Source organism: Wolffia australiana, chromosome 20, assembly GCF_029677425.1.
Source record: "Wolffia australiana isolate 7733 chromosome 20, ASM2967742v1".
Classification (NCBI taxonomy): domain Eukaryota; kingdom Viridiplantae; phylum Streptophyta; class Magnoliopsida; order Alismatales; family Araceae; genus Wolffia; species Wolffia australiana.
The window spans coordinates 3,689,867-3,761,955 of NC_135854.1; the positions used below are offsets into that span (position 1 = coordinate 3,689,867).

The 72,089-nt window shown below is 37.5% G+C and overlaps 4 protein-coding genes across 6 annotated transcripts; 2 read left to right on the forward strand and 2 right to left on the reverse strand.

The window, feature by feature from the left end:
- The first annotated feature begins 22,199 nt into the window (after nt 1-22,199).
- Nucleotides 22,200-24,614, forward strand: LOC144716228 (alpha/beta-Hydrolases superfamily protein). Its single transcript, XM_078591325.1, has 6 exons — nt 22,200-22,682; nt 22,973-23,084; nt 23,173-23,266; nt 23,811-23,988; nt 24,054-24,123; nt 24,204-24,614. Exons 1-6 carry the CDS (start codon nt 22,348-22,350, stop codon nt 24,513-24,515), a joined length of 1,101 nt encoding a protein of 366 aa, XP_078447451.1. The 5' UTR covers nt 22,200-22,347; the 3' UTR covers nt 24,516-24,614.
- A 2,796-nt stretch (nt 24,615-27,410) lies between these two features.
- LOC144716146 (amino acid permease 6-like) lies at nt 27,411-34,258 on the forward strand. Its single transcript, XM_078591205.1, has 6 exons — nt 27,411-27,502; nt 28,712-28,945; nt 29,051-29,144; nt 30,078-30,426; nt 31,269-31,496; nt 33,774-34,258. Exons 1-6 carry the CDS (start codon nt 27,445-27,447, stop codon nt 34,170-34,172), a joined length of 1,362 nt encoding a protein of 453 aa, XP_078447331.1. The 5' UTR covers nt 27,411-27,444; the 3' UTR covers nt 34,173-34,258.
- Nucleotides 34,259-37,548: 3,290 nt separating this feature from the next.
- On the reverse strand, nt 37,549-41,133 carry LOC144716252 (gamma-secretase subunit APH1-like protein). 2 transcript variants are annotated; one of them, XR_013584865.1, is made up of 7 exons: nt 40,872-41,133; nt 40,024-40,179; nt 39,796-39,881; nt 39,324-39,449; nt 38,561-38,688; nt 37,773-37,983; nt 37,549-37,701 (listed from the first exon to the last, which is right to left on the reverse strand). XR_013584865.1 is itself a non-coding variant. In XM_078591358.1 (6 exons), the coding sequence occupies exons 1-6, from the start codon at nt 40,982-40,984 to the stop codon at nt 37,864-37,866; spliced, it is 729 nt and encodes a 242-aa protein (XP_078447484.1). In that variant the 5' UTR covers nt 40,985-41,133; the 3' UTR covers nt 37,549-37,863. The 2 variants fall into 2 exon arrangements, 1 of the variants encoding a protein (XP_078447484.1); XM_078591358.1 differs by having other exon boundaries at nt 37,549-37,983.
- A 5,578-nt stretch (nt 41,134-46,711) lies between these two features.
- Nucleotides 46,712-56,063, reverse strand: LOC144716041 (cell division cycle protein 48-related / CDC48-like protein). 2 transcript variants are annotated; one of them, XM_078591051.1, is made up of 11 exons: nt 55,888-56,063; nt 55,401-55,629; nt 54,811-54,915; nt 52,861-54,669; nt 52,593-52,781; nt 52,361-52,503; nt 50,764-51,009; nt 50,022-50,208; nt 49,566-49,631; nt 48,852-49,101; nt 46,712-47,126 (listed from the first exon to the last, which is right to left on the reverse strand). In XM_078591051.1, the coding sequence occupies exons 2-11, from the start codon at nt 55,596-55,598 to the stop codon at nt 46,801-46,803; spliced, it is 3,519 nt and encodes a 1,172-aa protein (XP_078447177.1). In that variant the 5' UTR covers nt 55,599-55,629; nt 55,888-56,063; the 3' UTR covers nt 46,712-46,800. The 2 variants fall into 2 exon arrangements, with proteins under 2 accessions (XP_078447177.1, XP_078447178.1); XM_078591052.1 differs by having other exon boundaries at nt 55,401-55,652.
- Nucleotides 56,064-72,089: the final 16,026 nt, after the last annotated feature.

A 72,089-nucleotide genomic window follows, 5' to 3' on the forward strand; every position in this document is an offset into this window, starting at 1 on the left:
ATTTATTTTTAAAAGATATTCTAAATTTTATGCATTTATGTATTTTAAAGGATTTTTATGACGTCAAATTCTGAAAGAATATAACCTTTTGAGTCAGAATATGATTTTTCTCAAAATGTTCGACATTAAATTTGTAAAAATAAGTTGAAATATATATTTTTAAAAATGGCGCCACGTGTATACACAGAGTGCATGTCTGATCCCTTTATTAGATTTTAAAGGGAATGCACTGACGTGGCGTAGATTGATACACCACTACGTCAACTGTGACACAATTCTTACATATTATATTGAAATAATATATCGTTCTTTTTCCCTGGGTTGGCATGTGGCACAACGTGAGCCATTGTTTGCAGATGATGAGGAAGAATCTGAGCGAATCATTACACTAAATGTCAGGAAAAGACAAACTATAACTGAACAACATTACGGTACTAACGAGGATGAGGAGAGAGAAATATTTTGATTCAATGAACAATCAAGAATCTTCAAACTTCAAGGCTTGATATTTGACGATCTAGAACTCTGATTAAGCAGAAATTTTAAGGTTAGCTTTGTCTTTATGTCGCCAGTAAATCCATACAGTTGGATATATAAATTGAGCTCCCAATATTTTTTTTAAAAATATCTTTAAGCTCACTTCCTCCTAGAGAGGCAGATTGAAAGAAAGTGAAGTTTTGAAGGTCCATCAAGGGTGTTTTGGTGTCTCTAGTTCTTAGAGAGGGTCAACAAAGAAGTGGGGAGGTTTATTTACATCATGAAGATGCCTTGATATTGGCAGAGCATAGGGATCTAAGGCTAACCTCTTGTCTTGCATTGATTCTTCTTCAACACACCTAGGTAGTTCAATTATCACTATCATCCATCACCTTCATTCATCAACATCACTCATTACATCCATTATCATCCCTATCCATCATATCATATCATCTATTTCATGTGTCACCCATACCATCACGATCCCATAACTGACATCTCCCTACTTGTTCAAGAGAATCTAATTTGTTATCCTCCCATTTCACGCTTCATTCTACCTCATTTTCACTACACCTTTCACCCCATCTTTTCCATCATCTTTGTCCCTCTTCACCTCTCATTACACCTATCTTCTATTAAAACCTAAGTTAGTAAATCCTAATCACTTATTCCTAAAGTAGTTACTTCTTATCATTAACTATAATATCGTCTCACGTCACTGTTTCACGCCTTCTTACCCTCTACCTTAAACCCTTTTGGTAACAATCCTCTAGTCGTACTATACTCATCCCATCTTCTTAAATTACTACTACCTCTATCATGATCACTATCTTCGCCCATTTGCACACTATACATAATCCTTCTCACCTTCTCGAATTCACTCAACAGAGAGAGCTCTCTCTTCCTAATACCCGTTCCTTTTGGAGAAAAACCTTACTCATCACTAGCTAATAAAATTATTTTAAGAGTAAATGTTTCTAAATATTATTGATTAAACTCGATTTCATGACAATGCAATTTTTACCTTAATTTTAACTTTATCACCTAGTAAAGGGTAAGTATGGGGGAAATCCACAAAGAGATCATAATGATAGAGTAAGTTGAAATTTAAAATAATGTTTCTCTGGTGATTTTATATTTTTTATGGATTTTAACTATTTTCTAAATATCAAAATCAATGAAATTAAGAAGAAAAACTATAAAAAAATATTTAAAATAAATATTTTTTTGACAAGTTCTAATAATTTAATTTGATTTTAATTTTTTTTTTGAGATTTGGTCCACGACCCATTGTTGCACAGTTCTATCGCCTAACAGTGCGCAATTCTACCGCCTAATAGTGCGCCACAACTCATAAATTCCATGCCGGGCTATGTAGTCATCCTTCCTGCGACAAAATCTGCAGGTAGCTTCACTGGTCGCCGTGCAATTAACAGGTAGAATTGGGCCACAATGGATAGTGGGCGAAAAATGTTGTAACATTTCCTACAAGAGGATTTTCTGAGTGACGTTTGATGCGTTGGGAAGCTTGAAGTCTAGTGGTGTTTACTAATTTGTTTTTGCTTCTATTTTATTAATTTATTTTGCTTTTGTATTCATGTTTTCAAGATCAAAACCTCTAGGATGGAAAAGAATACAACTTCACATGGATCGGATTTCCTAGAGATGTCTTTAGAAGATTAACTCCATGACAATATCAAAAACACCAAACATAGAAAAACTATCTTTAATGCACTACAGAGATAAGGCTGAAAATAAATCGAAGGAAAATTCTGTGATCACTATAGCCCATAGAAAATACTAAAGTAGCCCTACACTCTAGAGAACTCTACAAAGGTTCCATCGTAAAGTGCATGGTGCCTTGAAAGGGAAGGGGACTCGAGTTCTAGAAGAGAGGCAATGAAGGCAGATTGTAGTGTTAATTTTAATAATTTTATAAATTAATTAATTATCCTAAATAAAATAAAATTTTTATTTAAATAAACTCACTCAAATATTTATAATGGTAGCGAGGTCGTGTCTATAGGGACTGGCTTGTAGCGATATAGTTAGGATAAAAGATAATTTGTATAACAAGAAAGAGTAATGATAAAATGGAAGAAAAGAAGTGATGAAGTAATGATAATTAAGATACTGAACTGTTGAAGGTAAGTAATTATTAAGTGGGAATACGTAGTAAGAGTTAGAGAGATGTAAAGAAGAAAGATGTAAGGTGTTTATAATATAATATATTAGTTATATTATCTTTTGAATAATTAATAGTTTTATAATATTAGAGATATTAACAAAGCAGGATATTAAAATGTACTTATAATATTATGTTAAATAAGGATAGTAAGATAGGCGGTAAATGAGTTTTTTAGATTTATTATTAATATATAAGAGAACTAGGTGAACAAAGATTAGTAAGGCTACTATGAGTACTAAGTGATATATTTAGTTGGATTATTAGGTTATTGATGAACCCGAAATGAGGCATGAAATATTATATATTTTAAGGATATTTTATCATCATTTTACTTACATCATCTTCATTTTGATACGACTCATTTTGGTTAAATAGGCCATTTCACACATTAAATAGGCCATTTGGTTCAAAAACACCTTTCAGTGTAATTTAAGCATAATTCATGGACCCATTAATTATCATTGAAAATATGTTTTAAAAATTATCAAATATAATGATTTTAACTCTTCTCTATATCATGTTATTTAATACTTTGCAGTGTTGAAGTATAATTTAAATAAATATAATTAAAAAATGACTAAGAGAGAATAAAGAGAAATTGGTTTTTATGAAGTGCTAGCAGCTGAGAAAGCACACCAGCATTAAAGCTAGCCATAGGTGGGGGAGCATAGGGTGCTCAAGCTCACTCGCAGCCAGTGAGAAGTCAACTACCCAAGCAGAAACACCCAACAGCAGTATAAACACAAGGCCAACACAGAGCAGGCCCAAACACAAAGAGCCCATATCTGAGTCCTTGCATAAAGATAGCTCATGCAGGCGCACGGGGGAGACATTATTTTAATTTAATTATCATATTCAGATGGGGTTTACACAACTGATATTTATAATTATTTCTACATGGGATTTCCAACATTAGTCTCTTTCAGCTTTGCATTGGACCCGACCGACAATGGAGGAGCAGGATCACGGCTCAATGGGCTGCGATCTTAAGAAAATAAGAAAGAACTCACAACTGGGATTTGAGCTGACCAGGCCTGAAGCCTTGGTCATGGCAGGCTAAATCACAAGTGATGTTTTAATCACAGCCCTTTGATCTTCACATGGAGGATCAACCTGTTTGTGTTATATCTGATTTTTATTTTCTCTTATTTCTTTTTCTAGGCCTGTGACTAGCCATGCCAAATAACAAGGATAGTGGAGCCCATCAATAAATGAATCAGAAGGAGAAAATGACTGACAGGGCTGATGATGGGGATGGTTACATGAGTTTTTGGTGCACAATAGCTAATAGGGTCCTCGGTTGAGACTTAATAGCAACCCTTGGACTCCCTATTAAGGAGATCGGATGGCTAGGGCAGATTCATCCGTCTCCACCTCTAGCCATCGATTCTATCAACCGAACAACAGTTTCCTACTGTGGGGGACTAGTAGAGGTGATCCAATGTCCTCTAAAGAACCCCCACGACTAGCACACCCAGTCCATGATTGACGAGGATTCCCCTAAAGCATTACAAAGAAGTTTTCGACTCCAATTTGAGGGTATCTCCTGACTGAATCATGAATTTGCGATGGGAGACCCGTCGGATGGTGAAACAAGCCAAGGGAAAGGGTTAAACCTCTCCCACTGTTTCCAACACCCTTGATGTCACCATACAAGCTTCAAACCACCTCGAAAGTGCGCAAACATATACGAGCATGGCTGGGATGCACACCAATGTCAGCAGGTGATGAACAACACCCCCATCTTCATCTGCTTGAGTCAAGACACTCTCAGTGATGATCTGAACACTTGTTAAATTTACCACTTCTTCTTAATCTGCATCGTTGGTTTTATCTAAGATTGAAGCCAAAACCCAATTTTGGACATCATTTCCTAGTTTGGCCTCACTGATGCATTTTTAGAAACACCTATTGAGCATCGAGCTTTTTCGCCCAAATTTATCCCAATATTTGTTATATTTTATTTTATAAAATACAATAGAAAACACGTATTAAATATATCTACTTATATAAACCATATTGCTATGATTCTAGATACCCATAAATGGCAAATAATATAAACATGTTTTGAAATTCATCTGAATTATTCATCTTAATCCTTCTATCTTCTATCAACCTCTCTATCTCTATCTTAATCAAAATAGTCTAAATATTAAATTATATATTCTATATATAATGAAATAATTCTTCTTAATCCTTCTATCTTCTATAAACCTTTCTCTCTATCTCTATCTTACTCAAACTATTCTAAATATTAAAATATACATTCTCTATCTAATTGCTTATTCTTATAAAATTAGACAATACTTATTTAGATGTAAGAAGTAGGATAAATCAGAGATATAGGCATAAGAATTATAATGATAACACGAAAGGGATTAATTAATTATAGTTAGCTTAATGGAGTGAATTAGGTTGTAAATATACGTTAGGAATTCAGAATTAAGATAGACAGAGAGAATATATTTTTAATTTTTGATAATTTAGTCACTAGATAGAGAGAGAGGCTAAGGGAAGATGGAATGATTAATAAGAGTAATTAAGCGGAATGAATTTATATTTTTTTACATTTATGTATAGCTTATATTGATAGAAATATTATTAATATAGGCAGATATATTTTATAAGTATCTTAAATATTTTTTATAAGGTAAAGTTGGGAAGAAATAGTGTAAATTGTGGAAAATGATCTGTGCCCACAATATGTTTCTAAAAATGCCTAAATGAGACCAAATTATGAAAACATAAAACTCAATTCGTACTGCAAACTATGATAATTAGGTTCAAACAAAGAAGATAGAACTCATTGGGAAACAATCAAATGGGGTTCTGAACTTACATAACACCCTTATTCAAAGAGTAGGTATGGGGGCACTTATTGTCAACCCGTAAGCTCAGTGTGTGTTTCCTCCTCTCATCTATGTTGGCATAACTATATCATGTCCTGAGCCCTCCTTGATCTTCTTGAATCTCACCAGGCTGGTAGAGAAGTGTCACATCTCTTCCTCGAGCTCTCCAGCTCTTTCCTAGAGTCGTCCTCGGCCCCTCTTTCTTGTGATGAAGATGAAACCATTAGGCTTATAAATTAGTCTTTAAAGTCTCAAGAGAGAAGCTTTCTCAATCCTCCATCCACTAGACACCATCCAATGACTCTCCCAGGGCCTTTGGATTGGTTTGTAGCCCTGTCAGCGACCTCCATATACCTGTTGACGGGGATGACGATGAGGGGTGGATAAGGACAGGTTTAACCTTTGGCCATATGATCTCCACGATAATTGGTCAAGGCCTGCAATTATGGTGTACCCCATGTGGTGCATCATATGCGTAGCCAGCCTCTTTATTAGTAGCATATTCTACAATTAATCAATTGGCCAACCCCACCATCCTCGTCTGTAGCTGCCAACAAATTCGCAGCCTGCAAATAGGAAAATAATGATGAGTGCTAAATATCACAGTGTGATTGTTTTTAATAAGATTGAACGAATGAGATTCAGTCTGCCATTCTTTAAAAAGTAGTGTATTATGACACATTCATTGGGCTGGGTTGGGTTGAAGGCTAGTCGTATTTTCTTCTAACATTTTTAAACATCATGACCTGTTGGAATGTGATACATCTACCATCCTCGTCAGTCCTACCACTTGAAATTGGGAATATAGATGAAGGTTAATCCCATACGGAGAGATTTATAAAAACATATGTCGTAATATAAATTTCACGCTAATGCAACTACTGAATTACATGAGCCATTTCCCCATCCACGCGCATGAGTGGACTTGATGTTGATGATGGGCCTTAGTATGTGGGCATTCATGGCCTTTGTAGGCTCCTTATTGATAAGTCAATATAAATGTATAAAATAAGAGTTCATTAAAGCACTTTTTATTCACATTTCATATTAAATCCTAACTTGGAGCATGTGCATTTAGTGAAATATCATGTTAGAACTCTCCGCATATATTCATCTTTTTTATTTATTTGGCGAAAAATACGGTGTCGGGTACGGCCAACCCCAAGGTTGTGCCCCCAGACTGATCCAGCCGTGCCCTGGATGCCACTCAATGGGTTTTTATTTATTAAGTGGATTGTTCATCAGCGTTTATACACGTGGAGCGAGCGTAAATGTCCCACTTACACACGGACCCTGCTCACACACGCCCAGTAAGCCAAAAATTTACATGATTGACACATATATTCATCTTCTAAATAGTATAAAGTATAGTTTTTGTACTTAATGTGACCCACTTGGCCAATCAGCCAAGTGTGCTAAATCTAACGTCTTCTTTGGGAGAAATTGGGGCCTTTTTTAGGACTAGGAGAATTGCTCTGATGAAAGGACCAAGGGACTCTTCGTAAAGCTAAAGGAGAGCTCATTGGGCTAATGAGCCTCCCTCTTAAGAGAAGACGCAAGACAAAGCTCCCAGAGACCCTTTAAAAGGGTTCAGATCTTCTAGAAGGGGCACTAATGGGCCTATGGGCTTGGCCGAAATCTCACCCACCAAATTGATCCATTATCTAAGGCAAGCCCATAAATGCTTTAGAGTCCTTTGTAAAAGACATCCTGAATTTTCATTTGGAATTTTAGTGAAAGGGTAAGAATATTCTTTTCTTGCTCTCTCTCTCTCTCTGTCATTCTGAGAGTTGGTGAGGGCAAAGTGGAAGGGAGCTGACAAGGCCTAGGTGGGAGAGAGAAGTCCTTCTCTCTATACTCTCTCTCCCACGGGTCCCTCCTCTCTCTCTCTCTCTACATAAGAGCTGCCAAAGGATCCAAGAAGTGAGAAGTGTCCTGGCTTGTGAAGGTGGAAGGGAAGGCCTACCAGCCAGGTAAGCCAATTCTTTCTTGCGGTAGAAATCAAGATTAGTGGTTCTTTATCTCTCTAGACCACTTGCCATCTGGGAATTGGATGTTCTTGGCCCAAGAACACACCCACTTCATTCAAAGCACTTGGTAGATCCCACAAGTGTGGGGTGAAATAGAATCTTACGAATCTTAGTCGAAATTCATTTTTGACCAAGATTTGTTCAAGAAGAACAATTCAAAATTCATTTTCTTCTGAATTTCTTCCCGATTTAATGACGACGAATAAAATCGGGAAAAAATCTATGACAATACCTAAAAGTCATGAAAACGTATTTTGAACTTACCTGAATACTTTTATACTCATTAAAAATCATTTAAATGGGGAAATTCATAATTCATTGTTGTTTACACTCGATTTAATCAAAATAAAATTGAATATAATTCCTGACATTCTTACACACTTGCTTTGAGCTTTAATCCACTCAGATTTGGTCTAGTGCTCTCTGTGGTTCAAAACTCACAACCCTATCGGTAAGGATATAAATTTATTGCTTAATCAATGGAACTCCTCACTCTACCTAGGTTAGTGATACTTAGTATCAATAACCGAGACCCCTAGTTACCAGATTACCACTTATCTTTCTTTCTCTAGTAAACACTGCTGCTTTCATGTTAGCACTCACCAGTAGAAAGCAGGCAGTCTTGAGCACTCTTGGCTTGCCTGCGTGTAGCTGGCATGTGCTCAACCTCTGAGTCGCTCAAGAAGGGTGATAACATAAAGTACCTTCTCTCAAAAAATAATGAGAGGAATATGAAAATTCATGGATATTTGATCCAAAATAATATTCCCAATATGAATAAATGAATTTATCATTTTGAAACCTTATAAATTATAGGAAACATTGACACAAAATTATTTGTCCAATTATAGGGTTCAACAATCCAATGGAGAAAATCATAGGCAACATTTCAACCATCCCACTACACAGTATGGGAAACATAGACCCTAGATTATATTATAGAGATGTGAGATCTAATGCATACATCTTTGATGAAGAGTTTGATACGACTTAAATTTAAACACATAACCTCTATCCCGAGAGATATTTTCTAACCAAAATGACCTAGATTTCCTTACATAAAATTCCCTGTCAAATAGGACATGGTACCTGGATAGAAAGTGCTCAGGACACATGAAGAGAGACACTACATTGTTAGAAAATCCAAGGAATACCAATGATGAGACATTTGGAGACACAAGTGCGACCACATTTTAGGTATGTAAGATGTGAATTTGAACCATCTTGTTCTAATCCATACCATCTTACATGTGGAATGACTTCACCACACCTTGATTATGTAAGTTAATTATGCGATTGCAAACTCAAGGTTGAATTCTCTGACAAAGATTATAAAATCTTTAACTCCAGCAATGGTCAATTTATATATAGAGGAAAGAGGAATGTAAACATCTATAAGATCAATATAGATGAAATTAGCAAGCAAAGAATATGCCTCATGGCCAGAGAAAATAAAAATCTCTTTGATCTATGGCATAGTATATTAGGACATATATAGGTCATCATAAACTTATAAAGTTGATAAAAAGGAAATTAATAAGAGATTTACGTAAAATCTAAGAAGATATGGAAAAGACTTGCTTAAAAGCGAACAAGTGAAAGAAAGCATTCACTCTAAATCACTTATCTCATCCAAGAGACCATTATAACTATTGCACATGTACTTATTTGGTCCAAACCATAAATCATGTTGAAAGACAAGTAAAATTATATTGTAATAGTGGATGACTATTCTAGATGTACTAGGATATATTTTCTAGGCCCATAAGAATGAGGCATTTGAGGAGTTTTGGAAATTTTTTATGACAATGATATATCAATTAGAAGTGAGAATCAAAACAATTACAAATGATCCTGGAGCTGAATTAGAAAATCATATGTTTAGAGATGATCAAAATTTTTATTCTTAATGCCAAGAACACCACTACAAAATGGTGTTGTAGAGAGGAAAAATAGATCATTCATTGAGACTTCTAGAATGGTTTATGCATAATTTAGTGTAGGAAAGTTCATATGGGCAGATGCACAGTACATTGCTTTCTAAGTAAAAATAGGGTTTTAATTAGGACAAATATGTAGAAGACTCCATATGAATTATTAAATGATTAGAAACCTAAATTAGCATACTTTAGACCATTTTGATGTAAATGTTACATCCTAAATGTCGATCAACATGGTTTGCAGAATGGTGTAGGCATAATTTAGTGTAGAAAAGTTCATATGGGCAGAAGCAGTGAACATTGCTTTCTAAGTAAAAAATAGGGTTTCAATTAGGACAAGTATTTAGAAGACTCCATATGAATTATTAAATCATTAGAAATCTACATTTGCATACTTTAGATCATTCCGATGTAAATGTTACATTCTAAATGTAGATCAACATGATTTAAAGAATTTTGCCTTAAATCGTGAAGGCATATTAGACAGTTATTTAAAGACTTCAAAGGCCTTTAGGGTGTACAACAAGGCCCCATTGAAGATTGAGCAAAACCATTCATGTGAAGTTTTTGGAATTAGAAGAGAATGATGATGTAGAAAAGTCTATTCCCAAAATTTTAGAAGAGAGACCAAAGTATAGAGTTTCAAGAATCTGATGATAACCAGGAAGATGAAAATCAAGAAGATGACAATCATGAAGATGAAGGTGAGTTTGATGATGAGGAGATTCAGGCATGAAGAGAAAGATTATATGAGCTTAAATTCTTGAATAATCATCCATGGGAAAACATTATAAGGAACCTAACCGATAAAGTTAGGACTAGATCCACCTATAAGGATATGGAGGTAGCCTAAGAAGGTTGATGAGGCTGTAAATTATCATGATTGGAGAAACCCGATGCATGAGGAGTTAGCACAGTTTGATAGAAACAATGTCATATAGATTATTACCCTGACCAAGTGATAAAATATCATTGGCACAAAGGAGGTATTAAAAAATAAGTTGGATGAGCAAGGGGAAATTAATAGAAATAAGGCAAGAATAGTTTCAAAAAGGAGTTGTGCAAATAGAAGGAATAGGCTTTGAGGAAACCTATGCATTGGTTGCAAGGCTTGATGCAATTTGGGTATTGTTGGCATTCACTAGTGCATACAATTTAAAACTCTTCAAAATGGATGTAAAGAGTGTGTTTTTCAATGTATAAATCAAGCCTTAAGTGTATCTAACACAAATTCCTGGCTCTGAATACCTAAAGAAACAATATGAGGCCATAAAATTTAATAAGGCACTATACAACCTTAAACAAGTTTTTACATCCATTTAGAAGCTAAACATGTATCTTACTTCTCACAGATATGTCCAAAGAAACATCAATATGACTTTATTCATCAAGAAAGTGAATAAATTTTTAATTCTAGTCCAAATATATGTGGTGATATCATATTTGGATCCACACTATAAATTATGTGATGAATTTTCAAACCTTATGCAGAAGGAATTTGAGATGAGTCTTATGGTATAGCTAAGCAACTTCTTAGGTCTTCACCTCCAAAATAAGGATGGATTATTTATATGCCAACAAAAATACACCAAAGAACTTCTTAAATATTACAAGGTTGAGGATATGCAAGCCAAGGGAACCCTAATGAGTCCTAGTATGAAGCTAGATATGAATCTATTAGGGTCTGATGTTGATCATAGAACGTATAGAGGCACATCTGGTTCACACCTATACCTCACCATGAGTAAACCTGACATACTATTTAGCATATGTCCCTGCGCGCAGTTTCAAAATGACCCAGGGGAATCCCACTTGTGCATCGTTCAAGAAAATTCTGAGATATCTCAAAAGAATAGTAGACTAAGGGATTTGGTGCCCTAAGAATAAGTATTTGACCTTAGTCAACTGTTGTGATTCAGACTTTGCTGGATGAAAATTAGAAAAAAAGAGTGCCAATGGGACATGTGCCTTCCTTGGTGAATGTCACATCTCTTGGACATCTACAAAGCAGAATTCTATCACTCTATCCATGATTAAGGCATACTACATTGTCAATGGACTGTGTTGTACTCAAAGCCTCTAGGAAAAAAATTACTTAGAGGATTATGACATCACATTAAAGAATATTCCTATTACATAAGTGCCATAATTTGGCACAAGATTTGATCATACACTCCAGGATGAAGCTCATTAAAGTGAAACATCACTTCATCAAGGATCATATCACAGAAGGTGATATTAGCATACAATTTGTGCCTACTGAGAAAAGGGTCACATATATCTTCACTAAACCATAAATTCAATAGAGATTCAGTTATTTTTTATGCAAGTTAGGAATGATGCATCCAAAGAAACTACTCTAATTCTTGAGAAAGATCATAACAATGTGAGATACTAGTGGTTCTGAGTCCGCGCGCACAACACTGTTTTCTGCTGCTTTTATATTGATATTTTGTTTTTTGATGACCCCAGATCACCATCTCAAACATCCCAATTCCTAAGTTTTTCCAACCTCTTGTGATCTTCGAGGAAATCCCATCCTTATTCTTGGACACTCTTGGACACTCATCTTAGGGTAGCCTATATTACATTTTTGATAAGTTTCAAAAGGGGGAGAAATAAGCTGATACATGCACATGGATACATATGTTGGGATTTCAAAATTCATCAAAAAGGGGGAGATTGAAGATTGAATGACATTGACCTTAAGTCAATGCATGTATTTTGAAGAATTTACCTCATGAAGTCTACAAGTAATTGGGTCAACCCATGGAACTAGTTCAACCAAGGACCATTCCATCTCCAACTTATTTACAATCTATGAGAAAAAATTTCTTAAATGAGGGATAGATAATTTTAGAATAAGGTCAAAACTCATAACAATCTCATACACGCTCACATCAGCTATGCTCATGGAATGTCCTAACATACTTGACTTTCCAACTAAGGTTGTGATATACCCAAAATATGGCATGCAATCATACACATTTCAAAGTCATTTTGGGATAATTTTATTTGTATTATCTTCCACTTTTCAGAGATTTTTTTTTCATACAATAAATGGAGAAAGCGATAAAGTAACACATTTTAATATAATGTGAAGCATAATTTACCAACCTGGTAATTCTTTTGAAAATATGCTTAAAATATTTAATGATTTTCATGCTTGATAACATGCATTTCTAGTGCCTTATATTATCATATTTACGTGTTTTTATAGGTTACCTACTCATATTTGCATGTTATCAAAAGCTTATAAAGATTAAATCTATTTTTAAAACAAATTTCTGAATTTTATGTATTTTTTAAAAATTTTCAAACAATATATTTTAAATGAATATAACTTTTGAGACAGAATATGATTTTTATGTGAATTGTTTGATGTTAAATTTGGAAAGATATGATTTTTCTGAGTCAAAATATATATGTATACGTATTTTTTGGGCTTTTATTTTATTTAATATGAAATTTTAAGTATTTTGGTTTTTTATGGCATAGGGTGACGTGCCCGATGCGCCGCCACATCAGCGTCGAGAAAGAGATTTTTTCCATTGTTTTTTGTCCTTTTATCATGTACATGTGGCACGGAACGCGAAAAGCCATGGAATACGAAAAGCCACAGAGTACAAAAAAGCCATGGAATACGAAAAGCCACGGAATATGAAAAGCTACAAAATACAAAAAGCCACAGAATAGGAAAAGCCACAGAATCCCAAGTGCTTTGACTTCTTAACAGGCACAAAACCGATGACATTGATGAGGAGAGAGAAGATATTAAAGGCTCGGATTGTTTCAACTTCCAACGGCCATAACTTTTGATCTTCCCCTCCTCTTTCTATCCATACCCTCTAATCTATAAATAGAAGCCTAGATCATTGTAAAAATCATCTTGAACTTGCTTCCTACTTGTGTAGGCTGATTGAAAGATAGTGAGTTTTGAGATCCATCAAGAGTGTTCTTGGTATCTTGAGTGTGTTGGAAGAAGCATTGGAGAAGAGGGGGAGCTTACCGGCACTCGTAAATCACCGTAATCCTGGCAGAACATAAGGATCTAAGGTAAGTGTCTTCGCCTTACGTTGTCTCTTTCCCATCACTATAGTTAACACAATTAGGATTTATCATCGAACTTGCACTCTCATTTCACTCTCGTTCCTTGTCTCTCCATCCTTGCCATCGTACCACTCCACACCCAACCACTATCCTCGTTCATATCGTCGTTCATCGTCATATCCATCACAATCACTTACTCTTTTATTTAAGTTAAATTAACATATATATTAAGTACTTCTTAATCGATATCACTAGTTCATATCCTTGAATTGTGTTTTTGTCGATCCTCACATTGATCATCACTAGTTTAAGAAAGTGATTCCTTAATCATCATTTTCCTGTGGAGACGATCCGTGCTCATCACTAACTAAGTATTTTTAAGCACGGTTAAATATATTTTTATTGAATTATCTCAATCACCAACCACAAACTTTAACCCTAAAATTGAGATTATCAATTGGCACCGTTGCCGGGGAATGATAGCCATTAAGGATTTAATTTCTTTTATTTTGGTGATATTACCTTTAATAGTGATCCAAATGGTTCAAACAGCTCCCCGAGACTGACAAAGACATGAAGAAAAGGTAAAACTCGTAAACTCTATATTTTTCATGTTATCATGAACGGTAGACGATCACAGAAACAGAATGAGAATGAAAGTGAAGGAGATAAAGGAGATTCTTCAACTAATCAAAACAACCACCCTGAGAATTGTGTTATAAACAAAAGAAATAGACAACATAGATTAAACAAATTTTCTGCTCCTTTAGGGTATAACCCTCTTACTAAGATTAATGCACCTATTGACGAGGGTTCAAATTTCAAAATTGATCATCATATGATTCAGTCGCTCCCTATTTTCCATGGTTTATCTCAAGAAGAGCCGTATAAGCATTTGGAAGAATTTACTTTGATTTGTCAAACATTTGACTTTCGTAATGTTACAAATGAAGTTATTAAAATGTGGTTCTTTCCTGTCAGTCTTAGAGATAAAGCTAAAAGTTGGTTTACATCTCTCTCTCTGAATTTTGATTCATGGAAAGAGATGGAAATTGCATTCCTAAAAAATACTACTCCGTTGGAAAATGAATTCATATCAACGTGCAATAAGAGAATTTTGTCAAGAGCCTGACAAATCCATAGGAGAAGCATGGGAAAGGTTAAAAGAATTAACTCAAAAATGTCCACACCATGGCATAGAAGAATGGGAGATACTCCAAACATTTTATACAGGATTACGAGATCAGGATTGGAAGATGATCGATGCCTGTAGTGATGGTACGTTTATGCATAAATATTTAGATGAAGCCTTAGGAATTTTGGAAACACTAGCTGAAAATGATGCATAGTACGCTCTTATTAATTGTAATGGGAGAAATGCAAATTCTAGAAAGGGAGGGATGATTGATGTGAATACAGTTGAACCTGAGTTACGTATTGACCAATTAGTTAAAGTCGTCTCTGACCTAACTCGTCGATTAGATAAGATAGGCATTCAAGAGGAACCTCGACCAACTCAAATAGACATGTCATTATGTCATCATTGCTCTAGTGCCGATCACGTAGAGGTAGATTGTCCTTTACATGAACAGGTTATGGCTATTGACCGGTCGAGAATGAATAGATCTATGGGTCAAATAGACACGATCTCATCCGTCCAATCTTCTTAAAGAAGATTGAACGGTGGGATCTATGTCATTATATTTAAGTTGTTTTCTTTATTTTTCAGGCCTTCCAATTGGCCACGATGGCTGACCAAGATGACTGAACCCCATCAATGATGAATCACAAAGGGGCTATTGATGATGCGGCATGCTAACAGGACAGGCTGATGTGGCGTGGTGGGTGCATCACTTAAGAGTGGACCACGACTATAATTTAATTGTAATTGCTGGTCTAACTCTTAAGGAGATCAGATTGCTAGGGGCAGATCTGTCCATGTCCATCCCTGGCAGTCGTATTCGGCGAATAGACATCTATTTCTAGCCAGGGGGGACTGGGTCTGACAATCTGGCAGCATGTTAGGACCCCCAAGACCACACCCCTCCATAGCCTCCTTTTTCCTCATCTTCTGATCGAGATCTAGCATGGCAACGGGAGACCCCTTCAGCAACAACGAGAGCAGTAGGAGGATCGTGACAACCTCCTAACTGCTCACAAAGCTTGGGACAGTGTAAGAAGAACTCCAAGACCCACAAGAAGTGCGCCAGCATAGAGGAGAACGATGGAGATGCACACCAAAGTCAGAGGGTAGCGAACGACACCCCTATCCTCCGCCTCTCAAATTAGGGCAGTACGGTGAATGCTGAAGCCTTTTTGGTAAAAATATATCATTGAGTCCTTGTCTTAGTCTTAGATTTGATCACAATCCCATTGGAAATCTGATTCTGATGTTGGAATCATGTTTTCTTAACTCGTCTTCATTCAGGCATTTTATCAAACTCTTTCCATGCATCGAGGTATTTTCCTCGTTTTTTCATATTTCTAAGACGATTTCACCTTATCAAAATATATCAAATTATATATACACCCTATTTCAGCCTCTTTTGGGCATTCTGTCAAACACCTCTCAGGTGTCGACAGAACCACCCTTATTCCTCTCGAGTGTCTGCTACAAAAATATATAAAAATATAAACACTCACATATTAATATATCTTTATAGTAACTACAATATCTATGTATGTTGTAGCCTACTAGTATAATCACGTTATTAGTCATATATAGTCATTCTTATGACTCTTCTTAGTCTCTTTATTTGCTCTTAATCTCTCTCTCCCCCTACCTAGCTACTTGGTTATATCATAAGTTATATAATTCCTTCTTCTCTCCCAATCTATGAAAATCCTACTCCCATTTCTTCATTCTTCCTCTTACCTATTATTGGAATAACTATTCTTATTAATTAACTACTTACATCTTATTTCTATAATGATATTCTTATTAATATCATTATCCTTACATTCACCTCTTATTTTCATATAGCTTACTACTAAGTAATTCAATATGTAATATTCAATCTCTTCTATCTACTTCCCTCATCAATTTAATATTTCCTCTACTTACTAACTAATTATTATCCATTATTTATAAAATTATTAATCCCAACTCATGATCTGTTCAACATCCTACATATAACTATCTCATTTCACTCTTCTACTATTACTTTCTCTCACTACTTGGTATTGCCTATTATCATATATAACCCTAGCCTCTTCATTTCCTAGTCTATTGATATTTACTTACTATTCTTTACCTTTCCCTATCTTTCTTCCTATTCTTACTTCCTCTTCACTATAACTCAGTTATTAACTGCACATCAAAAGGCAAGTCCATGTCGAGACAACCTTGCTCTAACAGATCTGAGTGAGTTTTATATATTTTATCATTTTTTTATTTAGGCAAATTGAAATTACAACGACATAACAATTAGACACATAATTTGTCTCCATCAGGCTGCCAAGTGAAAAATGGATATTTTGGTCCACTATTTTCATGGTCAACTCCATAATGAAGTTTTGATCAAAGCCTAGAGTTTTCAACAACTCAAATCTATTTAAACAGTCAAACACATAGACAACCATCTGGTTTCAAAATTTGGGTCAACTATGTTTGGCCTAATAAAACATTTTTTATAAGAGTGCATAAATCAAAATAATGTCTGACCATCATTTTATTTTGTACTTTTATGTAAGTATCTGAAAATGTTTTATCGCAAAATTTTATGACCAGTAATTTGATATGTAGAGATGATAAAGTTCTAGTTGACATTGGTGGCCTGTTTTGGGTCAACCATGGACTACTTAAACAAATAATTATCATAGAAAATCACATATCGAACTAGTGCTGATGCTCTCAATACAATTTGTTACATTTTATGTTATATGTATAATATACTTTGTTTCATTTTTCTGATGAGTATTCAAGCCAGCAGGTCCTTGTACATTAGATGAATGTGTATAACCATATGATTTTGTTTATGTTTTTTTTATGATGTGATATCATCATGGGGACGTTAGAGGGTTCCCAGAAGTTCCAAAAATGCCCTCAAAAAGTCGGAGCCTAGTAAGAAAAAGAAAAGGGTAAGAGTGTCATGGTCGGATTACTTTAATTCAAAAGTATTTGCATGTAATACTGGTGAACACTTTTTTAAAAGATAAAATTACCAAAAATGCTGCAAACTCAAATGAAATAGGGTTTTTCTTCTAGCAATCTTTTTATCTCTTGGAATTGCAGCCTGAAAGGTTAAGAAAGACATGAAGAAAATATTCCCCCATTGCAAAGAAGGTTTTTCACTGCTTCCATTGTGCAAGGTTGTCTAGAGAAGGAAGAAATGATTCGGTTCTTTCTTCTTGGCACACCCATTGTGCCCTTGTTTTATGTGTTTGATGTGAAGGGAATCAGTGGATGAGGTTGGATGTGAGAAAGACATAAGATGAGGAGGCAAAAGTTCAAGGCATACACAAACAAGGTGCACCATTCCAACCTATTTCTTATTTAAATCTAATATCAATTAAAAGCGATTGATCTAAGAATATATGGGGAACAGAAAGAGAAAATCTCATAGAAATAAAGTGTACATTAAGGGAACAGCTAGAAGAAGGAAAGAGTGGATTGAAAGCATCTTGAAGATGAGAATATCTTGATCTTGAACCAAGAGAGAAACTTTGTGAGTTTGTAGATTGAAAGTATCTTAAAGGAGACAAATTTGGGATTGATTTGAGAAGATTTAAGAATCTAGGTAGAAAATTGATGTAATACGACCTGCCGGGATCGGTCGGCTCGTATTACGTCACAGGAATAGACGGACGGGTTTGAGATTTATATGAATGCATGCACAACGAAGACAACCTCGAATGAGCAATGACGGCTGTTCACAGATAGGGAACTAAATCCATGACGATCAATGGTGAGATATTGATCCAAAAATCAAACTCCCAATGACCCTAATGACCAACTAGACGTCTAAGATGAGAGAAGCGTTTGACGGCCCTAGGGTGTTCGGCGTCTAAGTCAGCAATCACCCTTTCAACCACAAGTAAATTCCTATCACTCGACGAAATGGCTATCCTATCAAGAGTTGTGATTTCGGCAGAGGACGTGATAGCGGAAGACAAGACTGGAACAGGTAATAATACTGGGTATTGACGGATTGGTCAATAGTCCACGGCGCAAGTCGCACCCAAGTCGATGACGAAGCTTGGACCAGCGACGGATGGCGAGAACAGGCGGCAGCTCGATGTGCGGGCACGGATGGAGGCGCCGGTGGGGGCCAGCACACGGATGCTGGCGGGCGTAGGGCGCGCGGGCGCAGGGGAGCACGCGGGCGCAGGCATGGCGGCTCCCGGAGTAATCTCGACGGAACGCTTGGACACGTCGTCACGTAGTGATCTCAACGTGTCGACGAGGGCTCTAACCACGGAGTGGTCTCGACGTGGGCGAGGCTAGCCGGACCTCTCTACTCTCTACTCTCTACGATAGTGGAGACACAAATTGGATTTCTTTTCAACAAATGACTCAAATGTTCTCTTGGCATGCTATCCCCTTATATAGTGAGGATAGGTGCAAGTGAACGTGGGGGGGGGGGAGGACGAACCGTCGCGAGACGTGGTTCGGCCTCTCCTTACAATTTGAAAAAAAAACTTAAAAATAAATGTAAAAGATGAGGACGAGGCCCAACACCGACCCAGTCCATGAAATCCAAAAACACAAAAAAAAAAACAGAAACAAAAGCGAGTAAGATAAGGATGCTTACGCGGGGTACTTAAACCCCGGTTGGCGAGCATCGGCGCAGGCAGCTCGGCGAGGCTGGTGTCGACTGGTCGTGGCGTCTTGTGGATGGTCCCCCATCAAAAATATTTGATTAATTGAAGTTCAGGATTAAAGAGACTGAATCCATAGGGGTTTTGTCGGCATCATTTGAAGAGTAGACATTGGCTGATTTAAGATTGATCTTTATATCATGAGGGTATCGAGCTAAATCATCAAGATAATTGTTTAAACGATTAGTAGAGGAGTTCCTGTGAATGTGGTATATTAAAAATCTAGGTTCATTGATGAACGGGGTGATTAGTTAGAGTCAAAATCAAACCCCAAAAAGGGAAGTCTAAATAAACAGTTCATGGAGGACAAAACACAAGCATCTAAAAAGTGTTGCATAATAGTCAAATTTATTAATCTTAATTGTTATTGATTTACTTATTTATATTTGATTCACATTTTTTATTTAATTTTATAATCTTAAGAGGTCAAGTGATATTCTGAGAGTTTCCTAGGCTAGGCCGGGGGGGCCACTTGTGTGACCTAAATGGTTGATTTTAGGTTGTGGTAACCTCATTCAAGATGACTAAGGGGGCAAAGTGAAGTGACCTGAGTGGTCTGAAGAAGAGGTGGAAGATATGTTCATCGGACAAGGCTAAGCGGATTGAGGAGTGAAAATTACCTCACCAACTTCTATTTCATTTCATCCCCTTGTATAACCCTATTTCTGAGCATTTGCTTGGGGCTTTGAACTCGAGATAGGGTTTTATTGAACTCCGGACAATGATATCCCCATGACAATAGTAAGAGAGTAGCCCTAACCTGTATGCAAATCATTTTGTCGATCCTTTATCTCCATTCCACTAGATAGGCAAACGATCCTGTCGGAATTAAATTAGAAAAACTAAAAGGAAAATTTTAAATAATTCACCCTCCTCTTAGGTATAAACCTAGACATATAAACCAACAAATGCACCATGCCACGGCTTGACACCTGGTGGTCCTATTATTGTACAGGCTACAATAGACTAGCAGCTGATCCAGTGATTTGAACATGGACAGAAACGGATGATAAAAAAACTTTAAAAATAATCCAAAGACTCAGATATGAATATCAAAAGGGAAAAAACAAATGATGAAGGATATTGATATTGTGGAGTAAAATAATCACAAGTAGCTGGCTCTGTTGTGTATATATACACTCTTGATTTATACACAAGTATCTTGTGCTTATTCCTAAGAATGAACATGTATGTACATGAATGTAAAATATACCTCGATCCATCATGTCTAGAAGTGAGAGAAAAGTGATCTTAAGGGTAATGGGATGTCCATTGATGTACATACATATATTTATATGGATACCTTTCACCTATGGAAAGGTCAAAATTTCCAATGGTTATAAAGGCATGGGTCAAAATAACACCATGGCATGCACATTTCCAGATCAAACACATTATCTCGGTACATTATCAATAACTTGTTTTTTAATGGATACAAAAGAGATGTATAGAAGGAGAGGGTGACAGAGACCTTGCAGGGTCACCTTACCTTTACCAAGTTTAAGCAAGGTAGGATTCAGGTGGAAAAAGAGGCAAAAGATGAGGGAGAAAGATAAGAAAATTTTGGATGAACTATATATGATTGTTGATCGTGTGAAGCCTTAGCTATCTTGGAACAACAAGATAGTATTCACATAAATAGACTGTCGCATGCCAAGCTGGGCTGGTTTCCCTCGCTCCATTTGTGTAGTTCCATGTCTTTCTGTCGGCTTCTTCCTTAAATTTACTCTCAACTTCTTATGCCTGCTGGGAATACTATCTTCAAAAATAAATCAAGGATTTTCCCTCCAGATATGAATCAGTCTAACTTTAACTAACATAATATATGTGCAGTATTCATGATCCCCATACATAAAGCAGTAAAACTTTTTATATTACCTCAAATTTCACTTGTGTTTGCCAATGAGATGATATTGAAGCCAATGGAATGCCATGAGACTGATATTGAAATCCCCTTCATCCGAACGATGGTTGCAGCATCCCGTATACATCATCCATGTTTATCATCTTCTACAATTCTTATCGGGTCCGCCTTAGAATATCAACTTTAGTCAGTGTTCTGCAATATCTAGATGACGGATGACATCACTAGCCATTATATGTGAACTAAACATTACAAATGACTGTCACATCATCTGATATCCCTCACCGAAAGGACGTCATCCGAACTCACATCATCTTCACATCCACTATCAGACTAGTCATCAAACATCATTCTGCAATTTCCAGATGACGGATAAGGTCAATACCTGTTACTTGTGAATTATCCATTATAGTCAGTCATCGAGACCATCATCCTTACTCATCATCATCTTCAATTCCACTATCATGCCCATCAATCAGGCACCATTCTGTAATTTCCAGATGACGAATGGGGTCAACACCTGTGAATTATACAGACTGTTATCGAGACCGACATTCTTACTTCCGTCACATAATCTGAACACATCATCATCTTCACATCCACATCATGCCCATCATCAGACGTGGTTCTGCAATTTCCAGATGACGGATGACGTCAATAGCCGTGAATTCTACGGGCAGTCATCGGGACCATCATCCTTATGATGGTCACATCATCCGAACTCATCGTCATCATCTCATCCACTATCAGGCCCATCATCAGACATGGTTCCGCAATTTCCAGATGACGGATGACGTCAATAGCCGTGAATTCTAGAGAACTTTCCAGATGACGTCAATAGCCATCATCAGACATCGGACATCATAGAGAACTTTCCGGATGACGGACGACGGATGACGTCTAAACTGATGACAGATAACGGCCTTAAATCCACAAAGATTAATATTTCAATCTTTTTTTCCTTCAAAAGAATTAATCTTTCTATCTTGTTCATAATCCGGTTCAATTTTTTTTTCTCCATGGGCAGAATCAATCTGCTCCACACACTTCGCCGGAGAATTCTTCGCTCCAGAGAGTATAATTCTTGTTCAATTTGATCTGATCTTCGTCTCCACCGTAGATAGAATCAATGGCGTACTCCTCGTCTCTGTCTTCTGCAATCTTACCCTTTCAATCTCGCTTCTCGTTGCCCTACCCGGCGTCCGCGTCGCGTCTCTTGATCCCTGCAAGAAGATGGAAAGATCGATCCGTGACGGTTGCCGTCGGTGATGAACGCCTCGTTTCCGCACCAATTGCGAAGAGCATTGGTAAGAATGTTAGTCTGGCTGAGATCGAGGAGGCTTGCACGACTTGGCAGTGGAGGGGATTCAATATAAACTTCCTGGTGAAGGGTAAGGTCGCCGGCGATGGGCTTCCCGTCTTGCTTGTTCATGGCTTTGGCGCTTCCATTCCTCATTGGCGCAGGTAGTAGTAAGCTATGAAATATTGTCCATTGATTTAACACTCTTTTGATCTTTCAATTTGGGAGAAATTTTGTTGTTTTCTGATCATTGGGTGTTCGTCAGTTCCATAATTTACTGAATTTATTGATGTAGAAGTGGAGGATTACACTGTTTATACCATTGATTGCTGTAGAGTCCTTCCCCTTTTATGCTATGTTTTGTCTTGGATTTTCCATTGGCCGATCCTCTATTTTTTTGGGGAAAAATGTTATTTTCTTACTGTGGATCGTTCGCATGCTTCATTAATTACAGAAATATTGGTGTAATTGCGGAGGAACACACCGTGTATGCTATTGATTTGCTTGGGTTTGGCGCCTCCGATAAGCCTGAAGGCTTCCAATATACAATGGAAACATGGGCTGAGGTAAGTTTCTTTCTTATTTTTGCCAATCACAGGGGTATTTTCTGAACATTCTTACCAAACTATCTCTGCAATTTTGTGATTTCATCAGTTGATTCTGGATTTTCTGGATGAAGTTGTTGGGAGGCCCACAGTCCTTGTTGGGAACTCGGTTGGAAGTCTTGCATGTGTTATTGCCGCATCAGGTTTAAACTCTGTTCTTCAAATCTCCAAGATAGTTACGTTTGATTTTACTATTCGTGAAGATTATGGCTTGTTTTTGTTGATTTTACCTTTAAAGTTAACAAAATTATAATGGTCGTTACAGATTTGCAAAAAAACATCCTGCTGCCCATATTCTAATCAAAGAGAATACCAAATCAGTTTTTTAGCTGGTTTTTTTGAAATTATATGGCACCTATATGCCTATTTAAGGCAGTTTGAATGGAATAAAAGTACATGAGTCCATTCCCAAGATCATATTCTACAGTGGCGATGTCCCTTATGAAACCTCATCTGCACAACCGACTCTGTATCCATCATCTGCAGAAACCCTCTTTCTTTTTCTATTATTTTTGGTACCTGTTCTTATTTGAACCCTTCTTCTTAGACTTTTCTGAATAATTTTGTTAACTTTAAAAGTCCTCTTCTATTTTATCATGCCCATAATGCAGAACATCTTGAAATGGAGTCATATATAATGGTTTTTCAATCATTTATTTTGCAGCTAATTTCTCTTTGCCTGACCAGAGTCGTCGAAAGGGCTGGTTCGAGGGCTTGCACTCCTAAACTGTTCTGGGGGAATGAATAACAAGGCCATTGTTGATGATTGGAGAATCAAGCTGTTGTTCCCTTTACTCTTGCTTTTTGACATATTACTTAAACAACACTGGATTGCTTCGGCCCTTTTCAACCGCGTAAAAGAAAGGTAGACCCTTCTCTTCTGATCCTCATGTCATGAAAATATAACCCACATTTTTTTTTCTGAAACAGAGACAATCTTAGGAACATTTTGGAATCTGTATATGGAAACAAGGAGTCTGTGGATGATGATCTGATTGAGGTAACCTATGGATTTACTTATCTTACGACTACCTGTGTCTAAGAAAAGGGCTTTGAATTCTCTGATCCAATTTCTTACAGATTATTCGAGGTCCGGCAAATGATGATGGGGCTCTTGATGCATTTGTCTCCATTGTGACTGGTCCTCCAGGGCCAAATCCAGTATGCTTGGTGCCAAAATTGAATATCCTGGTTCTTATCTTATGGGGAGATGAAGACCCATTCACTCCTTTGGATGGCCCGGTAGGAAGATGCTTCTCCTCATTGCCCTCTCCGCTACCAAACATAAGTTTTTTTGTCTTGGAAGGTGTGGGTCATTGCCCCCATGATGACAGGCCTGAAGCCGTCCACGAAAAGCTTCTTCCATGGTTGTCCAATCTTCCGAAGTCCTAGAAATCTCATGTAATATTCATTGTTACAACTTATTTATCGTGTAATTTGGAGAGAGGAAAGGTAAATTGTAAGTAATATTCAGTTCATTTGTTCTAACAACTATGAGTTTACACCCGACATCAACTGCAACATTGACTAAAAAATTGGCTTAATATATATATATATATATATATATATATATATATATTCATTTAATCACTCAAGCTCAGTAAATTAATCCTAATATGTATGTCATATTCACTTTTGGAGAATTATTCAGAATAATTTATGAACACATTAAGATAATTTTTTACTTAGTAAAATGAGATCAATGCAATGATATTTAATGTCCACAATAAATATTTGCATGATGGTATCAGGAATTTTTGTTTTAGTCACTTGTAAATAAAATTACATTCAGATTTGTTTCACAATGGTATTTTTGTCGTCCATATTTTATGAAATACTTTTCATCAGGGATGATTGACCTACTACTTGAAATGAAATCCAAAATTAATATTATGGACCTAAAAGTCAAGATTTTTAACTGTTGGCCCTAGTGGATATGGTGATGGATATTCTGTGGCCTTTAAGCTAGTCATGCATCAAAGTCTGATTTAAATTCATTAAAATAAACATGTGCTCATTATTATTGTCCTGTAATGTCCATGATGAATTCCTTGAATATATGGAATGGCTTAGTGACCTGTGATTACATCATAATACATAGATCACTTGTCTTTAAACAAATATTCCAAATATTCCTATTCAAATGATACTCAAGATATACATTGAAATATACATATTGTACTACCAAATCCTACTAATATGATAATTATGGCTGATTTGTGTCTATCAGAGCAGAGACTCCAAGGATAGATGGTGGCACTCCTTTAGTGAAAGAGTTCACTGAAATTGACCTGTATGAATCCCTGAACAGTATATACATAACTATCAATTAGGTTAACTATCAATTAGATTGTGTCAGTGGTTCTAAGACCTAACACACCAAAGACACCTTGTAGATGGACGATTGTATTTCGACTAGAAGTTATGAGTGTCTAGTTATAGGACTCTAATCAGTCTTAGGTCAAATAAAACAAGAAGCCCTCAAAGGTGATTTAATGGTCAAGATGAGATTGGTCAACCTTAATATTGAAGGATTTAACTCGAGAAAGGAGATGCATTGATTTCCCATTCAAGGGTAGTCAAAATATTGGAGAACGTGTTATTTAATGGTATTTGTTACTCATAAGTACAGACTAGAATGATCGATCAATCTTTTCTGGTAAACTATAACCTAAGTCACTAGAGAGTCTTGTCCAAATGATGGGTTATATGTACATGGTAAATGTTTATGGCAAACGTTCTAAGGGAGAGATGATTTACTCCTATGTATATTGTAAAGCATGGTTGTGGATTGGCACCCCACAGGCTGGAAACTGAACTTAGCAATGGGTTAAATTGATCTTTCATTAATTTATATGTTTGTATATCTAGTTAGTTATTAGGTTATTATATTTATTACTAACTTTTTACTTGGGGCTAGAGGATCACATTCATAAGATTTTTTATTTTGGTAGATTTATGCAACGTTTCCTAAAAATATCCAAAGAACTAAATAGGGGGGCATCCATTTTCAGATGCCTATGCAAAACAACGTTTCCCTCTTTCTTCTTGTGCTTTCTCAAAACCTCTTTTCCAGGATGAGTATATGGCCAGAAGATCTACAAGGATTTCAAGAGAGGGATCAAAGAGGAAATTCTTCATCAATAAAAATAGAGAAAAAATCTTAATAAAAAAAGCCATTTATATGTTATTATGGCTGCAAGGTTCTTACTTTTAAGAGAAGCATACTCCTTCTCTTTCTTTTATCAACTCCATAATGAAGATTATGAACTAATAACACAACCCTTGTAAATATGTTTTCTCTTTTATTAATTCCTGGTTAGTGAGGTATCCAATCACAGATTCTAAACAAGATGCAACCCTGAAAAGATGACGAATAGGTTGTTAGAACTTGTAGGAGAAAACGTTACAACTTACGACCACTGAAGAAGTGTGAATATAAGATTTGTAGATTCCTTTTAACGGTAATTCCACCACAGAGAATTCCCATTCAGAGGGCACTGAAAATATGGAAAAAATAAAAATGAGAACGGCTTCTGTTGTCCCGAAATCCTAGCTTTTGTCATCTTCTTTGCATTTTTTGTCCAGTTTCTTCTCCAAGGTTGTTGCAAAAGCTAATGAATACGCTTCCTCCACAATGAGAACGATGACGTGGTTGTAATTAGTAAACAATCAACCATTCATACAATGTTCAGCGAATGATTTCTTTGATCTAGATTAATAGTTCCTCAATTACTGCTCTAGTCGGTTAATATCTACAACTTATGTAAAACTATTTGCATTTATTTATTCATCAAAACTGGAGATATAAACGATATACACGATCAATCAATTCCTTAAGGAAAAGATATGAAAGACTAATCATAGTATTAGAATAATGTGATAGAAAGTACTGAATATGAACAATATTTTGTAAAATACTGATTATGAGCAATATTTGGTCGCCGTGGCTTTTGCATGGAACTCAAAGTAATTTTCTTTTTGAACGATTTCATGGAATTAAAAAAAAAAAAATCTTAAGAAAGAAGATGAAACAACACTCCAGGTGATCATTCATATAAGTTTACTTTAGGATGAAAAAAGCATGGAAGGAGTTTTTCCTTCTTGATCTGTGATAGATGGCTCCTGTTAAGTACGCTTTTGAGGCAAACTTTTTTTTTCATCAATGGAAGTCCTTTTATATGTTTTTTTCTAGAAAAATTACGTCTTGCAAGGCGCTGCCGACAGACTATCGTAACAACCAAGGCAGTACCAAGTAGTTTATATTAATATATTCTTCACCTTGAAGCCGTGTGGAGGTGCTTCAGAAATTGCAGAAGGAATGACCCAGTCGCCAGAGGTCATCAGCGGCCAAGAAGAAGACGACCATGAAAGACAAGGTGAGTTGCCCGTCTCAATTTATATTTATATGATTTTGGATGAAGATAGATCCTAATATGATGATGAACTTCGTTAGAATTCTCTTTAAGTTTTCTTAAAAGAATATCAAAAGAAGTCGTAAAGATTAAATCCTCCTATGGCGAAGAAAATCATAAAGGATTTACTTTACGTGTTTCTTAAGTATAAATCCCTGGGATGAAGAACGTTATCTGGATTCACTTAACGTGATTCTTATAACAGCATCAATAGAAGTCTTAAGATAAAATCACTATGATGAAGAAAATCATAAGGGTTCAGTTTACATGAATACTGTAAGAAAATCAAAAACAGTCATAAAGAATACATCCCTATGGTGAAGAACATCATATGGATTCCCTTTACTTGATTCTTATCGGAATATCAGAAGAAATCTGAAGAATAAATCCCTCTGATGAAGATAATCCTTATGATTATTGTAAGAAAATTGAAAAAAACAGTCGCAAAGAATAAATCCCTATGGTGAAGAACATCATATGGATTCTCTTTACTTGATTCTTATCAGAACATCAAAAGAAGTCTTAAGAATAAATCACTGTGATGAAGACAATCATAAGCATGTCAGTTTACGTGATTATTGTAAGAAAATTAAAAAAACAGTCGCAAAACAATAAATCCCAACGGTGAACAACATCATACGGACTGACTCTTCGTGATTGAATAAGAACATCAAAAGAGTCATGAGTCTGCCGTCTGCGGAATTCATTTAAAGGCATACGAAGTTTTTTTTCAAAAGAAGACATAAATTGATCCCCATGATGAACAACTTCAGAAGAATTCAGTTCACGCGATAATTATAATAACATCAAAACAAGTCATAACTAGAAATTCCAATGTTTATTCTTCATCTTAGATGTTTTTCCTTACGACTTCCTTGCGTGATTTTTCCATGTTCTTATAAAGATAAAAATAAAGTGAAGTCATAACTACAAATCCCAATGACGAACAACATCATAAGACTTCACTTTACTTTTATCTGTATGAGCACTCGAAAAGAATCGGGTAAAGAAGTCGGAAGAAAAAACGCGTATGACGAAGAACACCATGAGAATTTACTCTTTCGTGATTTTTATAAGATCAAAAGAAGTAACAAGATTCAAAGAAAACTATGCAAGACATTCTTCTGACTTCATTAAAAACATTCAAACAAAAAAATTATTGGATGATTATAGGAACTGTTTGGACTGGAACTGCTCATGTACTGTCGGCAGTGATCGGTTCTGGCATCCTGGCACTGGCTTGGAGCGTAGCTCAACTGGGCTGGTTTCTAGGTCCAGTTGTTCTTCTGGGCTTCGCCATGGTCACCTTCTATACTTCCACTCTTCTAGCAGATTGCTATCGTTTCCCCACTCCTGATTCTTCCCACCGAAATATCACTTACATGGACGCCGTCAGATCTTACTTGGGTTCGTCTTCTTTCTTCTTCTTTTTTGCCTGTAACACCATCTTCTTCATTTTTTTTAGAAGAATAAATTGATTGAAAATGTGTTCCTGAATGGTGATCTTGCCAGGTCCTCGAGAGGTTTTCTTTTGCGGGCTTGCACAGTTTGCAAATCTTTGGGGGACGATGGTCGGCTACACCATCACAGCCACCACAAGTATGATGTGAGTATGTTCTTAGAGGAATATAAACCAAAAGAATGAATTGTTAAGTTTGAATTTAGTAATGTGTATTACTGTAGATTCTAAGATGTCATTTAACTCGCAATAAAGTGATTTACTCGTGACCATTTTGGGATTCAGACATTTCATTAAGTCTGTCCTAAAATGGGATAATTTAGGATGGATCAAAGATGATAAAGTTTCTCTTTTTGACTGCAAATAAGGGCAAGTTACTGAGCCCCCATAAGTATGATCATACCCACATGATCCGTGATATTTTATTGACATATCTACTACTTAATGTTGGTTACTCTTTTCTGAAAAACATTATGTTATCTTGTATAGCTATTTTTTTCTGTTGCCTATAAACGAGGGCGAGTTATTGAGCCACCACAAGCATGATGTGGGTTTAATCATACTCACATGATCCGTGATCTTTTATTGATATATCTATCACCTATTGTTGGTTCATCTTTCCTGAAAAAGATTAAGTTGTGATGTATAACTTTTTTTTCTATTTCTTCTCGTCGGCTCTCGACATGGAGATAAAAAACTAATCGTTGTTAGGCCGTTTGAAGAGTATGAACTTCAAGTAATAGAAACCAAGAAAACGAATTGTTAATAATGTGTATTCAATCATATACTTCTCAATAAACTGATTCACTTGGGATCATTCTAGGATTAAGACATATCTTTAAATAAGGTTTTTATTTAGTCCGTAACAAAATGGAATAAGTTAAGACAGGCCAACAAATTATGTGGGTCATAAGGAGGGGAACCGACCCTTTAGTTAGTCAAAATAACCACTCAATGATTTTTAAGTTCTGACGTCTAAAAAAACTCAGTCATCCATAAGAAGTCATCTAAAGAAGATCTCTTCAGTTTATAGACAAATCCAATCATACTTATATTAGTTATAATAATCTGAGTGAACAGGGCGGTGAAGAGATCGAACTGCTTCCATCAAAACGGCCACAGCGCGGCCTGTGCGGTATCTGGGAACAAGTTCATGGTGTTATTCGGTTTAATGGAGATAGCGTTGTCGCAGTTCCCAAGCTTGGAGAAGATCACCTGGGTATCTACGGCTGCCGCGGCTATGTCCTTTGCCTACTCGTTGATCGGGCTCGGTCTTTCGGCCGTCCGATTGGCGTCCGACGGCCGGATCTTGGGGTCTCTTGGCGGCGCTTCCGCCGCGTCCTCCGCCGCTAAGGCTTGGAACGCGCTACAGGCGTTGGGTAACATCGCTTTTGCCTACACCTTTGCGGAGGTTTTGATAGAAATACAGGTGAGGAAAAGATTGCAAGACTTCCGTCTTTCCTGTTTTTTCACACTATTTTTCTAACTCCTCTCTCTCTCTTTTTCTCGCGTTGTCTCCCTCTCTCTTTCTGTTTCTCTCTCGTTGTGTCTCTCTCGTAATCTCTCTCTTTTTCTCTTTACTCTCGTTGTCTCTCTCTCTCTCTCTCTCTCTCTCTCTCTCTCTCTCTCTCTCTCTCTCTCTCTCTCTCTCTCTCTCTCTCTCTCTCTCTCTCTCTCTCTCTCTCTCTCTCTCTCTCTCTCTCTCTCTCTCTCTCTCTCTCTCTCTCGCTCGCTCTCTCTCTCTTTCTCTCTCAATGTCTCTCTCTCTTTCTCTCTCGTTGCCTCTCTCTCTTTCTAACTCGTTGCCTCTCTCTCTCTCTCTCTTTCTCTCTCGTTGCCTCTCTCTGTTTCTAACTCGTTGCCTCTCTCTGTTTCTAACTCGTTGCCTCTCTCTCTCTCTCTTTCTCTCGTTGTCTCTCTCTCTCTCTCTCTCTATTTCTCTCGTGCCTCTCTCTTTCTCACTCGTTGTCTCTCTCTCTCTCTTTCTCTCTCGTTGCCTCGCTCTCTCTCTCTCTTTCTCTCTCGTTGCCTCGCTCTCTCTTTCTCTTTCTCTCTCGTTGTCTCGCTCTCTCTTTCTCTTTCTCTCTCGTTGTCTCGCTCTCTCTTTCTCTTTCTCTCTCGAATTCTCTCTCTCTCGTTGTCTCGCACTCTCTTTCTCTCTCTCTCTCTCTCTCTCGTTGTCTCGCTCTCTCTTTCTCTTAATCTATCTAAATGCCTCCATCTCACTCTCTTTCTCTTTCTGTCTCTATATCTCAATCTTTTCCTGTGCAGGATACATTAAAATCGCCGCCAGCAGAGAACAAGACGATGAAGAAGGTGACCAAGTATGGGATTGGCCTGACGGCCGCCTTCTATCTTTCACTCGGTTGCGTTGGCTACGCTGCCTTCGGGAACTCTGCGCCCGGCAACATTCTCACAGGTTTTGGATTCTACGAGCCTTTCTGGCTCGTTGACGTCGCCAACCTCTGTATAGTCATCCACCTTGCCGGAGCATACCAAGTAGGCATCCATCTATCTATCTATCTATCTATCTCTCTCTCTCTCTCTCTCTCTCTCTCTCTCTCTCTCTCTCTCTCTCTCTCTCTCTCTCTCTCTCTCTCTCTCTCTCTCTCTCTCTCTCTCTCTCTCTCTCTCTCTCTCTCTCTCTCTCTCTCTCTCTCTCTCTCTCTCTCTCTCTCTCTCTCTCTCTCTCTCTCTCTCTCTCTCTCTCTATATATATATATATATATATATATATATATATATTCAATTATCTATCAATCTCTCTCTGTCTAAGGGTCTATACATCTATTGAACTATTTGTATATATAACTATATCTCTATTTAAGTCCATCTACCTGTGTAGCTAATCTTCTACCAACCCATCTTCAATTTATAAATCATTTTATACAATAAGTCATTCTATCCCTATCTCTATCTCTGTCTCTGTCCCTATCTCTATCTCTATCTCTGTCTCCATCTCTATCTCTGTCTCTATCTCTATCTCTATCTCTGTCTCTGTCTCTGTCTCTGTCTCTATCTCTAGCTCTATCTCTATCTCTGTCTCTATCTCTAGCTCTAGCTCTATCTCTATCTCTATCTCTATCTGTGTCCTGCCTCTGTCTCTATCTCTATCTCTATCTCTATCTCTGTCTGTATCTCTATCTCTATCATCGCTATCGCTCTCTCTATCATATATATTGCTATATCTATCTCTATCATCTCTATCGCCATCTCTATCGCTATCTCTATCTCTTTCATCTTTATTGCTATATGTATCTCTATCATCTCTATCATCTCTATGGCTATCTTTATCGCTGTCTCTATCATCTCTATCTCTATCTCTATCATCGGTATCGCTATCTCTATCATCTCTATCTCTATCTCTATCTCTATCTCTATCTCTATCTCTATCTCTATCATCGCTATCGCTATCTCTATCATCTCTATCTCTGTCTCTATCTCTATCTCTATCATCACTATTGCTATCTCGGTCTCTATCTCTATCATCTCTATCTCTGTCTCTATCTCTATCATGGCTATCGCTATCTCTGTCTCTATCTCTATCATCTCTATCTCTATCTCTATCTCTATCACTATATCCATCTCTATATACATCTATATCTCTATCTCCATCTCTATCTCCATCTGTATCTCTAATTCTATCTATGACCCATTCACTCATCCATCATAGCACAAATAAATCTACTCAGCGACTCACCATCCATCTATCCATTGATATAATAATACAAATACTTACGTCCATCCACCATATATCCAACTCTATAAATCACATCAACAATCCATCCATTCCCCCACCATGAATTCAATCACGGATCATAATACTTATCCGTTTGACGAGCCATTCATCCATCCTTCCATCCATCTCTATCTCTATCTCTCTCTTCATCTCAATCTCTATCTCTATATCTCTAACTCTAACGCTATCTGTAACACATTCACCCATCTATCACAACTTAAATCCATCCACCCATCCATTCATCTATCTATAGAATATTAATCATACTTACATCCACTAACCATACATCCAACTGCATCGATGACTTCAACAATCCATCCATTCATCCACCCACTATGAATTCAACCACGGATCTTCATCATATTCATCTATCTATCTATCTATCCATCTATCTCTCTATCCATCTATCTACTATCTCTATCTATATCTCTATCTCTCTATTCATCTATATATCTATCTCTATATATCTCTCTATCCATCAATCCATCCATCTATCTATCTCTCTATCCATCAATCCATCCATCTATCTATATATCTATCTCAATCTCTATCTCTCTATCCATCCATCCATCTGTCTGTCTATCTATCCCTATCTCTATCTATGTATTTCTCTATCCATACATCCATCCATTTATCTATCTATCTATCTATCTATCTATCTCTCTATCCATCCATCCATATGTCTGTCTATCTACCTCTATCTCTATTATCTATCTTTCTATCCATACATCCATCCATCTACCTACATATCTATATATCCATCCATCTATCTATATATCTATCTCAATCTCTATCTCTCTATCCATCCATCTATCTGTCTATCTATCTCTATCCATCTATCTATCTATCTCTCTATCCATCCATCCATCTATCTGTCTATCTATCTCTATCCATCTATTTATCTATCTATCTATCCATCTATTTATCTATCTATCTATCCATCTATCCATCCATCCATCTATCTATCTATCCATCTATCCATCTATCAATCCATCCATCAATCTATCCATCTATCTATCTCTCTCTCTCTCACGCAGGTCTTCGCTCAGCCAATCTTCGCCGCCGTAGAGAAGAGCCTGACTGCACGCTGGCCAGGCGCTAAGTCCTCCAGCGCCAACTACACGCCCAGACTTGCCCTGCGCGTGGCTCTGCGCACAGCGCTGGTAGCGCTAACGACGGCAGTAGCGGCTCTCATCCCCTTCTTCAACTCAGTACTTGGCCTCCTCGGCGCAACCTCTTTCTGGCCTCTCTCAGTATACTTCCCTGTTGCCATGCACATTGCCCAGGCCAAAGTTCCTCCTTGGAAGAAGAAGTGGTTGTTTCTTCATGCCTTCAGCTTAGTCTGTCTTCTTGTCTCCCTCCTTGCCACCTTTGGATCTGTTGCTGATATCTTCAGCAGCCTCAAACACTCCACCCCTTTCCATGTCAACTACTGAAGTTATTATTTTGCTGGTGTTTGGAATGTTTGTTGACTTGGGGGTTTAATGGGCTTTGTATTGAGTGAGTTTCTTGATATTGGGTTTGGAATGGGTTTTTGTATCTGGGTTATAAGATTTAAGTCCTGATCCTATGTCACTTTATAATATTTGTATATCTAGTGATGATTCCACTGCAAGCCAGTTTAAAAGCCTGCCCATCAGTCTTGTGGGGATAAAAAGGGGATGAAGATAGCGTGGAAAATGAGAATTAGATTTACGATTGAACTGTTAAACCAAATTATGTAAACCATAAGTGAAATTCTTGACATTCACTTAAAGAGTACTCAGACGTTCACTTAAGAGTACTCCTGTTAATTTCTTGACATTCACTTAAGAGGACTCAGACATGCCTCCACTTTTTCCTAAAGAAAAGTGTCGGTTGATCTTGATATGTTTGGTTTGAAAATGCCCCACAACTTTCTTAGTCATAACTGTAGCTTAATTTTATTGACATTAAGCATATAACTAGGCCCCTCAATTGCAACTTTCAAAGTTTTTTAGCATCTGCTACGGACATAATTCAGACTCACCACTGGATAGAGAGAAAATTTATGTTTCTTATTCATCTAGCTCTACAAGTTTCCAAAAACAAAGGCACAATAACCTAACATTTCACTCTCATCCACAAGCAAGCCTAAAAAGTCAGCATCAATGTAGGCCTTAACATCTGTCTTTACTTTTCCACGAGTGGATCTCTGGTCCTAAAACATGGTTGGCATCTCTTTGATGAGTCTCACAAAAATCATTAGACCTCCATTAATAATTGGGATAAAATATTGCAGTCATGATAACACACAATGTTTCCATAAAAATATATCCAAACTGACTCAAATTATTAAACCTGAGTACCATGTTGAGTGCGTGTCAAATTCATTAAGAGCTAGGGTGACTTGGTCAAACTTGGCCTATTTTCTTAAAGAAAATGCTCATGATTAAAATAATATTTATATAAATCAATATAATAACTTCTCTAATCCTACTAAATAAAAATAGATAAAAATCAGAATAAAACTCAATGAGTATATAAAGAAATGCTTATGTCTTGACCAAGTCTGCTGATTAATTTTTAAGGGAGTTTTTAGAATTTTTAAGTTTTTCAGAAATAGGATAATCTAGAACCATAATAATAATTTTGTCTGATCTCTATAGTTTTTAAGTAAGAAAAATATATGATGCCAATTCAAAGCGTTGACTTTAACCAACTCATGGATTTAGGTGAATTGGGATGAAAATGGTAATATAAAGATGATAATTTTAAGATAACATATGAAATGAGTATCAATTCTTAAATTCAGTACTTAGCGAATGACAGAATGTATGGTGTTTGATCAAAGTCAAGGAATTGAGGACTCAAGTGATATTTAAATGCAATGCCTAGAAAGCTTAAAAAAAGAGAGGACGCCAAACATGCAAAAATATGGAAATTGGAGGTTTGAATATCAAAGCATGGATCTCAAAAGTTAGTGCCTGAAAATCTCATATTGCATGAGGATGCAGTGGTCCATTGAACATTGGTGGTCAAACCCATTCATATCACCATTTCCATGATCTTTGATATAGGTTGAACCCCTATGAGTGGTCTAAATTTTGACCCTTACTTATTTCTTCATATTGCAGAAGGGAGCGAAGCCTTATACTCGAAAACTGATTAAATAATTGGAATCTAGACTCTCCCTCTTCTTTTGATGGATTGATCATATTTTTTGCACCAAGATAAGCATCACCACCTCTACAATTCAAATCACTAAATTTCAAATGAAAAAATCTCAACTATGTGCTCAATCGATCGAGGATTTCTAATGTTCCTTTTCTGGGAAGAGAGAAAATTCTTAAAAACATTCATATGAGCATGAGAGATCTCAGTCACCAGTTTCATTAAAAGAAAATGGATGGTCAAGATGATGCCACGTGGTGTCGTAGGAAAGGCCACATCTTGCATGTCATGCAGTGAAATGCAAGATCTTCATCCAATGTCTCATGCTCTTCCACTTGTACCTACCTAAAAACTTCCAAGTATTAATCCAACATGAAAACATTTTTCTTTTTAGAGGAGTACTCTGGAATGGCTCTAGTATAAATTACTTTGAAATAACCAAAATCCACTAGACCATTGGAGGCAGCCTATGTGTCACCCTTGCCTCAGTAAGGCACTATGAATGGATCCATGCTCTAGTCTTGGCTTGCTGGTGCACCACCACTTGTCAGCTAGTCACATATTCTGCTATTATGGGTTCACACATAATTTTTATTTTAAATGTAAAGGTCTTAAATTAATAAATAGCCTATTGTGGAGTTTATGTCCCTACATATATATAGAGGCAGTTGAGATTTCATATCCTCAAGATTGTGGATTTTGAAGATATGGACTGACATGTCACAAGCTCTTATCCCCACATAAATATAGGCATCACCTAGCTCTTAACCCCACAAAATACTTATCTCTATTTGAACCGAAGTTAAACATCTCTAAACTATGGTCGATCAAGTAAAATGCAACAAAAATATATCCAACTGAAATGTCAAGGTTACTGTAAGGTGGACTCAAGTTGCAATAACCCGAATATTGGCGTGCAAAACGAAACACTGTGAAAATCATCCTAACATGCATTTACGGTATTAACTTTGACTATAGGTACATTATGCGGCCAAAAAATATCATTAGACTTCGTATTTTTAAAAACATGTGCCCATCAACACAGGATGAAATGAAAGTCAAGGGAAAATGTGATAAGAATTTCAGTTGTTCGTCCACGAATGCAGTTTCCCATCAAATTGGTTCAAATTAAGATTTAGACTATTTTGGTGGCCTGGGCAGGTGATAGAGACTATAAAAATATATGAAGTAGATCTGCATAGACACAACAATTCATGCATTGATATGATCTTACACTCCCCCAAAGAATATATTCCATGTAAGATATTTTCCTTTGGGAGAGCAGCCAAGAATAAAGAATTAAAACAGCTTGACTCCACCTCTCCTTGGTTCTCTTAGTTATATTTTTTCCAGACAAACCTTGAGTATTGAACATAATTAAATACTTTATTTTGAAGAAAAAACATAATTAACTACGAATATGATGCCGGGTCATTCTTATGCTAAACATCATCCCAGTACCAAGTCAAGGCCCATGACCCTTAACCATTATAAAGAGGGTAGGCAAGACTCATTTTGACAGGGGAACCACCCAGTGAGAAATCTTTCTCTCTTTTACCATCATCTTTACATTTCCTTCTCTCTATCCCTCGCTCTTAACCTTCTGTAGTCACAATCAAATGCTGGCTTGTGGATGATGTCCAGCAGAGAACATCATCGGCGACTATCACCCGCCCTCTGTTAGACTGGAATTGAACCACTCAATTATCGATTAATCAAGATTCGTTTGGAATTACCGATTACATTGGTCATCATCGACCAGTACGCCTGAAGAAAATATCGAATACCCAGTTGAAAATCCTGTCTCCACAGCTCTCCAGACACTGTTGTCCTCTGGCATGAATGAGAAAAGGCATAAGAGATCACATTTTTTTCTCCAAAGTGAATTAGGGCCAGAATAGAACCATTTTATCTCCTCCCAAATGAGAAAACCACGTTTGTTTCCTTGATTTGTCAGCAAGAAATGATATTTTTGAGAAGGCTGATGGGAGTTAATCAGTTCTCCTTCAGCCTTCGCCAGGCCATCTGCCAACAGTAATACAATGTAAAAACCATCACAACGCCAAGGAGAGGAAGACCAAAGAGACAGCCACCATCCGACAAGTTGATCAGAGTCTGCGACAAAGAATCAGAAGTTGACAAGAGTCAAATAATTGAGGCGATTTTCATTGAAAACAACATTCTCCAGAGAGAATGTTAATTTTATTGTGTTCAAATTTTTGCACAGAAAAAATAGAAAAAAGCAGATTTGGCGCTTATTACTGGGCTGTATAAACAAAGAGATAGATAAGTAGTTGGACAGAGACTGACAGAGTAAATAAATAATATTGGAACGAGACAAGAAGATAAATTTAGAACTCAAATGCTTTACGCAGTCTAAAAAATTGCAGATTTGAGACTTGCTACCGAGCAACATAAACAAAAAGAGACACTCGCAGTAAGAGTGAGAGAAAACCAAACAGGAAAGAGACAAGAAGTAAAAAAAATTATTAAATGCCTTGCAAAGCAAAAGTAAAATAAAATACAGAGTTGATACTAACAAACTAGCTACATAAACAAAGTGAAAGACAAGCAGTATGAGATAGACAGAAACAGATGTTGGAACAAGAAAGAAACAGACTAATGTACAGAGAGGCAAATATTGTGTGTAGAGAGAGAAAGAGACAATAGTGTTGACATTACGGATCCATACCATAAAGGAAGCTACCAAGTGAACAGCTGGGACCACCAACTGATCCACTTTCCTCCCTTCCGCATATCCATTAAAAGCAATAACCATAGAAAATGTGTGGATAAACGCAAAGCAGAGGGAAATGAGGGCTGTCATAACAAACATATATATATTAATGACACAAATATAAACGAAATGACAGAAAAAATTCGTTTAAACTGATTTTTTTAAGGACTTATTCATAAAGTGATTGAATAGATGGAAAAGCCATTAGCGCCTGAGTCTAAAACTATGACATTAGTGCCCAATAAATTAAACTGACTGCGCCTCCATTAAAAAAGACAAAATCTAATATAAGTGTCAAAGGTTAACCAGTTACAACCGAATTTAGATTACTTAATAAATTCCTGAAAACAAAATTATGTATTCTTCCAGACAAGAGCCCAGAGTGAGGCAAGAGTTATAAAACTTTATATCCACCCATCGTTTTAACTCTCAATCTATCTACAAAATCTATCTATCTATTTATCTATACATTTATCTATCTATCCATCTATTTATCTATCTATCCGTCCATCAACTTAATTAAATATTTACCCATTAACGAACCAATATATCTTCCTGCCTATCTGTCTATGAATTAATCAACAAGGAAAAAATACCAAAGATTAGTTCTGGATATTTCTACATACAGAAGCTAGGATCTGGAAAAATATAATTCATTTCCGATGCCTCCTTTGTTTCCTCATCTTGAATAAAACGGAGAGAACAGATTGATCCTAACCCGAAATCATAAAAAGTGGCATCTGCGAGCATTTATCTGAGTAAAATGTTGCCGGACCAAAGGAAGGAGTCAAAAGGCTGAGACAGAAAAAGACAGAATGTGCCAAGCCATGCCCTAAACCACCAGCTGCAAGCCAAAGATTACAATTACAACACACGAAAAAAAAAGGTTAATTATCAAATACACTGGTTAACTACCAAAAAGAAATGAAGAAAACGAAAAAGGTTCGACCAGAGTGGCTATTCTGAAGTAAAAATATTAAACATACTAGCATTGACGGGAGGAAGAGGAAAGGACCCGTAACTGGTGAATAACACAACAATATTTTTTTTGAAGAAACAGAATAATATTATTAATAAAAGTAATTGATATGTGAAAAGTATTTTCTAAATCGACGTATAACTCTTATATTCATTCACTACCTATGGCAAGTCACGTTTTTCTTTTGTGGGTAGTTATCATGGGCTCTTACCAAGGGCAATCTGCATCTTGTCTGTCAAAAATAAACGAGGTCTAGACATTCTGTCAGCTAAAGCGTCCAGCATATTTTCCAGCATCCTAAACATAAATCACAAGGTTAGAACAGAAAAGAATGAATCTCTCAAGGTGAATAGTTAATAAATGGAATTATAAAAAGGATTAGAGAGCATGCTAAATAAATAAGAAGAAATTCGGATGATAATTCAGTGAATTAGCTTGCCTGTAAATCCTCCAAAATACGATACGCATCCCTTCTTGAAGTCCAACAGACGTGAGTAGGAGGATCATGTAAGGCCACGAAGCTGTTGAGCGCAGAGGAAGGAAACCTCTCCATAATCCCGAGAGGATTATCAGACTCATCAGCCAAAATAATGTACTGCAACAGCCAAGCATCAAGATCCATGAAAAAACAATTTCAGGAATAAAAAATAGACAAATATCTAATATACGAGTCCAATTGAATCCGAGAAGAAATGTACAGAAAGTTCGTGTTTCTCAGTCATGGATAAACAGTTTGTTTCATCAGTACTACAGAATTTAACGTGTCCCAAGATCAATACTCGAATTAAGCAATTTTTTGTTTAAGATATTTGTTTCCAACCCCCCGAAGACAACATTTTCTCTCAACCATTTCAACCAATCAATAATACCACGCAAAGCAGGTTTTTTGCCAAAACTCGAGCAGTTTCTTGAAATCTATCTACGGATTCCCAAAGTTCTTGTTCGTGGTACCCATCAAGTTAAGCGTCTTCGTAAACTGGCCCACCCTTTGTTTCTTTCTTGCTTTTCCAGGCTTTCCTGGAACAAATTTCATGAACTCCCACAGATTCTTCTTTTTTTCCTTCAAACTCATCAGTCAATTTGCTAAAAAACGATTGGTTTCTGAAAACTAGTTTCAAATTCCCAAAGTGCTTCATATTTATATCTACTAAGACAAGAAAATTCATTAACTGGGCAACCCATTGTTTCTCCTTTCTTTTCCTGGCGTTTCTCTAAAAAATTGAATGATTATTCTTCTTTTTCTTCAAAATCATCTACAATTGGAATAGAGCGGAGAAGATTCCGAACCTGGAGAGCACAGTGAGGATCAAAAATGGCTTCTGGGCGATCACAGCCACAAAGAGAGAGAAAACGGGGCCGAGCGCCAGAAGCGCGTACCCCACGCCGGCCGCCACGGTCATGGCGCGTTTCAATGCGATCTCAAATCCACAATCTCAGAGAGATCGACCCGACAATCTCGAAGAAATCGGCCCAACAATCTCCACGAAATCGCTCTTCTCCGCCGATCTCCTCTCTATCTTCTTCTTCTTCTACGTTGAAGAAACTTGACTCCCCTTCAAATCAAGTCTTTGTTTCATATTTATAGTCTGTTTTTTTCATATTTTGAAACACAAAAACTTGGCTCTCTTGTTCAATAGACAGTTCCAGAGAAATTTATTCCTCCACTCCAAATCAAGAAATTGTTTCATATTTGGATTTTGGTTTTTTGTTTTTTTTGCTAACTCAGCAAAAATAGGGTGCCGGATACGACCAACCCAAGGGTTGTGCTCATAGACCGATCCACGGGGTTTTACATATGTAAGGTTAAATGTTTAGAAGTGTTTCTAGGCGTGGAGTAGACGTGGTTCTTCTGTTCTTTTTGTGCGAATTGTTTGTTCTGTTCGGTTTTCCGAACAGAACAAAAACGAATTTGAACAGAACATCACAAAGACCCGTGTGCGGTTCTTTTGTTTGCTTTGTGCGAATTTTGTTCTAGTTTTGTGCGAATGTGTGAATCTGTGTGAATTTTGTTCGTTTTAAAAAAAAGACCAGAACAAAGAACAAGGCCCTTTGCAGTTCTTTTGTCCGAATTTTTTGTTCGTTTCAAACGAACAGAACAGAACAACCATGTCTAGCGTGGAGCGAGCGTAAATATCCCAATTACTCACGGACCCCACTCGCCCACGCCCAGGACGCAAAGGAAAAAGATACAATAGTGATATCGCTCCATGTTGTACTGGAGACCTCAGGCGCCAGTAGCTCGTTCGTGTCCCCTCAAGTTGGCGATGTGTGGAGCAGGTGTTATGTTCGTGCTCATCAAGTATCATCTTGGATCTTCGAGAAGGGTACAACGTCTAGGTGAGACGCCATGTACTCCCTCCTCTAGCATTCCATGCAATACACCACTCATACGGGTGGAGAGCTGACAGGCCTAGTCTCTCGTCACGATGGCTGCCTCGGGCACTCGGGGAAGATCATGCAAAGTAGTAAAGAGGGAATGGGTGTGAGAGCATATCGCATAGTTCACGAGGGCATCTGCTATTTGATTCCCCTCTCGCTGCTGGTTGGCAAATGTTGGTAAGGCACTAACGACACCATGTGATGTATCGCCAAACCCCCTTGTGATGTCGTTGGGAGCATGAGCCTGCACAGAGCATATCGGCTAAAAATTGTGAGTCTGATTTTATGATGATACCCTAAAGGATTTGCTTCTCATAGAGGAGCAAGCCATCGTGTTTTGACATAACCTCAATTGATGTGTTAGTCTGAACTCTATAAAAATATGTGAAACCAAAAATGATACTCCCCGTGTGGTCTCCAAGGAAACCACTTCCACGAGCTGGGCCCGGGTTCCCTTTGGCCGCAATATTTGGATTGTGTTTGAATCAGTAGAAACTTAGCTCTCTTGTTTAGTAGAAAATTCAAGAAAAAATTATTCATACACTATAAATCAAGTAATTATTTCATATTTGTATTGTGTTTGAATAAGTAGAAACTTGACACTCTCATTGAATAGACAGTTGTTGAGAAATTGATTCATGCACTCCAATTCAAGTAACTGTTTAATATTTGTATGTGTTTGAATAAGTAGAAACCTGAATCTCTAGTTAAATAGACAGTTCTACAAAACTTCATTCCTACCTCCAAATCAAATCATTGTTTCAAATTTGTATTGTCTTTGAATAAGTGGAAACGTCACATTCTTGTGAAGTAGGCAGTTCCACAATACGTGATTCCTATCTCCGAATCAAGTAATTATTTTCATTTCTGTATTGTGTTTGAGTGAGTAGAAACTTAACACTCCTGTTAAATAGATAGTTCCACAAAATTTATTCCTACCCTCAAAATCAAGTCATTGTTTCATTCTTGTATTGTGTTTAAGTGAGTGGAAACTTAACAATCTTGTTCAATGGATAGTTCCAGGAAAATTGATTCCTACTCTCAAAATCATGTAATTTTTTCATTTTTCTCTTGAGCTTGAATGAGTGGAAACTTCACACTATTGTTAAATGGACAGTTCCAGGAAAATTGATTGCTAAACTCAAAATCAAGTAACTGTTTCATTTTTGTATTGTGTTAGAATGAGTAAAAAATTGATACTCTTCTTAAATAAACATTCCAGAAACATAGATTCCTACCCTCAAATCAAGTTATTATTTGATTTTTTCTTGTATTGTATTTGAGTGAGTGGAAACTTCACATTCTTGTTAAATACACAAGTGCAGCAAAAGAGTTTACTACCCTCCAAATCAATTAATTTTTCCTTTTCTGTATTGTGTTTTAATGAGTAGAAACTTCACAATTTTATTAAATAAGACAGATTCTTACCCATGAAGTCAAGTATTTGTTATTTTAATAGCACGCCCAACGAAAGCCTAATCTAAAAAAAAAAATTAAGCTTATCTCCCATGCAGGTGAAAGAGAAATATACTATCCCTTCTAATGCCACATTTTATTGCATAGATATCATAAAATTTACGTATTTTGGCATTAAAATGATCACAGGTGCAGCTTAAATATTACCAGCTTAAATATTCAAAAAATATTTTTAGAGTACTATTTGTTTTTGGATTTTATGTTATATTTATGAAACTCCGAATGTATATTAGTAGGGATCTATTTAAAGAGTTAATGTGGATATGATTACATTTTATACTCACTTAATCTCATTCTTTCATGCATCGCAATCTGGTTCAATTGGATTGCATCCAATAATTGACACTGCCAATTAATACAAAATATACCATTATATTTACAGAGCCATAATGAGCCAATCATGGAATTAACTTTTCTTTTGAATGCACATGAATTGTGGAGAGATAAGATAAATCAAATATCAAATTTCATAAATGTGATGGAAGGTATCAAAATGTGGTGTCATGAGAGCTGCCAAATTGGGAAATTCTGGTCAATTTGCACATTTTGGTGATTCCAAGACAGTTTTCAGACACAATAGGTATCAGATCAGGCTATCACTATGCGATATCTGATGATCCATTTGGAATTTATTGGCTAAAATTTTGACAGCAGCTTTGTATGTCTCTCCATTAACCATACATACCTTAGGATCCATTACTAGGGCATCAAAATAAAAAAATATATATCATCTTTCAAACTCACTTCTACGACTGGCCGTCCAGCAGGGAAGGGGGCATCTAGAGGTCATCATCTATATTAGAACTTCATTTGTAGTAAGTTTATTCTTGTTATAGTTCATTCTTCTTGTGGGTTGCAATATGCCTACCTTAAGAAAATATAAATGATTTTGAAGATATGATTTAAGCGAGACCATCACTAATATGGTTTTGATCCTATTAAAAATAAAGTTCATGCTGCTTGTTGGTTGTGACTCACCTATCCTATGCAGATATACATGCTCTTGAAAACATGACTTAAGTAAGGTCATCAATATTATGGTTTTAATCACATTAAAATAAATTTCTCTTCCTGTCAGTGGCAGGACGCTATCCTAAGAAAATATTACATGATCTTGAAGATATGATTTAATCAAGACCATCACCAATATGGTTTTCATCACATTAAAATTAAATAATAGTTTATGACCTTATTTTGAGTCTTGATAATTCATTTGCTCTTCATCATGTTCTCAAAAATCAATTCCACTTAGAACTTAAATATTGTTCCTTTTGAAAGAAGATCAAAATCTTATTGATTGTCCTACTACCCTTATAATATTCTCACATATTACATTCTCTACTTTTCTTTGAATTCATCCCTCTTTTACAAAAGGTAAGATCTATCGTCATCCTCCCTGTGGTTCGACAATTGACCCACTCTATTCATTCTATTAAGTGATTAGGGTGATATTATAAGATATATCGACATTCTCTTCTTCCGTCGCTCATTGTTAGATAGGAGCATCATCACCCATGTTACACTGATACAGTCTAGAAATGTTGTGCACAGCCACGAGGAGAATAATGTGTATTTCCTATAGGGTTTTGTCACCATGAGATGGATGAAACTATATCAATTCGTGAAATTTATAACTTTGAACAGGAATCATAACGACAGTCAAAACCTATTAATCAAATCACCTGTGCATAGATGGGAACCCTATTTTCTAGGCTCCTCAAGTGAGTCATATTTAGCCGCTCAATCATGTATAGTAATATTTGGTTTATCAAACTCCCTGAACATTCATCCACTATTCTATGTTTCCAAGCTTCGTGAAGAAGTGGGTGATTTCCAAAAAATTCACTCTACAATTAATATAGAAACTAAATAAGATGCCAAGTCTATCCTGAGGTCATCCTTCAAAGTTGAGGACAAATTACTCAACTTATACAGAACCATTCATAGGATCCCAAAATGCTACCCACGGAAGAACAGAACAAAATGATAGGAAACGATGTTGCGTAAGCAGATAGAACTTTTGCCATTTCAAAGAGACGAATCCGTGCAATGTGGGGTTGGATCTCAATAGAACATGGCAGCTACAGAGGATTTTTTATGGAGATTCTCCCAAGCGCAATGAGGCTGATCCGGATTGTCTCCTAGAATGTTTTCATTGTTCATTAATCTTTGTTGGTAGACATGAAATATTATGTTTAGCTGATCTTGATTGGGATTGACTCTTGACAATCTGCTTCAACATGACTCATTCATTCTTGGAAGTCATTTGTATGCATTGGTGTTTCATTCAATACTTTGAAGCTCTCCTCTTCTCTCATTACACTTTTCTGTAGTCAAATATACAGTTATACTATTTATAAAACTCTTTACCTTATTTGTTTGGAATTCAATACATATATTACAAATACGCAAATATGATAAAATTCTAGATTATGCCATATTTCTGACACTATTTGATAATACTGCTCATGACCTTACCATTATAGTGCAGGGACACGGACGGGACAATTTTTTCGTCCCGGGACAAAAAAATCATCCTGTCCGAGGATACAGACGAATTTTGGCACCAAAATTCGTCCCGGAGACCACCGGATGGGACGATTTTCATCCCGTGGGACAAAAAACCGTCCGTCCGGAGGTCTCGGACGATGGACGGACAGATCTGGATGGAAAACTGCCGGATTCACATCCGACAGTTGAGATGTTGCCACGTGGCCTCACTGACAATTTGCGTGCAAAAGGACGCCACTCAGAAATAATTGTACATATGTCTCTTTGCATCCTATATCCTCAGTAATTCCCTAAAAAACTTGAAAAAATCTATATTAATATATTTAAAATATAAAATGGGTTTTTCTCGTCCAGGACAAATTTCAGGACGAAAATTTGTCGCGGGAGGACTGGACGGGATGAAAAACCATCCCGGTATGACTGGACAGGACGGTTTTTTATCGTTGGACGAAAAACCATCCCGCCCTTCGTCCCTGAACTTACTCTGGACGTCGGGCGGGACGAAATTCATCCCGTCCCGTCCATCGTCCACGCCGGGACGATTCAGAGCTATACTTTCCATTGTATTCATACAGTTTAATGCTATAATAAATTCCATAAAAATGAACCAAAACAACACATTAACTATGTACAACCTTCCTAATATGTTGAAAGAACTTGAATTTGAGCAAGTGCGTCTTCGTGCATCAACTGCCCAATTTGTTAAACTAACCTTCCCAGACTAATAATGATATGATCAAAGTACTGAGAAGGGAAGCGCGGGGGAGAGAAATGAAGATTAATTAAAATTTTATGGCAAAATTTTTTCACTAAAAGGCCTAAATTTTTCTAAGCAAGGAAGAGCAAAGAATCAAAAGTTGGAGGGATCTTGGGCAAACTCACCGAGAAAGGCCAAAAGCAAGGCTTTTCCCTCGTCGGCAGCGGCAGCGGCGGCCAAAGCCCCTCGCAGCACGCGAGCGTAAAGCTTCTCCATCTGCGGCACTCCGTACCCATGGGTTATCTCCACCATCCGATTCTTCACCGCACTCACTTTCTCCGGATCCAACGGCTCTGCCGCCTCCACGGAGTCCTCCCCATGATCTGACGTTGCGGCAGGGGCGATGGGCTCCACAGAATTCCGAGGAGAGTGGCACTCCGGTTCCCCCGATTGGTCAGGCTCGATAGTTTTCTCAGGAGCTGTAAAAAATAAGTTCATTAAGACATTAAAAAAATACACTGATATTATGGTATATGTTCATGCATTATGAAGAAAAAAACATCAATGATATGCACAACATTCACTCCTAATCATATCAATAGTAGGAAACATAAAATAAATACTACGAGGCCGAAAAACCATTGTATTTCGTTTCTCTCCCAAAAAGGGAATTTGACTAAGGTAAGTAATAACTAAAAAACCTTCTTTTGCTTTGATTTCAACTCCCCCCAAAAAATCCAAATAAAAAATCCTTACATTTTCAAAAGAGAATACAAGGAATTATACTTTCATACAATATCTAAAAAGAGTCTGAAGATCATTAATGAGTATCGATAAATTTTGTGACTCATCTGATTGAACCGAGAAAACATTTGATTTGAAGTCATTTTTAAAGGAAAATCACGGATCTCAATTAGTTGCTTCGTGCGATCAGTAACCACTTTGATTTAACATTTTCATCGAATCAAAAGAACTAGACGGCATTTTCCCCCTCGCTGATATTAAATTGCTTGATTGACATTAGAAACAAATAAAGAAAAAAAAACAAGGCCAATCTTGTGAATTGCATAGATTTAGAATCATTTTATCACCAATATAAGGAGGCTTATTATTGAAGCTTTTTTTTAAGAAACTTATTATTGAAGCTATGAGGCCTAAAAATGATTGTCGCTAGATTTCCTCAAATGGAAAAGGGCATCTGATGAAGCTCGACAAAGCACAAAACACATCAACAAGCATGTGAAAAGCCTCCAATGTAAAGCCTTTAAAATCTAGGCTGAATTCTGTGACAAGTATCATCTTCCATTAACAGGAAAAATAATACATAATTCAATTATTGGATAATTCGAGCAGCGACAAAAATATTAAACATGCAACAAGGTAACAGAGAAATACATTAAAGACGCAAGATAATAATATGGAAGATATACATTATTGCATTCACAGAAAAGTACTTTCTTATTCAACTGTAGAATAATTCTAGCAAAAATATAAACATCTTTAATAATATTAAAGATGCAACAGCATTACGTTTCAAGAGTCTGGTCAGTTGTCCGGTTGGCTGACTCGACCCATGGGTTGACTAACCAGATTCGCATAGTAGGCCCATTTATTTATTTGGGTTTGGCTGAGTCAGTGGCTCAGGTCAGGTTACTTGGTCGGGTTGGCTCCAAAAAAATTGATGTGGATTTTGTTTTTTGAAAAAACAACAAATTTCGGGTTGGCCCAAAAGAAAATCACTTTTTCGAAAATTGATGCGGATATTGTAATATATAGTTATGAATTTTTTGAAACCAAAAATGTATATCAGTCGTATTTTAAGACAACTAGAACACTCAATCTGACTCAGGGTACGGGTTGGCCATCAGATTGATCTGGGTTCAGGTCGTTTGAATCGACTAACCCAACATAACCAAAACGCCAGATAAGGGATGGGAAGTTTGACGTTCGCTGCCGAATGAACACTCACTGGGTATTGTTCGTCATTTGTGTTGGTGCCCAAAATACATGTTCATGTTTGTGTTCGTGTATTCACGAACGATCAAACTTAACTTCCCATCTCTAGCAGACGAGGAGAGACTTTTGCATTTTTGCAAAAACCCTTTGGGTTTTCATTTAATTCCTTTGTGTGCTTGCAAACAAGCAGAGTGTCCACTTGACCCTGCTACTGTGGAACCATAAACAGTATGATATAGAAGAAATACCTTCTTGATCACTCTCCGCATTTTTCTTAGAACGTCGCAGTGCTTCGTAACTTTGGCTCAAGTTCAGCTCTGGCTGAACATTTCGCAATCTCGCGCTGGTTCTGGTCACCGCAGCTGACTGAACAACAGGCTCGGACAATATTCCCCAGTCTCCAGCATCACCAGGGACATGCACTGGGCCCCCTTGTTCATCAATCTTGTCGCAAAATGAGACCAAAGCCGGGTCCATCTGGCATAACATTCCTTGAACCTGATAAAGAAAATTAAAAAAGAGAGCCCGTCAAAGCCAAAAAACACATGAAAATAAATTATCTAGGAAGTGAAGCTAGATATAAAGAAGATAGCATGAACCAATAACAGAACTGATGCGACACTGGTATCTCTATCAATCGAGTATTTTTGAAGTGAAGGTAGAGATAGAGAAGAAGATAAATAAGCCAATGACAACAGAACCGCACTGGCACCAGAGTCTCTATCAATGAAGTATCTTGAAAGTGAAGGTAAAGATATAGAAGATAGAACGAGACAATGAAACCAGCATTGAATCAGCATCTGTGCCTCTTCAGGAGGATAAAATCGAATCACCTGCTCAGTTCAAGAACAAGTTGTCTGACAACCCTACTTGGGGGAAGGCTACAGGTATTTTAATAAAAATTACGAAATTACCCCCCGGTATGGGTTGTGGACCGATTCAAAAAGGGAGCAGAGCAGTACCGCATCACGAAGTTCATAGGCTCTGCTGACAATTCTCGATCCATTGTAGTCATCGCCGTTGTAAGCCTGCAAATTATATGGTCCATCAACTTCATCTTCATTTTGGGTGAAATGGCTAAGCTGATGCATCAATTTATCTATCCCTCCCTCCCTCAATAAAAATGTAAAATCGAAGCAGTTCGAAAATTGGTGATAGAAAAAGCCAGAAAGCGAATCAAAATCCGAGAGCGAAGGCTTCTGAAGAATACAACTTAAAGCGTTTTTTAAACTTTAAAGAAAATAGAAATATATTTTCAACTATCGGAAACCAACCTAACTTTATTTTGTCTGAATTGCAACGGGCCAAAAATCAGGAAAGCCCTTTCATAGATTAGGCGTAAAGATCAATGAAAATAAAAGTTTAATAGGGAATTAAGAGGGAATTTTATGGGTCAAATATGAGGATAATCTATAAACCTTGGCATTTGCCACAATGAGATCAACGTCCCGAAGAAATGATGATCGCGTGAGATAGTGGCCGCAGTCCACTTGATGCAAAATTGTAGCAATATCCATTGGCGTCTGAATGATTGAATGGTAGTTAGGGGCATCCTCGTCAGTAACTGGATAGTGGAACACAGTAAAGCGCTTATCGTAGAGCATCCTGGAAAAAAAAAAGAAAAAAAAAATGAGATTTGGAAATAAAAATTAAACGCTCAAAGAGATATCCAACAGCCACTGTTTATAGGGAATTATAAACCTCACTGATTTTCACGATAGCTCTTGATTAGGAATCGTGATAACAGAATTAAGAGGATGGGGAATATTTTGATGCATAATTACGAGGATGGGGAACACAATACTTAATGCTGAAAGGAAAATTTGATAAACTTTTGGATAGTTGATTTACATTTTGTACATGGACTTTTCTTCAAAAAACTTTTGTACATGGACTCCGTCTGGTGAACAAAGAACACGATGACCAGTCTCTCTTGATTATCAATGCATATCCAATGCAAGAAATACGAAATATAGAATTCGATCTCAAATCCAAGAATCGATATGCGTATGTTTCAAGCGTAAGTTCCACATTTAAGTCTCAATTCATCTCCATAGAAAAAATTAGCGAGTCAAATTGGGGAAAAAACCAGCTTCATCAAGCATATCTTTTTTCAATATTTTCAGCATAAACGGGGGGACCAGATGGAGCCAAGTGTACCTATTGCAAACATCACGGAGGCACATTCGCAATCGGCGAAGAGCATGTTGTTCAGCTTCCGCTTTGGCTCTCAACTCAGATATCTTTGGACCCATCATTTCTTTTGGAACTTTTGGAAGGTCTGGCAGAGAGGTTGGTTTACCACTGCCGCTAACTGAAGTTTCGGGAGCAATGGAGAGAACGACTTCAATCAATTTATCCACAAACTGGCTTATGTCCTCCACATTAGGACTGTCCACTTGATAACTACACAAAAATTTTGTTAAGAGTGGAAAAAAACAAGTTTACGATTATTAGTCCTGATATGACAGATATTAAACACAGAATCATCATGCGCAGGAGGGGTTGGGAATCAGATCTCAACAAATCAAAATTTAGGATTGATCAGAAGCCATCCATTGTGATTGGAACGATCTGATCTATTGGATCGGTCATATCTAGGTTTATCCATTCAATACGATCCAGGGCTGTTCGTGATCAGATCGATCCCATCAACTGGATTGGCCAGGCCAAGATCGATCCATTTGATCTCATCCAAGAGAGCCGTGGCAAAATCTTGTCGCTCTCTTGCTCTAGAATGGGGAAAATCATGACAGGATGTGAAGATCTGACTGTCGCTCCGGCCCACTGTAGTTGTACCCTCCTCTTTCATGGCTGTAACAACTGTCCTACTGGTTGTAGACTCAGCAGGCGATCATTGCATTCTAAATTATTCTTTTGCTCACGATTGATCAAACCGATATTTTAATCCAATTAATCATGATCAGATTACAATTTTCTTTCATTTAACCATTATTAAACGAATTAATATTGTCTATTGGAAATCAGAAAGACTGGCCCTGACCCCTAATAAACAGTAATGTAAAATAAATTATAACTGGGATGGAACAAGATGATAAATCACATAAAGAAATAGCTCAGATATCAAAAGCCAGAAGTTCGAAATACTAAAAGGAGTGAATGGGTTCTAATATTTCAAGCCCACCACCCTCCGATGACCTAAATGTCTACATTTTGGCATGTTGTCTTGATGTTGGACATTGGCCTAGACGGACAGTAGATGATTCAACAACAACAGCGTCAACATCAGCTCTCTATAGGTTAAAGAAATGTGTCCAGGTCATTGTCAACCAGAGCGGTTGTTTTTCTTTCAAGGAATCAGGGCAGTCGTGTTGCAGTGGACGACTTTTTTAACTTGAATTTTGATAAGTTGATGGTTATCAATGAAATTAATGTTGACAAATGGCGTCAACCATCTGCCATACCCCATCAATGACACCATCAACAGTAACCTCGTCTTCATCATCATCAACCGTCCTAAAAATCGTCAATGACGGTTGATGATTTTGACGGTTGATGGATCATTGACGATACCACTCTTACAGAGCAACAAGAAAAATAACCAGCAAAGAAAATGGAACCTACAAATACAGAGGAAATCAAGGAGTGAAGAAAACGTTTCTGAGAAATTGCGGTGACTTTGAAAGCAGCATGAAAATAAAAGAAGTATGTTCCAGAAATTGGATCCAAAGAGAAACACAGAGCCACAAAGGAGAGAAAAAATAAAAAACATGCTAAATAGTTTTTCAGTACTTACACACTGTGTTGACCAAAAACGGAAGCAGAATCCTCATCTAACTCAGCAAACGGGACGGCACACGTTCCAAGCAGCAAAACAGGGGAGTTGGATGGTAGTTCTTCAAGAAGGGTCAACAAAACAGCCTTTAGCTGATCATGAGCCTGAAACAAATAGCCAAAACAAAAGAATATTAAAAGAGAAGCAAATATCAGGCACGGAGTAAATACATAAGAAACAGAATTAAACTCACAGTGTCCCACCACAGTTGATAATGAGGCAAGAAAAGTATTGAAGGAGTGTTCCTCCTCGCTTCTCCAAAAATATGAACCAGAGCTTCCTCTGGGGTCTTCGCACTTGGATCCGACAGAAGAGATGGAAGCCCAAGAGAATGAACTGGGAACTTTTCCAACTCGTGTAGAATAGCAGGCCCAACATGGTCCTGTTGAACTAAAAAAGTGAGTACACTTCAGCTGTGATTCACTAACTCTTAAGAATGCTGCATGTTTTCAATTAATTACCAGGCCAACGTTCTCATCCCCGCAAATCAGAAGTCTTGGGCGATATACAAGGGGGACAGTTGAACTGTAGGAAAACAAATGCAGATTCTTCGTATCCACACTAGATGTAGAAAGAAAAATATCAGACAAATGCCTCATAATTTTTTCAAGGTGTCTCTTTAAGCAAGGAGCAACGACAGGAGACAGTGGCCTTGAATGCACAGCTGATCCCCTATGAGCAGCGGGAGTGATGGTGGACATGGCCTCCAAGAAATGGTACTTTTCCACCCTAATGGAATCAACATCAATCAGAAACTTGTCATCACTGGTGTAAACTTGAGGATATTTCTCCCTGAAAGCTCTTATTGCAGCTTCTGTACATAAAGCTTTGAGGTCAGCCCCACAGTACCCCACACAACTAGCTGCGAGCTCCTTCTTCAGTTCTTTTGCAGGAGGCTCCTTCCATTTTCGCGTGTGGATGTCTAATATCTCCGCACGTGCTTCACAACCCGGGAGCGGAAAGCTGAACTCTCGATCAAACCGACCAGGCCGCCTCAAAGCTCCATCAATAGCATCAATCCTATTGGTTGCCCCTATCAAAACAACCTGTCCCCTAGAATCGAGGCCGTCCATCAGGGCAAGCAACGTCGACACAATAGAATTGTGAATCTGCTCTTGTTTGCTGGATCTAACAGGAGCAAGACCATCTATCTCGTCAAAAAATATGATCGACGGCTGATTTCTTTGAGCTTCTTCAAACAGCAGCTTCAGCTGTCTTTCAGCTTCACCAACCCATTTGCTAAGAACATCGGCTCCCTTGCGCATATAGAAACTAACTTTCCGTCCAGCTCTGGCAGCAGAACACGCCAGCGCTCTCGCTATCAGTGTCTTCCCTGTCCCAGGAGGGCCACAGAGTAAGACACCCCGAGGCGGGGTGATGTGATAGTGGGCAAAGAAGTCTGGATACAGCAAGGGAAAGAATACCATCTCCTTGAGAGCGTTTATGTACTCTGAAAGCCCCCCGATGTCATCAAAACTGATACTCTCGTCCACCTGTATTGGCTGAATGTCAGCTCCTCCTTTCGAACTCGGCCCGGCTGTCTGAACACCTGCGTTCAGCGCTGAAACTGCATCCCCATGATGACCCCATCCAGACGCAGCCACATTTAATCCAAAGGATGAATTGCCGTGCACGTCCAGTCCTCCGAAAAGCCATGGCATTGCGCTTCTGTTTCCACGTGCCCACGGTATAGCAGGACCTTGATCAAGCTCATCAACAAGAAGAGAATCGTCAGAATCCTCGACCTGCGACATACGGTGCTTCTTGAAACCTCGGGAGCCTCCCCGTCTCAAATCCCTACCACCCTTTGAGCCCATCCCATGATGAAGCACCCTACGAGGAGATCTCGCTCTTTGTCGAGCATCATTTTCAGAGGCAAATCTTCGAACATCTGCACGGTTCCGAAGGTCGTATCGCCGCCTTCCATCCTGTTCTTCTTCACCATCTTCATCATCCCCATCTTCCACTTCATCACCTCCATCGCCTTCTGTTTCATCGCCACCATTATCTTCAGCCTCGTCGCCACCGTCCTCCTCCAGGTCATTATCATTCTCAGAGTCCTCTTGTTCACCCTGCTCCTCAGATGAATCATGATCCTCTAATTCGTGATTTGGCTGCACTTTGGCTTCTCCAGATGACCTTCGAGGGCGTAATCCTTCACGCCGTGGCTTAGAATTTGCCAATCGATTCCTTCTGCTCCGGGGGGGCGATAACTCATCTTGGTTCAAACTGTTAGCGATTTTATTCTTCGACGAATGAAAACTTGGTCTCTGCACAAAAATTATGAAAAATGCTAAGTTTTTTTAGAATTAATACACCGGCATGGTGGGAGTCACATTCCAAGCTCCCGAAACTTCAGCAAAAAGCTAACCTCCAAAACATCCCATATTTGGGAGAGTACAAAATCTCACCATTAGATCGTCATCCCCAGTTCCCGAACTGTCAGTCTCATAGTCTTCCAGGTTGATAGAAATTTTCCTCTTCCGAGTCGATCGGCGGAGATTTGTCGCCGCGGGCTATGAAATGAAACCAAAAGAGTAAAAAAGCTTAGAACATAAAAAAGTGAATGAACCCATATATGGAGTAAAATAACTTATTCTTTGGATGTAGGTAAGCCCAATGAGGACACAAACAAAAGGAGAGATTATACTACTAAAACATCAATTCTGTTCCGTGTCAGACCATATAATGCACGTTATCATCTTTCAGTGAAACCCATTTTGGATTATGCGATTGATTATACTACTGCCATGAGTCAATTTTTGGATCATACGGTAAACTGGCCAATTATTCCTTACTAATTTATCCAAGACGCCACCAACTTCTACCAATTTCAACAGAAAATACTTCACTCTGAGCTAAACGCCAAACTTCTAACAAAAACCTTGCAGTTAAAGAACATAAGTTGTACAATGAGAGCTAAGTAAGGACGTTCAATTCCTATTTTAAACACGAGAATGAAACTAATTTGACAGTATTTTGATCCAGCAGATCAACGTACATTGGGAGCCGAGGGTTGGTTCCTAGTGCGCAAGAGCTTGGCAATCCGAGTTGCATCTGCCCGCCGTTTAGGCTTACTCCTCTTCTTAGGTTTCGGAGTGTAGTAAAGGTACGCATGACCAAATCGCTTCCGCCGCTGCCGCAGTCGATCACTCGTCCTGATACCCCGTTCCGCAGATTCCCCCGCTTTCGAATCCATATCCTCGACCTCTACCACTCAGCCACCATTCCTACCAATCAGCAACACAAACAACTAGCAAAAAATCAAGAACCGCAATTTCAGTCCACGAAACCATAGATTAACCCTAGTCTGCGCCAAAAAAAGCGAATCCAAGCACAACAAAAAGAAAACCGCCACGATTACAAGCTTCCAGAATCCACAGATTAAGCTACAGAGTTCCGAAAACGCTTTAGAAGGTGAAAAACCGGAGATTCGCGGAAAAAATCGGTAGGAGATGGAAAAACGAAGATGAGATCGGATGTCTGACCTCAGATTGATGTCATGATCGGCGAGATTGGCCTTTAGAACGAGGAGGAAGTGCAGATTGAGAGCGAATGATCGCCGGAGAGGAAGGCGGAGAGGGGAAATGGGCTGGGAAGAAGTCCTATGAGGGTTCGTCGATTCGAAACAACCCGTCGCACCACACGTGCTTCCGTACTGTCTCACGTGCTTGGGGGTTTATATACCCGTTTAATGCTGAGCTGGACCCCCCCGACTGCACGCACGTGCTTTTCGGGTGGTCGCACGTTCAGTGCGGAATTTTCGCCCCCTGTGGGCGAATTTTTCGTCGCCCCGAGTCCCTTTTTAAAAGCAGTGAAAGCTGAGCTGGACGGAGGTGGTTTCTGAGGGGTGATCGCACGTGGGTGCGGAAGTTCGTCCCTCGTTCGCCCCCATGGGCGAATTTCCGACCACCCCAAATCCCTTTTAAAAGCGTTCAAAGCTTAGCAGGACGGAGGTGGTTTCCGAGGGGTGATCGCACGTGGGTGCGGAAGTTCGTCCTTCGTTCGCCCCTATGGGCGAATTCCGACGACCCCAAATCCCGTTTTCAAAGGGTTCAAAGCTGAGCTGGACGGAGGTGGTTTCTGAGGGGTGATCGCACGTGGGTGCGGAAGGTCGCCCCATGTGGGCGAATATCTGACCGCCCCAAACTGACATGTCTATGGTGACGAAACAATTAAATGATGTGACAAATTGCCACTTTAACTATACTGATATTAATTCAATTTTTAAAATAATTATTGATTTATTTTTTCTATAAAGTAATTATTTTAACATACATGTTTAGAGGTGTTGAATTCTTGTCTGCACTGGGATTATCCCCTGTTCATAGGTGACATAGGGCTTATGTTGAATTCTGGATATTATTAATAAATCAAGACTTTGAGCTAAAAAAATTTGTTTGGGTTAGCTTAGATTGACTGTGGCTTTAAATATTGAATTCAGCTACCATATGTGCGATTAATTAGGGAATACTATGTTTGTCCTGAAGTTTTTTTAAAAAAATACACATGTTGATTTCTCTTAACATCTTCTCAGTCGTTGGTGTTAGAACTTAAAGTGGCTAAATCATTCAATACTGAACCAGTGCCTTGACGAAGAGGGGAAAGAAATAAGTATAGAATTCATTTATGATTTGTATCCTTCGAATGTGAATGGCCTTGTGTTAGTTGGGATGGATATCAAAATTGTACCTTGAATTGAGTAACCCTTTCTGAGATTTAATTAGAGAAGAATTGTTTTGTTTTAAACATATTTAAAATTTTTTTCAACATTGTTTCATCATAGGAATTAGAAATTAAACTAAAGATATCATTCGAGTTTTGACGACATTATGGAAATAATGTTTATGGTAATTGTCATTTCCCCATGGAAGGAGGTCTTCAAAATGACAAAATAGCACAGTAATGAAGTTAGAGTAAGTCCTTTCGTGCGGTTGAATTAGTTTTGGTGTGATTGTGTGGTTTGGTGTGAATTTTGAACCGCACATCCCACATTATATATGGGAACCACACCGCATTGAGGTGCGTATGTGCGAAGTTGTGTGAAGCTTTTAAAACAGCAGCACTGAGGTCTTCTCTCCCTCTTTCTTGTTCCTCTCTATCCCCCTTCTCTCTCTGTCGGCCTTCTCTTTCTCTGTCGCACTCTTCTCTCTCTCATTACTCTCTCTCTCTCATCTTCTCTCGCTCTTCTCTTACTCTCGCTCCCTCGTCTCTCTCCTTATTTCTCTCTCTATGCCACCCTTCTCTTTCAATGTCACACTCCTCTACCTCTCTTTGTCGTTCCTCGTTCTTTTTCTATCACTCTTCTCTCTGCTTCTCTCACTCTTTCTCCCTCGTCTCCCTCCCTCATTATCGCTCTATCTATCGCTCTTTTCTCTCCTCTCACTCTCCTTATCTTCTCTCTCTCTATTGATTCTCTCTCCCTCTCACTCTCAAACCTCTCCTCTCTCTTCCTCTTTCTCGCTCTCTATCAATCTTCTCTCTCTCCTGCTCACTCTTCCCTCGCTCTCAAATTTTTAGCTCGGTCCTCTCTCCCTCTCTCTTTCATTATCATTTTTCTCTCTCACACTGGCCTCTCCCTTCCTCTCTCTCACAATCATTTGTGTGAAGTGCGGTGCAAATTTCCACACAAATTTGCACTGAACATCATATTGGGGATTTGTGCGAACAAAAATTCGCACAGCACTGCACGACCTTCTCTAACTGAAGTGAATAAATTTTAATTGAACTTACATCTGAATTATAAGTACCAATGCATCAAAGCATGAGAAAAAAATACTCACTAGCTCAGCAAAGCATGTATGACAAACTATCAGCGAGTCATATCATAGACTCAGATGTTTATGATAACAAAGAAAACAAAAAATTTGAATGTTCATTTCTTCCATATGGAATAATAGGATTCATGTAATATTTAATGTTAAATTCCAAATCCTATTATCCCATATAGAAGAAAATAAATTTTGAGCTGTATATATTAAACGAGCTACTAAATTATTCAAAAAGCTCTCGCTTATATGTTGGCCCATAAATTTCATTTCCAAACCATGTCACATTGGCAGCTATGATGATTTAAATTTATTTTTATGACCATTCTATGTTGGATATCATAATACGATATCCAACTCCGATATCTGATATCGTCATACTTCCCGAGAGACAGAGGCGGATGACAACATCAAGATGGATCATGATATCGGATATCGGTACTGTAGCAACCGATATCCGATATCTAGATATCGGTAAAAATGGATACCAGAAATTTGATTTCTGGTATCCAGTACAACATCCGTCCCAATATTGTAATCTGATGTCAGTATCGGAGAAGGTGTTCCTAATGATTCCCATTACATATCAGTACTAGTCAATGATCCCCATTTGATGATTAACCATACCCTAAGATGTTCAGCAGTCTTGTGTGGATGAATGATTATATACATGGTATTCAATTAAGGTAAAGGTTACATAAGACAATTTGAACACAATTAGATATCTCTGAGAGCACAAGGTAGCTTTGCACCCCACAAGCTGGAAAATTAACCTATTGTTGGATTAAATCCATCCTTAGTTAACTAATCCAAATTTTGATATAGTTAATTAATATTTTTGGCTAATAAATGTTATTGGGACATTGAATAAATTCAATAGGATGATACATGAGCCTAAAGGATCACATGCATAAGATCATAGGCTCATTGGTGGATATACTTAATGGGTATTTATGAAAAATCATAAGAAAATTATAAATAGGATTGGGACATCAATTTTAGGTACTTAGGCTTGCCAGATCTGGCCCTTGATAGGCCCAAAGTCGTGTGTTTGAACCCACTAATGGATATTATGTGGTCGTCAAGCCAGATCACATCACCATGTTTTATTTAAGTTCATTGAATAAAATAGTACATTCATTATTATTCCAATGTGATGTTTATAATGATGTCCATGAATTGTGTTATGACATAATGAATTATGATGAGATCTTGATACAGTAATCATTAGTATTAAAACATCTATTTTAAAATATTCCTATTTGATGGATATCCGAGATGGACATCTAATGATACAGACAAAATAACACTAATTGATCCCACTTATACTATAAGTATAACTAATCTTGTGGCTATTATTGCGGCAACACCAAGGACATATAATATGCCATCTTTGGAAAAAGAGTTCACTAAATTGATCCGAAGAATCCCAAAATGGTGTTACACCTAAATGTCAATCAAGTTGGCTCATGTAATGGTTATATAAGTGATCCATTGACTTGAGACACCATGGACATCTCATGGATGGACGAATACATTTTGACTATGATTTAAGAACATCTAATCATGGGATTCAAACAAGCCATAGCTCGGATGTACTAAGAAGCTCACAGAGATGATTGAATGTTCAAGACGGGATCATCCACCCTCAGTATAAGAAGAGATTGACTCAAGGAAGATGATGCAGAAAATTCCTAGCTAAGGTAGTGAGGATATTGAGGAAGGTGTTCTCCAATGATCCCTCTTACGCATCAATACTAATTGAATTACTGATTAAGGTTTGATGATCACTCATAATCCTAAGTCATTGGAGAGTCTCGTCGAGATGGTCTATTATACATATGGCAATCGATGATGGTAAATTTTCCATGAGACAGTTCAAACACTACTCGGTATCTTCTAGAGCACAAGGTGTAGCTTGGCATCCCCGAGATAGAAACTTAACCTATATGTTGATATAATTAATTAATAATGTTGGTCAATTTTTTTTATTGGGCCACTAAAGTTATTAAATAAATGATACATGGGCCTAGAGGGTCACGCGTGTAAGTAAGCTCATAGGGGTATTTGTGAATATATTCTACTTTATGGTGTTTTAAAGAAAAACTTTAGTAAAATATAAATAGGGAAGGGACAATCATTTCAAGCACCCATGCCAGAAAGAATTGAGAACCCCCCTTTTTCTACTCTACTATCTTTTTCACTCAACAAAGGAGAGTGTTATCATGGTGAGAAGATCTTCAGGATTTTGAAGGAGAGTTGAAGAAGAAGAGGTGGACATCCAATCGCAATGTGATTGCGTAGATAATTCTAGAGGCCAGACACGCGAAAGGCTTTAGAATGATATAAGAGTGGGAAGTCAAGGGTGGAACAGGTTCCCCATAAGGTGATTGTGATGTATTATTTCATAGATCGATTTTGAATCGATTATCGCTTACACATCCATGTAAAAAAAAAAATTCCATGATTGAACAAAGGCATAGAACCCAACCCCCACAAATTTACTTTTTATACCTATAAACTCTATATTGTGAAAGGAATTCAGTTTGTATAGGTCTAGGTCGATCCTCAAGGATTTTAGGGTGTGATAATATCAACTAATGTGAGAAGATATATAAATTGGAAGAGAGAAAAAAGTGGTGTAAATTGAGGATAGTGATAGAGAGATGAGTTTGCAAAAGAGAATAAAAGAAAATCATGCTTCAATTAATCAATATCCTTTCAAAGTTGATCTTTCATAAAAAACATTCGATAGGCAAAAAAGGAATTCCATAATATTAGACATTTGAAGAGTGACTGGAGTCCACAATTCAAGAGCAAAGGATGGAGAGCTCAAATGCCAAAATTCTGAGGAAGAATAGCATTCACAAGATTCCACAACCTTGGGGAGGCAAAGAGATAGGAATACATGTAAGAATAAATACTATAGGGGAGAGGAGAGATATTTGATAACATACATATCTAGTACTTTAATTTGATCATATTTACATGTCTATTTGCATTAAAATAACTCATGTTTGCATGTTATTAAGCTTAAAATAATTAAATCTATTTTTAGAATGATTTTCTAAATTTTTTTCATTTTTTTAGTATTTTTTGGGATTTTTTTACCATAGATTGTAAAAGAATATAATTTTTGAGACAGAATATGATTTTTCTGGAATTGTTTGACATTAATTTAGAAAGATATAATTTTTCTAAGTCGAAATAGATATTTATATCTATTTTTGGGCTTTTATTTTAATTAATCTAATTTAATTATATTTTTAGCCCTTTTATTCGCGCCGCCACGTGTCGGCGTTCGAGTCATCAAACGAAGACAAATCATAGCGATTTTTTATGATTAGTGACAACAAATCATTAACTTAGTTAATGATTGGTGTCATCCCGTCATTAGCCAAGCAATCATCACTTTGTGATTCACGAAGAGATGATTGCATTTAATGCTAACACATCAAACTTTGAAATTATCTAACGCAGCCGATGTGGACGAATAAAAAAGGTGCTATTTTTTCACAATAAATGTACGCTTACCGATGCACAAAACGAAAAGAAACGGCTTTTCGTTGATTCTCTCTTGATTACATCGAAGGGCAACGGGGCACTACGTGTACACGTGGCCCACGCCTGTACACGTGGCTCACTCTTACCAATTGCTGAGGAAATAAAAAAGGAGAGAGAAAAAGGGAGGAGACATGGTGTGTGCTGACGCGCCGCCATGTCAGCCTCGAGAAAGAAGATTTCTTTCTTTTTTGTCTTTTTTAGGTATATGTGGACTCCAAAAAGCGCGCATGCATAAGGCAAGGAAACGAGGAATATTAAGCAACATGATGTTTTAACAGAAATGGAAAACGAAGAAGCGTCAGCGACCCTGAAAAGAAGAGAGAAGGAAATCAAGGGTTAGGATTGTCTCAACTTCAAACAGCTTTAACTTTTGATCTACAACTCCGATTGAGCTGAAATTTTTAGCATTGCTTCATCTTCCCCTCCTCTTTCCATCCATACCCTCTGATTTATAAATAGAGGCCTGGATCACTGTGAAATTCATCTTGAAATTGCTTCCTACTTGTGTGGGCAGATTGAAAGATAGTGAGTTTTGAGATCCATCAAGTGTGTTCTTGGTGTCCTAGGTGTGTGGGGAGAAGCATTGGAGAAGAGGGGGAACTTACTAGCACTCGTAAATCTCCATAAGGATCTAAGGTAAGTATCTTCGCCTAACGGTCTTTCGCTCCCGACATCATAATTCTCTTAATTAGTGTTCACATCATATTTTACTCATTAATATTCTCTTATCCCGTCTCTCTATCCTCTCCATCACACCGTTACACATTCAACCACTACCATCGTTCACACACTCGACCATCACCGTATCCTTCACGTTCACTCACTCTTTGTTAAATTAACATATAACTTACATCCTTTTACTCAATGTCACTAGCTCATATAATCTCGTCTTTATCTCTCCTCGCGTTGATCACCACTATCATAAGAAATTAATTCCTTAATCATTGTTCCCTATGGAGACGATCCGTACTCATCACTAACTAAGTATTCCTAAGTACGGTTAAATATAATTTTTATTGAATAGTCTCAATTACCAACTACGAAATTAAAACCCCTAAAATTTGAGATTATCAATATTACAAAAAAAAGGGTAATAAGAAGAGTGGAGAATATATAGGAAAGAGAGATTTTAGATAAGCATAAAAATATTAAGTGAAATTAGAATAATGGAGTTTCTGATATGATGGAGAAAAATAACAGAAAATAGAATAGAGAAGAAACGGAGAATTAAGAAAAATAAGGAAGAGAGAAGAGAAGGACATATCAGAAGCGAGATTGTAGAGGAGAGAGCAGACGAGAGAGATAGTGTAACGAAGAGAGGGAGAGAGAGTATCAGAAGAGTGAGAAGTCAGAGGGGAGAGATCATGAAGGAGGAAGTCCAAGAGAGAGAGAGAGCTGGACGAGATTGCACAGAGAGAGAAAGAGAGCTAGAGAGAAAAACAAGGAGAAAGCAGAAAACAAAGAGAGAGGGAAAAGGAGAGTGGGGGAGAAAGAAAATGAATAAAATGGAGGAGAGTGGGAGAGAGAGAAGAGAGCAAAATAGAGGAGAGAGAATGTAGTAAGAAAGAGAGAAATTTCAAGTGTGATAAGAGATGAGAGAAATAATGACAGAATGGAAAAGAAAGAGAGAGGGGAAAAGCAAGGAAGTTCAAGAGACCAAATCAGAAAAATAGAGAAGAGAACAGAGAAAGATCAAGATCAAGGAAAGGCAAGAAGAACCCTAGAAAAACAGTAGAAAGAGGAAGAGGGTGTCAGTGAGAGAGAGAGAGAAAAAATAAAAGAGCAGATAGAGAAAGGGGAGTGAACTAGGGTTAGATATATAAAAAGAGAGAGAGAAAAAATTGAGAGAAAAGTATAGTTAGATAGATAAAGAGAGTTATATAGGGAAACTTACAATTCGAGACATATTAAGAGAGAAATAAAAGGGAGTATATCTTTAGAGAGATAGGGAAAAATATTAATATATATTGAGAATTTGAGAGATAGAGATAGGAATAGGGAGAGATTTAGAATTAGAGGAAGATCTCTTCTCCTCCCTCCTTTTAGGGATTCCCTTCTTCATTTCCAAGGATGTTGAACTTCATTCAATGGACTTACTTTGACCAATTCTCTTCCATACTACAAAGAAGTTCTCCTTTTTTAAAGCTTTCCCCAAAACAAATAAATCAAGAATTATGTAGAGAAGTTTATCTTTTCATGTATGCATACCGTACAAATTCCCAAGTGTAAAAATGGTGAGCGTAGAGCAATATTTATGAGATTATGGTAGTAGATAACAGCAATTTAGATATATTTATGTATATATTTTTCTTGTGCTATTATCTCCCCCATTCTTCATTCTTCATTTATCCACTCATCAAATAAGAGGGATCTTGATGGCAAAAAGATATGCAAGATCTTCTAGAAGAGTTGGAGACATAGACAAATAAATCAAAGAGTACCTTGAATATGTGGATACTTCTAGAGGTCAGACACCTGAATGGCTTCAGAAAAATCTCCAAGGGAGCAAGTCAAAGGTAGAACAAGTTTCCCACATGGTACACATGATGAGTAATGTTTTAAAAAATTGATGTACATTCAATCATAGCTTATGTTGCATAGAAAATAGTTTTTTACCCTCAAAATAAAGGCACCGGAACCCAACACATTAATCCAGTGAAACTCTTAGGAAATCACAACAACAAACCTCTTGATCAAGAGAATCAAGTGGGGTTAGTTCATAAATTTGGACCATTTAAAAAATGAATTTTAATTTCATTGTAAATGATAAGTTCAAAATATGTGTGTGATATATGTCGTTATTCAAGGGTTTTTTTTGAACTTACTCAATAAAATTTGTTTCTCCCTTAATGCTTTAGGGGTCGAACCCTAGGGAGGCTATGGTATAATCACTTTTTATCAACGTAGGGTTTAGAATTCTAATTTTGATTAGGATGACATCCTTTTTACTCAAACGAAAACAATGCTTGTAAGATGTATTCAACCTTATACGTTTTTAAATCAAAATATATCAATTAGCAGAGACTCAATTTCTAAATTGTTTTATCAATAAGCATCGGATTTATGATTAGTTAGCAATTCTTGGTAAGAATTGCCAAATAATCTCCTGATTATATTGACTATGTGTTGATTTAATCTTAGATTCTCAGAAATTTAGCATTAGTTTTTACTTAATTGCGTTAATCACTAAACACTAGATCAAGGTTTGATCCACTCTTGCCTAAATTATTATACCCAAAATTTAATTCAGATGAATTAAGTTCTAGGGTTTACTAGTGAATTGGGAATGGTTGAGGCAATTTTATTAAAATCCAATTGATTTATTGAAATTGTTTAGTAAAATCTAATCACCGTTCTCACGGATTAGGAATTATAAAATAATTTTTTATATTTTTTTTGGTTTTTATCCCAATTTACTTTGAAATTGGGGAAATACCTTAAATTAGCAAATCGTTATCATGATTTGCTGATTAAGGAATATTGGGAACTAATGTGATTGATTGAAGATTTAATTAGATTCAAAAGGGTTTAGCCTATACTAATGAGTATTAATCAATTCAAAAACCAAGGAAATTCAAGAATTAAAAGAAATAAAATCAGAATTTAATGTGAGACTTTCAACGGAAAAGGATTATGAAATTGAAAAAATTGAATGCCAAATCAAGTGTAAAATGCATTCAAAAAAAACCTATAAGTACCAGGGATAATCAATGAATCGATCTGGGCGGATTCCGTGCAATGAACACCCAGATTTCCCACAAATTTTAGCGTGAATTTGGGGAAGAATGCGACTCCGGATCTTCAAAATTGCGGTCCAAATCGAACTCCAATTACACTCCCAGCTGTTCTTGAGTCTTCAAGGAAGCTAGGCCTTCTTTCCTCGAGCTTAAAAATCAAGACAGAGCTCCAATTTCATTTCCCCCCCCCCTTTTATCGCCGCAAAATCAGAAGAACTTGTTCTTCCAATTCCGTTACTATTCGTGTCTTTGTCGCTTTGATGGCGCACGCCATCTTGAAGCGTCGACGACGCCTTCTGCGCCACCCGCCACCGTCGTCGACCGCCGGGTGAAAGCATGCTCGTTATTGCATTTTGATTTTTGTCGTCTTCTTAGTCGTATTTTGTGATTTTCGTACTCGTCGTTGTGTTTTCGTCGCATTGCAACGCGTCTCGTACGTTCGCTTTTGTCATCATGGTAAGGGGCCCCTAGTCCTTTCCCCTTTTCTTTTTATGTTTTCATTTTTCTTTTATTTTGTAATTGGAGAGTCCATTATATAAGCCCCCCCCCCTTAATGGACCCTATTCCCCTTTGTTGACCCATTTCGGGGCCCATTTGACCTCCCCCTTTATAAGGGAAGACTGGGCCCCCCCCCCCCCCCGAGACTCAGACCAGGGAAAAATCGAAGTTGAAGTGTGTTGTTTTTTTTCTTCAAGTCTCACCCCTCGTTCAAAGAGAACGAAGAAGGAGAATGAGGAGGAAAGAGGGAGGGTTGAAGGGAGAAATTGAGGGAGTATCACCAGCATCGGACGACGCCAAGAGTCAGCAGGGCCGAGCGGCTTTGGAGGGGTCGTAGAAGCGTCGTGCAATCAGAATGGCCCAACGTCCCAAGGAGTTGTCAACGGCCGTGGGTTGTCCCACCGGTGATCGAGTCAAATCGTGGTTTCGCCGAAGGAATCCAGGAGTTAGCATTGGACGAATTGAAGTTGCGCCGCCTCAGCCGGCCCCTGTCACCGCCCGGTCTCAGTTCTAGTGAATTTTGGTCACCGCTGGTCTTGTATAGCCGCCACCTGCGCTCTTGATTGAATCTGGCCAGGCTAATCGAGTGGCCTGGTGTTCCCGCTCCTATGGGCCGATAGTTCATTGAACTCTCTTTTGGTTGTTGACCAAACCAGAGCAGGTGCGTGTTCAGGTGGGCGTGGAAACGACCAAAATTGTTGTCCGCAACCCTCGCTGATGATTACCCTAGATCAAGGCAGACTTCTGTTTGCGATGGGGCCTTTGAATATATCAAGGGATTTGCTCCCTAGACAAAGGAGGTCATCACCTTCCACCACCCCCCTCCCCCCCGCTGGATTGCCCTTCCTCCGATTTGAGAGGTGGAAATCTTTGCATGATATTGCCTCCCGATGGCGGTTGTGGAGAATGGCATTGAGCCACTCGCTCCGCCCCAACCAGATTGATTTTGAGATGCACTTCAACTTGCGCCCGCAACCCGTCGCTAGTGTAACATTCGCCATCCGTGGTTGATTGCACTCACTCAAGTGGCCCCCTCTCTCCTCCTCGGACCTCCAAACTGCTCCAAACTGCTCCAAACTAGTTGAGCCGACATCACTCTCTGGCTCCTCCTGACCACACCCGCTTCAGCCGCTGCAACTATCGATGACCCCCTTCATGATGAGCCACGCGCTGACAAGGTACGCCATCTTCTCCCACCGTTCGTTTAATTATCCTTTGCAGTATAGTTTCATCTTGACTCCACCACGCTCGGGCGAGGTAGGTGAGAGAGGTAATTGAGAGAAAACTACAAAGCAAGTGAGCGTCTTACTAGTACGGACGAGTCCGTCCGTTATGTGCGAGCCCTACGGATTGATTTCGTTTGGCCATAGACGTCTTCATCCCGCTGACGAGTTTTGAGAGGCCACCGTTGCCGTCACCCAACGACCCCATCCAAGCTTGGAGCTTGGCGCCACACTCAAGTTGGAGCCTGCACGTACGACACATAGGACGCATCTTTCATCACGTCGTAGTTACATCTACCCATTAGGGTTTATCCGCCGGACAACGACACTATCGACGTTCGATACCACTAAATATCTTGGTACCGAGCCATCATACTTGGTGCCAACCGGACGACATCCTCGATGACGTCCTGTTTCACGCTTTGTACACGTTGGGCCACGAAATTGGGCCACGTGGTGCCATGCACACGTTGCACGACGCCGTGTGTACCCGCGTTTCACACGAGCGCATCTTGCGTGGACCATGGAATCTGCCATCCATTGGTCCATGCAAGCTTGTGAGACTTTACTCGATGCGTCACATGCGGCAAGTTAAGTCACATTTCATTGGTGGAGTTTAACTTCGGTGTGGTGCGCGACACGCATGATGCTGTGTACGTGCGTGTCGTGCATTGAGAATGTTTCTCGCCGCCCTGATTGGCCAGCGCGCTCCATGTATGCCCTGCGTCACTGATTCACTGCATTAGCGCTCAAACTGGCCCAATAAGGGCCAGTTTTATAAGAAAAATAATTTTTTATTTAAAAGTAAATTGAAATAAAATGTAAAAAAATTATTAATGCAAAAAAATTTTTATTAACTTCTAGCATAAGTTTTATTGTTAAATTTCTTTTTATTTATAGAAATAGGTCAATTAAAACATTTAGTTTCTTACAACATCATTTTTAAAATGTTTAAAATATATAAATTGACCTCATTATTTGTCCAAATAGTTGTTTAACTTGAAATTTAAGAAAATTCTTCTTTTAACCTAACATCATTTTTAATGCACGTTGGATAACGTGCATTAAAAATTAATGTTTTTAAGCATTAAAAGCCCAAAAATAGGATGAAATTAGCTCTTTATTAGCTATTATTTGCATGTTATCAGTAAAAATAAATACATGATAATGATCACCACATATTATGGATATAAATAATAAAATAAATTATAGCAACACTATTAATCACGGCACATTCAAAATCATCAAATACCTGAAAACTTAAATATATTGAGAAAGAGCTCCTGGCATTGAGATGGAGAAATGTAATTATATATATGGGTATGATGCTATGGGAAGAGGTAATCTCAAAGGACTCATTTAAAGAGGGGCCTCACCCTTATTGGACACTCTCTCCCAAGGCTGGCTTCTTAGCACTAGACATCTCCACCATATGCCGTTCTAGGAGAATGTGAGGGGCATAAAAAATTATGATACTATATTAGCATAAAATATTAAACTGTGTATCAAATAAATAGAGGTGTAGATAACCTATCTACTCTAAGGGTAAAAAGAGAAGAGAATGGAAGGATTACCCAAAATAATGTGTGAGGCTAGATATAGGATTGATGTGTGTGAGCGGACCATTACTTCATATAGACTACTCCCAAGGTTTTAGAAAAAAGTTTGTGGAGGTGGAGCTAGAGATAATATAAACAAGAACTGAATTTTATTATCAAGAAAGTAAAAGAAAAAAGAGATAAGAGGAAAATAAAACATCCCCATCACTTCTATGTATTTATTATTATTATTCAATATGTTTTTTCTACTTGGATTTTTTCCATATATATATATATATATATATATATATATATTCGGGTTACAACAATACTAATGGAAGGGAAAAAAAAGTGAAACCAAGAGAAATGTTACTTAAAAAGTGATTCATTGCAGAAGATGAATGGTAGAAGAGGTCTATTTTGCCATTCCAGGGAAATATGATGAAAATGAATCACTGATAATGAAAATTAAATAATCTAGAATCAACATGAATCTATATTCCTCTCTGATGAGAAAAATGAGGGGACAAGAAGATGATAAGATGAGAAGGTGATAATATGATAAGATGTAGAGCAAAAAAATGTAGTGGACAGAAGAATAAGGTTACAAGATGAAGAATGAAATTTGATAAATCAAAGAAAAGAAGATTGACATCACAAGAATCTCAAAAATAGGGAGATAGATGGACTTGGGATGTAGCCATAACAATAATAATAAGGGTAGGTATCGATAGTTCCCATAATGGATAAAAGTAAATGAGATAAGAGGTGAAGGGTGGGCATCAGATAATTATGTTTAGAAGACACATACTATTCGGCAATATATGTTCAGGGGGTCATAGAGAAAATAAGATTTTGTGTGTAATACATGCATGCCACTACCTCACTTTGGTTCTATTTAATTAAGAATCAAGGTACATAAGCAGGGTCGAATATCCACCATTTCACTAGAAAAGGTTCCTATCTTTTTCACCCGCACTCATCACTTTTCACCCATAACACCTCATCATTTTGTCATTTTTCAACCCCCTCCATAAACCATTAGATATCCTTACTATTTGGAGGTCTAATACATGCTACTCACATAGTACCATACAACATTAAGAGGTGAGAGGATGTATTGTCAGAGTTTGAATTCTAAACTATCCTTCTTTAAGACAAGGATGGGATGGACTCCTCAAGGGTGGGTCCTTTAACATGAAACAATTTCAAAAATATTTTCCCAAACCCAATAGTCCATGAAGAAAGAGAACACATAGTTCTAGAAGCATAAATCATACATTCTCCCCCCTCAATTAGTGCATGGTCCTCAATGCAGTAAAAATAAAACATTTATAAGATGGATGAAATCTAAATTGAGGATGATTTTTTTTGTTTATCCCTTTGATTTTGCTTGATGGGTAATGACTTCTAACTCTTAAAATATGGTAGTTAGTTGAACCCTGAAATGGAGAAACAAAAGCAGATACAATAAACAAAGAAAAATGCATAATTCAAAAAAATAAATACAAAAGAAGGAACTGAGGCTCTTTAGATGGCTCTTCATGTTTAGGAATTTCTCTAAGTGAGATGGTTTCAGAAATGTTAAGTGGTTATGATTATAAATATGGCTTGGTTCCTTGTCTGATCACCTTGATGATTTTTCCCATCTCTGGATTTTCTTCTGTGGTATCACACATCCTAGTAGCCATAGCCTCTACCAGTCTAGAAACATATTCCAATGCCATAAGAATATATTCATTACCTTAAGAATTTTGTATTGGATCCATAAAAAGCTGCTTGAAAAGGTAGATATGTAACATTGAATTCACTTGCATCTTTGAATAACCTAAGCCACCAAAATCAACATTTTAATATCTTGGGTGCAGTTATCTTTCAAGACTAGTGTCCTCCACCTGGTTTTTGAAGATTGATGTCCAATCATGAATCTTGCGTTTGGGATTTTGATGAATTTACAACACTAGAAAAAATTTGGCTAAAATAACTTCTTATGTAGTATCTGATAATAATAATAGTTCTAAAGAAAAATCTACATAAACGATATCTCAAATCATTTCTAGTATGCCCTAATTAGTCTCTTGGATCTTTTACAGATGCACACAATAATGTTTGTAAGGATCAGTTTGTATGAATTATAAAGCTTACCAAATTTCAATTATGGTTAGTATCTTTACCTTTTTATCCTCGAAATAAGTAGCTGTTACATTAAGAAATGCAGGGACATTTCAGGCATAAGGCCAGGTTATTTGAAATAAGATGGAAAGGAAAAAGGGTTTTTTCAATCGACCCCAATTTAACGTGCATTCAAAAGAAAGCTTGAAAAAGAACAATCGAACTGGATAAAAAAATAGAAAACAGAGAACCACGATGGCCCCAGTTAAAAAGATCCTCTTGTGTACTAGTTAAAGTACAAGGGGAAGAATCATCCAGAAGAATCTCTGAGCTAATCCCTGAAGATCAACAGTTGAGATCGAGATCTTCTGGAAGAGAATCGGTAAGGCCATTCTGGTTTTATGTGTTGGTGCTTGTAGTTCTTGATTGCAAGGTTAGATGAGGAATCCTTTGGCATGGTGCTGAAGATATAAAAACTCTCAACATATCAAGGTTAAGGTAAGGTAAAAATTGATTTCAGAATCATTGGAGTATCAGTTTGGTGCATTATATTTCTTAGTGAGTCGATAATAAACATGCATGTTTTATTATACATATTAATTTAATACTTGATCATAGCATAAAATATATTTCTATAACATAAAACTGAACTTTTCTCATTCAATTAAACCATCGAACCTTGAATAAATTTACAAGTTTGATCAATTTTATCTGAATGCCCGTTTTGATACTATAAGCTATATGCATTAATAGCAATAGGTCAAAGTAAACCTCCTGCTTATATTGGAAATTTGCTTCAATTTAGAGTGATCTTAAGTTGAGAACTTAAGTGAGATTCATCATGCACAGCTTGAGATAGATCGGTTGTGTCCAAATTAAACCTATATATCTGTTGATTGTAAATTGGAAGTGTTTATAATAGGGTTATCCAACCCAAGAAAGTTGGAGAATTTTTGTTTGTGTGTTGGGATCAGATTAACAGTGCATGAAAATACCATTGAGTTGTCAAAACAGGAAGGAGAAGGCAACGAAGGATTTGGTCGAAGACAACTCAAGGATTTGGCTAAATCCTTCCAGGTTTGAGTTTAGGCTTGTGGCTAGTATTACTTATTCTTAAAACATTGGATTTCCACTAGACAGGTAAACGTGAGCTTTTGTTCAAATAAAAAAAACACTATCAAAATTTATCAATGATTAAGATGAGCTGTTGAGTGTACTAAAAGAGTCGTATTTGATTATCAAAGGAGACC

Excerpts from the sequence above, each read along its gene's own strand:
- LOC144716228 (XM_078591325.1), top strand. The coding sequence starts at position 22,348 with ATGGCGTACTCCTCGTCTCTGTCTTCTGCAATCTTACCCTTTCAATCT. Across the intron at positions 22,683-22,972 it reads TCCATTCCTCATTGGCGCAG|AAATATTGGTGTAATTGCGG; the intron begins GTAGTAGTAAGC and ends CATTAATTACAG. Across the intron at positions 24,124-24,203 it reads TGGATGATGATCTGATTGAG|ATTATTCGAGGTCCGGCAAA; the intron begins GTAACCTATGGA and ends AATTTCTTACAG.
- LOC144716146 (XM_078591205.1), top strand. The coding sequence starts at position 27,445 with ATGACCCAGTCGCCAGAGGTCATCAGCGGCCAAGAAGAAGACGACCAT. Across the intron at positions 29,145-30,077 it reads ACAGCCACCACAAGTATGAT|GGCGGTGAAGAGATCGAACT; the intron begins GTGAGTATGTTC and ends CTGAGTGAACAG. Across the intron at positions 30,427-31,268 it reads AGGTTTTGATAGAAATACAG|GATACATTAAAATCGCCGCC; the intron begins GTGAGGAAAAGA and ends TTTCCTGTGCAG.
- LOC144716041 (XM_078591051.1), bottom strand. The coding sequence starts at position 55,598 with ATGGATTCGAAAGCGGGGGAATCTGCGGAACGGGGTATCAGGACGAGT. Across the intron at positions 49,102-49,565 it reads CCTATGAACTTCGTGATGCG|GTTCAAGGAATGTTATGCCA; the intron begins GTACTGCTCTGC and ends TTTCTTTATCAG. Across the intron at positions 47,127-48,851 it reads TGCGGAGAGTGATCAAGAAG|CTCCTGAGAAAACTATCGAG; the intron begins GTATTTCTTCTA and ends TATTTTTTACAG.
- LOC144716252 (XM_078591358.1), bottom strand. The coding sequence starts at position 40,984 with ATGACCGTGGCGGCCGGCGTGGGGTACGCGCTTCTGGCGCTCGGCCCC. Across the intron at positions 38,689-39,323 it reads GCCACTTTTTATGATTTCGG|CCCTCATTTCCCTCTGCTTT; the intron begins GTTAGGATCAAT and ends TTGTTATGACAG. Across the intron at positions 37,984-38,560 it reads ACTTGGTAGCTTCCTTTATG|ACTCTGATCAACTTGTCGGA; the intron begins GTATGGATCCGT and ends TCTTTGTCGCAG.